The sequence below is a fragment of the Schistocerca americana genome, chromosome 8, assembly GCF_021461395.2.
Source record: "Schistocerca americana isolate TAMUIC-IGC-003095 chromosome 8, iqSchAmer2.1, whole genome shotgun sequence".
Classification (NCBI taxonomy): domain Eukaryota; kingdom Metazoa; phylum Arthropoda; class Insecta; order Orthoptera; family Acrididae; genus Schistocerca; species Schistocerca americana.
Window position 1 is genome coordinate 136,917,925 of NC_060126.1, and position 72,089 is coordinate 136,990,013.

Below are 72,089 nucleotides of genomic sequence, written 5' to 3' on the forward strand. Positions count from 1 at the left end.
AATTTTCTGCAATACATAGTACTGTGAGCAAATTACTGGAAAACAGGAAGGAAAAACTAAAAATTATAGTGCAACACACAGACTTTTAGAGAAAGCAGAACAAATAATATTTTGAATGCAATAATCAAAAGAAATCCTTATACTATTAACAAAAACGCTGGAAACACCCAGCTGTACCCAACAATTAGTATACTCTGTTCAGAAGTGATTTTGCTTTAAACTATTTCAGTTCAAACCAGTGTTTCCAATGTTGTTGGATAGGAAATGTTACACACCGAAAATACCAGTACAAATTGTTTGTTAAAAGCTGCAATTTATGGCTTTAGAAACAAAAATTACAAAACAAAGGTAAATACTATTTACAGAGATAAAGATAACTACTCATAAATGCTGCTAATTTGCATTTTAACTGAAAACAACAGTACAGTAGTTCTCACCTAGTAAAGATGACTTGATATTGTAAGCACCAGACAAATTAGCGTCAGCAACAATATGTTACAAGATTTCCATAGGGAATGAAGAAATATATTTTCATCACAAAACAACTAGTGCCAACATTACAAAGAAACAAGTCAACATAACAACATCCTAAAGCAAAGTGCTACCAATGAAGAAAATGTGCAGTTTCAATATTTGACTGATTACAATACTTGTGTCATCTGCAAAAAGAACTAATTTCACTTGTTGTATATTAGACAAAAGATCATTTATATATACGAGTACCAATAGTAGCTTTCCTATGAGAATCCCTTAGAAAATCTACATTGAGGTCACCACAGACTACTAACTACTTGCTACTGTCTGACAGGTAGCACAGTACGGTTTCCACATTTCTCACAAACAGTTCAAAATTTCTTAGTTGGGATCTATATATTGTTACAATTAAAAGTGAATAATTTTTCAGTATGAATTCACAAGCACACATTTATATGTGCTGACCATTGTAAAAACTACTTTATTGATATTTTCAAACTTGTGTTCTGTCTTAATATACGCAACAACTTCTTTTTCCCCGTGTAAAATGCCCAAGTGTACACAACTTATCTGAGCATGCTCCAAGGAGATTTGTACTACATTGAAGTTACATCTTATATGTTCTTAACTTAAGTGTTAGATTATGCAGTCATTAACTTCAGAAACCAAACATTAAAGATAGCCTCTGTTGGATGCATCAGTGCACCTTGATTTACATTTGAAGTCTGCCCATGAGGATAGTTTTCTGGAGGTTGCAGAGAACAAATAGATTCAATGTATATGTCACATGTGACTGACTTACAACTTCTTATAAGTTTACAGAAACCCAACCCGATAAGTAATACAGTCTGGCTTAATATTTTCAAGATCCGAGATATGAGGTATGAACTGAGTCTAACCATCCGATTGAATTTAGAAAAAAATCCAAGTAGTACTTTTCAATAACAACTTTTTCTTCCTTTTTATCTGTAAACAGGTTAAAATGAATACATCACTCAGTCATATCTGAATAATGACATTCTTACTGCAATGCATATCTGACTTGTGAATTTTTTGAGCAACTTTACTATCAAGTTGCCTTCGTATAAACCCTCATCTCTCCTTTCAGTTTCTTGTTTTGCAACCATAATTTTACAATACTATGTTCAGTTCTGCTCCAATTCTCTTTCTGCAGTTCACTCGTTTCATCAGTAATTACTTCAGTGGCTGAGACTATTTGGTAAGGAACCAAATTATTTAGTATATCAAAGTGCTTAAATGGAAGGTAGATCTGAAGTACTAGCTTTTAGAAGCTATTTTAATAACATCATGTAGCTTAGAGCACATTGTGTACCAATTTACCTCACAATTTTAAGCCGTCACCTTCTCATGGCTTTACAATCCCGCATGGGTTTTATCCTTTTCAACAAGTTTTCTCCATCCTGCCATTTCCAGCAGAGTTCTCCATCATCCTCTAAGTCTGAAAGTTATATCTTCTCCCACATCATCTATCCACCACTTTCGTGGCCTTGTTCTCTGTCTTCTTCCAATTGGCCTCCATTTAAAAACCTTTTTCGTTGTTCGTCCAGTATCCATCCTTTGCTTACAATGTCAGCTCCTTGTATGAGACGATCCACCTCAGTGTTCATTCTAGATCTCCAGAAACCATTGCTGTCTTGATCTGCCTCATCGATTTGAGCAGAACCCTGCTTTCAAATATCCTGAGCTGCGGCTCATCAACACTCATTAATATCCATGTTTCACAGCCTTAGGTTGCAACTGGCCTGATCTTGACTTTATAAATTTGAAGTTTCAGTTGTCTATTTAATAATCTAGAGGCCAAAATTTTCTTAAACAAATGGCGGCATCTATTACCACTTAGGACATGCTGTTCTATTTCAGTTAATATGGAATTTGTGCTATTAATATTACATCCCAGATAGTTGAAGTTCTGCACATGTTCAAAATTGAAATCTGCGGCTGATGTTTTCTACTAGCTGTTATTTTCCTATTGGCGAAATTCATGTATTTTTCATTACTTCTGCACGTCATTTATAGTGGACCACCAAAAGTTTACTCTTGAGAGATGCATGTCAAGTTTGTACAAAAACAGAGTAACAAGTGAGAAATGAACGAGAACCTCAAAATTAATACAGCATAGCGAAATCAGCTGGCAGTGGCAGTGGCATTACAGTTACTATGTTGCTGCTGTCTGTGTATATAAAAAACATGCTCTGATATGAGATTAGTACTGAAGCACTTCCTACTCTGTTAGTGATCGGAACAAAATTGAAACTTCTGATGCTTATAAAATTGTGTCAATATTAATGCATATTTTTTACCAAAAGAGGTTAAGCACAGCAAGTTTCAAATATAGGCCTTATTAACCAAACTGGAACTTTCCAATGGTAATGGAAAACTCTCAGCTATTGTGTAATGGAAGCTGTTGTATCACAACTACAGTGAAGCTGACGAAGCGCTATCCACCAAGATCTATCAAGTGCAAACTCTGAGTGGCCCGTGTATATTATAGGAAAACATCAGTATGATGGGTGAAGGTGCCAGCACTGCTTCCTCTTTCCACACCTCTCCTTATCCACCATTGCTATTGTGTTCTTTATACTGCTCAGTGCACTTCCATCAGCGAACAGCAAAAACTCCCAAGAAAACTTCCACAAGCTATACGGTTTATGTCGACTGCAATAAGATCATGAGTGCTGTCGACCTTGTGATGTAGCACTATAGTAAAGTGATGGCCCTATTGTTTTGTACTGAGTGTCAACTCAACTAAGAACAAATATAATGATCGATGAAGCCACCCCTCGTCTCTTCAGTGTGGTTTCACTAAACATTGTTACTCAAGTGTGCAGGTTATAACATGTCTGCTGTAGTTCATCAGCAAGCACGCACACCTAAGGTAGCAACATTGCATTGAAGACCAGTAAAAATTTCCCTTCTTTCATCCCTATTCCTCATGGTGACCTTATTCTTCCTTCTCCTCTTCCACCTGCTCCTATGACACGGAAGCTCAACTTAGTGTAGACAAGTAATATATTGGACCAATTTTATGAGAATTACTCTTTTTTATGTAGGAAAGTAACTTTTCAGAGAACAAGATATCAAAAAAAGAATTTTTTGAGAATATTATAAAAAAAATTGGATATATTGGCAGTTGATTTTAGCTTTACATTTTTTCAGGTCATCAATAAAATCTTACTGGAATACAATATTCGTGACAAGATAGTAGTAGTGGTTACAGTCAATGCAGCAGTTATGAAAAAAACTGTCAAAATATTAAGGATTTGACGTTCACCCCGTTTAGCCCACTGTATCAACAGTGTAAGATTGTTTCAGAGAGAATCATTTTCCAAAATTTTATTGAGAACAAAGGCTATTGTGACTTTCTTTCATAACTCTACACTAGCCAGTGACAGACTGTGCAATGCTCAAAAAAGGAGCAAACAAAAAAGAACTGAAACTGATACAAGAGGTGCCGACTCGATGGAACAGCTCATACTAATGCTTTTAAAGAATTTTTGAAATGCGAAGTGAGTTTGCAATTGTGATCAATGAAAGGTTAAAAGCACTGACTTCCCTAACAGCAGAAAATTACTTAGCCATACAAGAGATAGTAGGTCTTCTTGAACCTTGTGAATCAGCAACAACAACCATCTCAAAGGGGTCATATGACACTGCTTCCTTAATTATACCTCATATATGAGGTATTTCTGCAAAGTTGTAAGGGTTGGAAAGTACCTTAACAACTAATGAAACATGGAATGTTTTGGCTTCCTTGACTAAATCAGTCAATGGAAGACTAAAACCATTTGATACATGGACTGTTTATATGCCTGCAACATTATTAGTTCCTAGGTTTAAGAAACTTGGTTTCAGGACATTTAAAGAGGCAGACAAGGCTGCACAATTACTTCTGAAAGTGTGTGCTGCTATCATTGTATCAACACCAAGAATAATACCTTAAACAGAAGCATCCACGAGCAGTGCTAATACGTCTACTGATACATCTACCAACACATGTGCACATGTGCACATGTGTAGATGGATATGTGTGTGTGTGCAAGTGTATACCTGTCCTTTTTTTCCCCCTAAGGTAAGTCTTTCCACTCCCGGGATTGGAATGACTCCTTACCCTCTCCCTTAAATCCCACATCCTTTCGTCTTTCCCTCTCCTTCCCTCTTTCCTGATGAAGCAACCGTTGGTTGTGAAAGCTTGAATTTTGTGTGTATGTTTGTGTTTGTTTGTGTGTCTATCGACCTGCCAGCACTTTCGTTTGGTAAGTCACATCATCTTTGTTATCAGTTCATATTCAGTTAGAAGGTAGACAAATACGTGTAATTAATTATCATCCAGTGACTTTGTGAAAGCTTTATCTGTTGCCATCATATAGCAATCCAAAATTGCATGTGAAATGCATGTAAAATCCAGTTTTACATAAACCACATGCTGAGACTGTTTAAAGTAATGCAGGTGGTGACAAAAATATATTCCTAGTGTAATTATAAGAAGTGTTTGCAGAAATCTTACATTGTTCGGGTTTTGCATGCAAAAAAATCATGCATTGCACATGAAGCTGTGTTTTATAGAAATGCTTCACATTTTAATCACTGCATTTGGATATAATTCAAAGATCAGGTTATTGCAGTTGATTATCATTCATTGCCTATACTTTAAAGATTTTCTTCAGCAATAGCTTAAAATCATCAAAAAATCTCGAATGAGCAAGCAATGCATGTACAAAACTAGAATTATGGCCAGCCCAGTACAATATAATATACTGCTTGACTGAGTACTTAAAGCTTTATTTATGACCATGCAGAATATTGAACTAACCTGAAAATTCCTATAAAAATAGCTGCCAGAAAAAAAATTACCCTATTTTTAAACAATGGGATATGTTTTACTTCATTTTCTTCAAAAACTACTGTGCTATCTTGTAGAAAATTTATTTTCTGACAAATTGAGCTCAACTTTGTCAGTTTTCATAAAGGATTGAAAAGTTGATGTGATAGTATTTTCTAATGCATACATTGCTTCACAGTTGTTCTGCTTATTGCAGTCAATCATACTCTAATTTAATTCAGACTGGCTGTCATAACATTTCGTGCTAAAATTATTCACACGAGTATTTCTAGTGGTGGTTTCTTGATTTTCAATTTTTCTTATTGCATGCTTTAAATAAACAATGACAACAATTTTATGGTGAGAGATAATACCAAGACATATGCTTCTCAACAGTTTATTATTTGTTGTGCGAATATTTCAGCATTTGTATAATTCCTTAAACAGCCACTAACTCTCTTGCTTTGTTTTAGATGCAAGATTTCATTTACATCATCATTTGGAAAACTTTCAAATATATTGAAATGGTTTGTTTCCTCAGCTGATTGGGAAGTTAGATGTAACCACAGATCAAAAGGGTTCCCAATAAGTTGTGCATATTTTCATCCATCAGTTAATTCATTAACTGGTTAAATCCTCAACTAGTTAAATGGTCAAATGAAATGTCAATTAATCAATGTTGAATGGCATGGTTCCCTGGACTTTGTGGCTTACTATGAAGATAAGTTCACATTTTATAATAGCCAGTTGTGACACTGTGTGTATTGTGTTATTTCATCGTGTGGTTCATCATATAGTTCCTGTGAGGTGCTCTACAACTGCCTTTAAGAAGCACAATAATGTTCAGTCTCATGCTACTCCTAAATTACGTGAAAGCCTTTTGCCATCCATATGCCATTTGACAAGCAAACTTAATTAACTGCAGTATGTGAACATGGAGATATTCGCACAATTTCCTAAGTTTTGAAGTTGCCACATCACATGAATCATATGGCCATGTCATTTTTTGCACAATCATTATACATTTTTGTTCCCACTATAAATTTATCTATGTAATATGGCTGTATTGTAAGTTTATTTATGTAATATAAACTGTTTTCATATATTATTATCACAGGCATCTCACAGTATTTAATAGTTCATTCAGTATCTTATTTATGTTTGCTGTTACTTTGAGCACTGTATTAGGTATTTATGGTTATTTTTCACGTGTCTGCATACACAGTGTCTAACTACAAAACAATAAAAAAAGATCAGAATTAAAAAAAAAATTAAACTACAAAACACAATTAAAAAAGTAATAAAAACTATGCAAAAAACTAAAAAATAAAGCAAAAACTTTCCACAGGCATGTGACCTTAACATGGCAGTGAGGATTGCAGGCTCTGAGGACAGGTTCAATCAGACCAGGCAGGTAACTGTAGAGAAGACAGACTAGTGATGCCCAACTCAAGCAACACAGTTTGAAGGGCAATAAAAGACCTGTACAAAATCAGTGATCACCCAAGTCAAGCTATGGCAGCCTAATGCCAAAATTATGTCATAAGGACAGAAGCTTAAGAAATGAATCAAAATTTGTGCCAAGGCCAGGACTTGAATCTGGATCTCCTGATTACTAGGCACATGTGCACTGTCCCACCCTGCAATCTGGCTGACACAGTTGTCTGGACTATCCTAGTCCAATGCCCTCTCTAACACAAACTTCAATTAACACCTCAGCCCACCTTAATTTTTTCCTTCTTAAATTGACAGTATCACTGAGGCTTTCCAATACTGAAAATGGCACCCAAACTTTGTATGTAATGGGAAAATCCTGCCTGTACTTCAAGTGTAGGTGATCTAGTGATCTAATGGAATTATGTTTTACTGGATGCTTACTGAGTCTCAACTTTATCTTCAGTACGGATAGAAGTTGAAGTAATGAATTAAAATTTATGCCATGGTTGATTTAACAAGGAGGAAATTAAGATGGGCTGAGATATGAATTGAAGTTTGTGTAAGGGAGGGCATTTGACTAGAGTAGTTCATAAAGCTGTGCCAGGAGAGCACATCTGTCTAGTCAATAGGAGAACTGGGTTCAAGTTCCAGCCTTAGCACAAATTTCAGTTCATTACTTCAATTTCTGTCCTTATTAAAGATAATGCTGAGACTCAGTATGTCTCCAGGAATATGTTAATTGCATCAGATCGATGGAGGACCTGGGCCTGACATGCAGGTAGAATTTCCTCCTTACATACAAAGCAGAGATGCTATTCCAATATCAGAAAGTCTCAGTGATACTGACAATTTAAAAGGCGAAAATCAGGGTGGCCTGAAGCGTGAGCTGAAGTTCGTATTAGGGAGGGCACTGGACTAGGGTAGTGCGTGCATATGTGTTAGCCACAATGCCACGGTGGTGTAGTGGAGAGCACATCTGCCTAGTAAGCGGGAGACCTGGGTTCTAGACCCAGCCTTTGCACAAATTTTTATTCATTTCTTTAGCATCTGTCATTAAAGATAAAGTTGAGACTCAATATGTCTTTCCATCAGGTCAGTAGATCAAAATTATGTTAGAGTAAAAGTTGAGAATGTGAATGAAATTTGCTCCTATCACAGCAAAAGGAAAGCTGAATGTGTCCTGGGCAGTGTTAGGGAAGTATAAGAAGTGCCTCCAGAGCATCACTTTGACATGCCCTTCGGGTGGTTGCGGTAAGTTCATCTTAATCTAATCGGTCATCTTATGCACTCATATATTGCAAATACATACTGTCTATTACTGACCATGTCAGCAGGTGGGTTGAAGCTGTGCCTCTTCTGGGCATTACTGATGATACTGTCAGTTATGCATTGGCACCTCTTAGATTGCTCACTTCATTTTCCCCTTGTCTATTACTACTGATTAGGGGCAACAGTTCAAATCCGTCCTTTTGAGCAGGCTGTGTAATGCCAATAAATTTTGCACAGCTGCTTACCATCCCCAAAATAACAGAGTGATTAACTGCTGGCACAACACCCCTAAAGCAGCACTAACGTGTCATTCCACTTCCTGGTCTTATGTTTCTTTCACTTTGCTTCTGTTTTTCTCATTAAAAAAATAATAAATTTTTTTTTTAAAAAAGCTGCATTTTATTTTCAATACAAATTTCACACTCTATAAAATCTGATATAAATTTGTTGATAATGTATTTGCTAACTGCTGTTTACACAACATATTCAAATCATATTATCCTTGCTGCTCACACTATTTAAATTACTCTCTTCCTTATAAATTCTTTTGTTTCAATTGGAATCACATTATCATAACTAGAAAACAACTACTTATATTTCATAGTTTCGTAGTTTGAAAGACTTTTTATTTGCATCTCTCACATTCATGACTCTTTTAATGATATGCACTGAGAAAAAATATTCATTATTAACGATGTGATCTGTGCAACCACTATCCAATAACCAATCAGTCTGCACATTGTTATCTGACTCATCATTATTACATGCCACCATTGCACGTACCTCTAGTACAAAACTGCTCATGCTATTCTCATTCTGTTGATATTCTCAGCATCCACAGTGGCGAACACCTCATGAACCACAGTGCTCATTTTGATGACCGACTGCTGTGACTGCTTTCTCAAAGATGTCTGCAATGTGTCCATGAACCTCTGCTTGTTAGTGTCTGGCAACAGTCCCCCTCTACATGTTCAGCTTGGCCACATCCTTAACATAACTGCTTTTGGTAGCTCATACCACAGTTATCACATATTTGTTCCACTTCATATCAATTTGCAACTTCATGCCCAGTTATTTAAACATGCTACTAATGCTGTATCTGAACATTATGGGTTTGTTTCTCCTACTCAGCTGCTATTCATCACACCAATTAGAAATTTTGTCTCAGTGGTCTTGTACCCTCCTACACTCGCTCAACTTTGACACCTACTACCCATACGATGATGGCATCTTCTTGGGTAAAATACTCTGGAGGTAAAATAGTCCCCCATTCGGATCTCCGGGCGGGGACTACTCAAGAGGACGTCGTTATCAGGAGAAAGAAAACTGGCATTCTGCTGATCAGAGCGTGGAATGTCAGAACCCTTAATCGAACAGGTAGGTTAGAAAATTTAAAAAGGGAAATGGATAGGTTAAAGTTAGATATAGTGGGAATTAGTGAAGTTCGGTGGCAGGAGGAACAAGACTTTTGGTCAGGTGAATACAGGATTATAAATACAAAATCAAATAGGGGTAATGCGGGAGTAGGTTTAATAATGAATAAAAAAATACGAGTGCGGGTAAGCTACCACAAACAGCATAGTGAACGTATTATTGTGACCAAGATAGACATGAAGCCAACACCTATTACAATAGTACAAGTTTATATGCCAACTAGCTATGCAGATGATGAAGAAATTGATGAAATGTATGATTAGATAAAAGAAATTTTTCAGGTAGTGAAGGGAGACGAAAAGTTAATAGTCATGGGAGACTGGAATTCGAGAGTTGGAAAAGGGAGAGAAGGAAACATAGTAGCTGAATATGGATTGGGGGTGAGACATGAAAGAGGAAGCCATCTGGTAGAATTTTGCACAGAGCGTAACATAATCATAGCTAACACTTAGTTCAAGAATCATAAAAGAAGGTTGTACACATGGAAGAATCCTGGTAATACTAGAAGGTATCAGATAGATTATACAATGATAAGACACATTTAGGAACCAGGTATTAAATTGTAAGACATTTCCAGGGGCAGATGTGGACTCTGATCACAATCAATTGGTTATGAGCAGTAGATTAAAACTGAAGAAACTGCAAAAAGGTGGGAATTTAAGGAGATGGGATCTGGACAAACTGATTAAACCAGAGGTTGTACAGAGTTTCAGGGAGAGCATGAGGAAACAATTGTCACAAATGGGGGAAAGAAATACAGTAGAAGAAGAATGGGTAGCTCTGAGGGAGGAAGTAGTGAAGGCAGCAGAGGATCAAGTAGGTAAAAAGACGAGGGCTAGTAGAAATCCTTGGGGAACAGAAGAAATATTGAATTTAATTGATGAAAAGAGAAAATATAAAAAAGCAGTAAATGAAGCAGGCAAAAAGGAATACAAATGTCTCAAAAATGAGATCAACAGGAAGTGCAAAATGGCTAAGCAGGGATGGCTAGAGGACAAATGTAAGGATGTAGAGGCTTATCTCACTAGGGGTAAGATAGATACTGCATACAGGAAAATTAAAGAGACCTTTGGAGAAAAGAGAACCACTTGTATGAATATCAAGAGCTCAGATGGAAACCCAGTTCTAAGCAAAGAAGGGAAAGCAGAAAGGTGGAAGGAGTATATAGAGGGTCTATACAAGGGCAATGTACTTGAGGACAATATTATGGAAATGGAAGAGAATGTAGATGAAGACGAAATGGGAGATACAATACTGCGTGAGGAGTTTGACAGAGCGCTGAAAGACCTGAGTAGAAACAAGGCCCCGGGAGTAGACAACACTCCATTAGAACTACTGACAGCCTTGGGAGAGCCAGTCCTGACAAAACTCTACCATCTGGTGAGCAAGATGTATGAGACAGGCGAAATACCCTCAGACTTCAAGAAGAATATAATAATTCCCATCCCAAAGAAAGCAGGTGTAGACAGATGTGAAAATTACTGAACAATCAGCTTAATAAGTCACGGCTGCAAAATACTAACGCGAATTCTTTACAGACGAATGGAAAACTAGTAGAAGCCAACCTTGGGGAAGATCTGTTTGGATTCCCCCGTGAGACAATACTGACCTTATGACTTATCTTAGAAGAAAGATTAAGGAAAGGCAAACCTACATTTCTAGCGTTTGTAGACTTAGAGGAAGCTTTTGACAATGTTGACTGGAATACTCTCTTTCAAATTCTAAAGGTGGCAGGGGTAAAACACAGGGAGCGATAGGCTATTTACAATTTGTACAGAAACCAGATGGCAGTTATAAGAGTCGAGGGACATGAAAGGGAAGCAGCGGTTGGGAAGGGAGTGAGATAGGGTTGTAGCCTCTCCCTGATGTTATTCAATCTTTATATTGAGCAAGCAGTAAAGGAAACAAAAGAAAAATTCGGAGTCGGTATTAAAATCCATGGAGACGAAATAAAAACTTTGAGGTTCGCCGATGACATAGTAATTCTGTCAGAGACAGCAAAGGACTTGGAAGAGCAGCTGAACGGAATGAATAGTGTCTTGAAAGGAGGATATAAGATGAACATCAACAAAGGAAAACAAGGATAATGGAATGTAGTCGAATTAAGTCGGGTGATGCTGAGGGTATTAGATTAGGAAATGAGACACTTCAAGTAGTAAAGGAGTTTTGCTATTTGGGGAGCAAAATAACTGATGATGGTCAAAGTAGAGAGGATATAAAATGTAGACTGGCAATGGCAAGGAAATCGTTTCTGAAGAAGAGAAATTTGTTAACATCGAGTATAGATTTAAATGTCAGGAAGTCGTTTCTTAAAGTATTTGTATGGAGTGTAGCCATGTATGGAAGTGAAACGTGGATGATAACTAGTGTGGGCAAAAAGAGAATATAAGCTTTCGAAATGTGGTGCTACAGAAGAACGCTGAAGATAAGGTGGGTAGATCATGTAGCTAATGAGGAGGTATTGAATAGGATTGGGGAGAAGAGAAGTTTGTGGCACAACTTGACTAGAAGACGGGATCGGTTGGTAGGACATGTTTTGAGGCATCAAGGGATCACAAATTTAGCATTGGAGGGCAGTGTGGAGGGTAAAAATCGTAGAGGGAGACCAAGAGATGAATACACTAAGCAGATTCAGAAGGATGTAGGTTGCAGTAGGCACTGGGAGATGAAGAAGCTTGCACAGGAAAGAGTAGCATGGAGAGCTGCATCAAACAAGTCTCAGGACTGAAGACCACAACAACAACACCCACACACCACAGCATCACCAGCAGACAGTGGCAGATTCTTACCCACCCTGTCTGCCACATCATTTATGTATACAGAATATAATAGCAGTCCTGTCACACTTCCCTGGGCCACTCGTGATGATAACCTCATCTCTGATGAACACTCGCTGTCTAAGATAATATACTGGGTTCTATTACTTGAGAAGTCTTTGAGACAATCAAGTGTATAGGAATCTAGTCTATAAGTTCAAACCTTATTAACAATGTGCAATGGGGCACTGTGACAAACACTTTCCAGAAATCTAGAAATACGAAACCTGCCTGTTGCCCTTCATCCAAAGTTTGCAGCACATCATTTAAGAAAGGGCAAGCTGAGTTTTGCAGACGTAATGCTTTGTAAAATGATGCTGATTCATGGACATAAGCTTTTCAGTCTTAAGAAAATTTAATATATTCAAGCTGAGAATATTGGTGGCTTACTGTCAAAAGCTCGTAAGTGTAGTACACAAGTTTTTACAGGAAAGGCAAACAACATTTTGTTTGGGAGATAATAAAAAATATAAATATGCTGCAATAACAAAAATGTCAAAATCAAGTTATATTTAATTATAAACAAAGAAAATACATTCTGTAAAACAGTTACATATTTTTTAAAACACGGAAGGTATTGAATAATAAAATGAAGAAAAATTAAGAAATAGGAGTTTCTGATAACATGAACTCATTCATCACTAAAGGCAAAAATGATTTTAAATAAAGGATAACCAGAACCAATCAACATTTCTGCTGATACAATTGGTTGTTCTGCCATTAACATTCCAAAACTAATTATCCCCGTATGGCAAAGTGTCGTACAACAAATGAAAATCTGCAGGAATCATATGTTTTAGCTGCTGGAGATGATTATATTTACTTTTTGTCATATGTCTGGTTTCTTTGTATAGTTCCCTTATAGTACCATTCTCTTGAGTTCTTCATTATGTCTTCAAAAGAGCCTTCCACTTATCTGGAAATCTCGGCTTATAGTGAATTGTCCTGTCAGTTTAATACTGAAATGCACAGAGATTTCTGACTGTGTGATCACCTGTTTGGAAACCTGGACAAATTGAAGAATAGTATTTTGATTTTGAGAAGTCCTTAAAAAATTATGTTGCTAATATTTTGCACTATATATGTTGGTTTTTATTCATGTCACCTTGCAAGAAGAAAGGTACACTGCTGAGAGTAAATCTCTACATTCTTTAGTTTACATTCAGTTGTCAAATGCATACTACACACTCCATCTGAGTGTGCCCTGACGCTAAATACTTTTGGGTTGTGATATTGTTCTTCTAATTTGACAGATGAAAGAGTACATTGGAGAGAATAACATTTCTCTTCTGGTATGAACAGCTGTATTTCTTCATCAATAGAGTGGTATAATATTGAAGCACATTCATTAGCACTGACACCACCTTCTGCTTTGTGGCACAAAGAGCAGTAACCATCTTTTGTGTTGAAATTGAGTTGAGTGAAATTATGCATGGCCAACTTTTTCTTGTAATGTATGACAGGAACTGTCAACATGGGGAAAAATAATGTACATTGTAGGTTCATGGTGAAGGCGTTTTTCCGTTTCCTTGTCTTCATGTTTCTCTGTCTGAGCCTCATTTTTTGGTATTACGTTCATTATATTTATCTTCTGAAACATTGCCTGCCCTGAAGATAACACAAAGATCACATTGATCCTTTTTGGGGATGAAGAGACAAATCATTATTAGTGAATTCTTCATGAAACAATCTTATGGATAATGCCACAGTATTTCTTTTTTTTTTACTATCTTATAAATATTCATTGTATAAAAATTGTTTAGAAGTCCATATAGGTTCCAATACAGTTTGGTAGAAGAAGACCTGCAATAGCGATCTCTGGTAAATAATAAAAGCTTACAAGCAACACCACTCATCTTTCAGTCTTGAACTTTTTTTCTTGTCTCTTCTTTGTTAGCAGTCTGCTCATCAATACTTTAGGATTTTGCCCAGTTCTATATACAACAACTACCAAGGCTGAACATAGTCTTGCACACTCTCACATGGGCTCCACTTTTTTTCAACCAATGAAAGTATCTGTGCTGCATGATACTTCATTCAACTGTTTATTTATTTAGTTTATCTTTAGCAGGAACAATGCCTAGAAGGCTTGCAACATATACTTTTCTCCAATAGTAATCATATTACGCCACAAACTGTCATAAATGTTTTGTCTGTCTTCTTCTGTAAATTTTCTACTTTTAATTTCTGTAGTTCTCGCACTTTGTTTGCAATTACAAATAGATAACTTTCACTTTACAAGCCTTCCTGTCTTGGTTTGCAACCCACTTTTGATTTTGCAAGCATAGACCCTTCCTCTAATTATATTACTCTCTTCATTTTTCCAGTTGCTATTGCCAGTGTGCATTTTCTATTTTTAATGGGATGTTTCCTGTTTCCTACACCCAAAATATCATTTTCTTCTGAATTTCCATTATTTGTGTCATCATTTGGCTCATAGGTCTAATTGTTCATGTTTTCATCTTCTTCACAGGAATTATTTGGCACAACACACAGTGCATTAATATTATCACTGTTGTTACCAATTTCACTCACTTGTGATGCATCTGAATGACACATTCACAGAAAAGCCAGAATCTAAATCTTGTGTCTCATTAGACACCCCAAAAAATTACTTTTACTGTGAAATATCATTCATATGCACTTCTGTAACACCAGTGGGCATGACGCGATCTGGTAAGTTAGTATCATAACTGAAATGCAGTTTCCATTGCCCTCTAGCATAACACAAAGAACTTCGTTACTTTCCTTTCCTAACCAGCCATAATTTTTTCATGCTTCTTCTGCTTCAAAACACAATTCAAACATTTAACTTTCTCATGTTTCACCAAGTTCTTGTTTCTGACTAAGAAAGTGACAGACTGTCCTGTAGACATCATGTTTATGTAAACTGGGGGTGCAGGGGGGAGAAAGGAAAGTAAAGAAAGGAACTATTGATGTCAGCTGCACTAGGAATCAGCAGGAATGAGTGAAAATTTGTGCCACACTGGGATTTGAACCTGAGTCTCTTGCTTACAAGGCAGATGCTCTGACCACTGAGCCATCTAGACACTGTGGTCATAGCAACTATGCCGGCTACCCTTGCACAATTCCCATCAGACCCAAATTCTCAACTTATCCATACACTACTAATATGGTGCCCCAGCCTGTTATTCTCGTTACTCATAGTATTTCGCCAATTCCCACCAGAACTGCAGACAGGTGGCACTAAGTAGGAACATGGGCGGAGAGGTGTGCTGAGATAGTCCACGCAATTGCGATAAACACTGTGTCTGGGTAGCACAGTTGTTAAGCCAAGTACATAGTAAGCAAAGATCCTGGGTTAAATCCTGGTCTGGCACACATTTTCACTTGTGGCCGCTGACTCCACATAAACGTCTCAATGCAGCTGACATCATGAATTTCTTCCCTTTCTTTTCCTTTCTCCTCTCCCCTTCCATCTTCAATTTGTGTAATATGTATCAAAGCTATGGATTCTATGTGGTGTCTGTTTTTGCAGACACATCCAGAAGAACAGATACCATGCATTAATATAACTGATTCAGCTCAATGTGCAGTGAATCCACCACCTACAGTGCAGATGCACAATTAAGCTAGACCTCCTGTATGAACCTCAAAGAAGCGAGTGTGGACGACATGAAAGTGGACTGCAGATGAGTGGCACTAGATGGGAGTATGGGTTGACCGGGATAACCTGAATAATTGTGATAAACCCTGAGTTCAGATGGTGCAACAGTCCAAGCTGCTGCCTAGTAAGCAGGTGATCTCAGGCCAAGATCTCAATCCAGAACCCATTTTCACTCATCGTGGCTAATTTTGCATAATGTCCTGATGCAGCTGACTCCAATAGTTCCTTCCCTTTCCTTTTTTCTCCCCCATAAACCTTAAATTTATATAATATGAATCACAGCTGTAAATTCCACTCGGGGCCTAAGTAAAAGAAAGTCTATATCTAATATTATACCTGATATCATATTATGTAAACAACTAACTACCACAAGGAAATTAAAATAAAACTAGAGTATTAAATAATAGTAATTGCACTGCATAAAAACGTGACCTATTACTATTTTTATATATGAAGATGGTATCTGTTCTTGCAGATCTCAAAGAATGAAATTACAATGAATTTCAGACCTTTAGCTGCTTACAGGCATTGTTAAACATCAATAGGGACAGTTGAAAATGTGTGCCCCGACAGGGACTGGAACCTGGGATCTCCTGCTTACATAGCAGATGCTCTATCTGACTGAGCCACAGAGGACACAGAGGATAGTGCAACTGCAGGGACTTATCTCTGGCACACTCCTCGTGTGACTGACACTCCCAGCTTTCTGTCCACACACTACATTTGTAGTGCCCCTGCCCACTATACTCATTACTCGCAGCAGTCAATCTATTGATTCCTGTAAGAGTTCGAGCAATGTGAGTGCATCAGCACTGAAGAAGATCATTGGCTGGTAAGCATTATTTATATATGAAGATGGTATCTGTTCTTTTGGACATGTCCGAAAGACATGTAGATAAGGCTTACCGGCCAATGATCTTCTTCAGTGTGGATGCACTCACATTGCTCAAACTCTTACGGGAATCAGTATAATGACTGCCACGAGTAATGAGTATAGTGCGCAGGGGCTCAAAAAATGTAGTGTGTGGACAGAAGCTGGGAGTGTGGGTCTCACGGGGAGCATGCCAGAGATAAGTCTCTGCAGTCGCACAATCTCTGTGTCCTTAGTGGCTCAGTCAGATAGAATGTCTGCCATGTAAGCAGGAGATCCCGGGTTCAGGTCCCAGTCAGGGCACACATTTTCAACTGTCCCTGTTGATATTTATCAATACTCGTAAGCAGCTAAAGGTCTGGATTTCATTGTAATATAACTATTTTTGTCATTATTTCAATTAAAGAATATTATAAAAATGTAGTACCTATTGTAACACTTTGGTACACTACACAAAACACACTTGTTGACTGTGAAACTTCCATTTCCATATGTAACACAAACACTAACTACAATACACAAAGAACACTAACACTGGAGCTGGCCGGAGTGGCCGAGTGGTTCTAGGTGCAACAGTCTGGAACCACGCGACTGCTACGGTTGCAGGTTCGAATCCTGCCTTGGGCATGGATGTGTGTGATATCCTTAGGTTAGTTAGGTTTAATTAGTCGTAAGTTCTAGGGGACTGATGACCTCAGCAGTTAAGTCCCATAGTGCTCAGAGCTATTTGAACCACTATGATGCCCGTTTGCTGTCTTAAGTGACATGCTAACAACTGCTCATTTGCTCTTTTTAGCAGAAGTACTCCTAGGTTTTTTGACTGGTTTATAACTTTCGTAAAATAGTAGCCAAACTCACATCATAATTACTAATCCTCTTTTCTATACTGACACTGTCAATAAGGTCTGCCCTATTTTTGCTGTGGGGTCTAAGACTTTTCCATAGCATGTGGGCAGCTGAACTAGCTTCTCAAGACAGTTTTCAGAAAATATGTTCAAAAGTACTTTGCAAGATCATCTCTCCGTGTCCCTCACAATGAATCTAAGACATCCCAGTCTACACTTAAAAGGTTAAAGTCACCTCCATCTAGTATCACACAATCTAGGTATTTATGCTCCACTGACCATGAGAAAGAAAACTGGCATTCTACGGATCGGAGCGTGGAATGTCAGATCCCTTAATCGGGCAGGTAGGTTAGAAAACTTAAAAAGGGAAATGGATAGGTTAAAGTTAGATATAGTGGGAATTAGTGAAGTTCGGTGGCAGGAGGAACAAGACTTTTGGTCAGGTGAATACAGGATTATAAATACAAAATCAAATAGGGGTAATGCAGGAGTAGGTTTAATAATGAATAGGAAAATAGGAATGTGGGTAAGCTACTACAAACAGCATAGTGAACGCATTATTGTGGCCAAGATAGATACGAAGCCCACGCCTACGACAGTAGAACAAGTTTATATGCCGACTAGCTCTGCAGATGACGAAGAAATTGAAGAAATGTATGATGAAATAAAAGAAATTATTCAGATAGTGAAGGGAGATGAACATTTAATAATCATGGGGGACTGGAATTCGAGTGTAGGAAAAGGGAGAGAAGGAAACGTAGTAGGTGAATATGGATTGGGGCTAAGAAATGAAAGAGGAAGCCGCCTGGTAGAATTTTGCACAGAGCACAACATAATCATAGCTAACACTTGGTTCAAGAATCATGAAAGAAGGTTGTATACATGGAAGAAGCCTGGAGATACTGACAGGTTACAGATAGATTATATAATGGTAAGACAGAGATTTAGGAACCAGGTTTGAAATTGTAAGACATTTCCAGGGGCAGATGTGGACTCTGACCACAATCTGTTGGTTATGAACTGTAGATTAAAACTGAATAAGCTACAAAAAGGTGGGAATTTAAGGAGATGGGACCTGGATAAACTGAAAGAACCAGAGGCTGTACAGAGTTTCAGGGAGAGCATAAGGGAACAATTGACAGGAATGGGGGAAAGAAATAGAGTAGAAGAAGAATGGGTAGCTTTGAGCGATGAAGTAGTGAAGGCAGCAGAGGATCAAGTAGGTAAAAAGACGAGGGCTAGTAGAAATCCTTGGGTAACAGAAGAAATATTGAATTTAATTGATAAAAGGAGAAAATATAAAAACGCAGTAAATGAAGCAGGCAAAAAGGAATACAAATGTCTCAAAAATGAGATCAACAGGAAGTGCAAAATGGCTAAGCAGGGATGGCTAGAGGACAAATGTAAGGATGTTGAGGCTTGTCTCACTAGGGGTAAGATAGATACTATCTACCGGAAAATTAAAGAGACCTTTGGAGAAAAGAGAAACACTTGTATGAATATCAAGAGCTCAGATGGAAACCCAGTTCTAAGCAAAGAAGGGAAAGCAGAAAGGTGGAAGGAGTATATAGAGGGTCTATACAAGGGCGATGTACTTGAGGACAATATTATGGAAATGGAAGAGGATGTAGATGAAGATGAAATGGGAGATATGATACTGCGTGAAGAGTTTGACAGAGCACTGAAAGACCTGAGTCAAAACAAGGCCCCAGGAGTAGACAACATTCCATTAGAACTACTGACAGCCTTGGGAGAGCCAGTCCTGACAAAACTCTACCATCTGGTGTGCAAGATGTATGAGACAGGCGAAATACCCTCAGACTTCAAGAAGAATATAATAATTCCCATCCCAAAGAAAGCAGGTGTAGACAGATGTGAAAATTACTGAACTATCAGTTTAATAAGTCACGGCTGCATAATACTAACACGAATTCTGTACAGACGAATGGAAAAACTAGTAGAAGCGGACCTCGGGGAAGATCAGTTTGGATTCCATAGAAATATCGGAACACGTGAGGCAATACTGACCCTACGACTAACCTTAGAAGCTAGATTAAGGAAAGGCAAACCTACGTTTCTAGCATATGTAGACTTAGAGAAAGCTTTTGACAATGTTGACTGGAATACTCTCTTTCAAATTCTGAAGGTGGCAGGGGTAAAATACCGGGAGCAAAAAAGCTATTTACAATTTGTACAGAAACCAGATGGCAGTTATAAGAGTCGAGGGACATGAAAGGGAAGCAGTGGTTGGGAAGGGAGTGAGACAGGGTTTTAGCCTCTCCCCGATGTTATTCAATCTGTACATTGAGCAAGCAAGGAAGGAATCAAAAGAAAAATTCGGAGTAGGTATTAAAATCCATGGAGAAGAAATAAAAACTTTGAGGTTCGCCAATGACATTGTAAATCTGTCAGAGACAGCAAAGGACTTGAAAGAACAGCTGAACGGAATGGACAGTGTCTTGAATGGAGGGTATAAGATGAACATCAACAAAAGCAAAACGAGGATAATGGAATGTAGTCGAATTAAGTCGGGTGATGCTGAGGGAATTAGATTAGGAAATGAGACACTTAAAGTAGTAAAGGAGTTTTGCTATTTGGGGAGCAAAATAACTGATGATGGTCAAAGTAGAGAGGATATAAAATGTAGACTGGCAATGGCAAGGAAAGCATTTCTGAAGAAGAGAAATTTGTTAACATCGAGTATAGATTTAAGTGTCAGGAAGTCGTTTCTGAAAGTATTTGTATGGAGTGTAGCCATGTATAGAAGTGAAACATGGACGATAACTAGTTTGGACAAGAAGAGAATAGAAGCTTTTGAAATGTGGTGCTACAGAAGAATGCTGAAGATAAGGTGGGTAGATCACGTAACTAATGAGGAGGTATTGAATAGGATTGGGGAGAAGAGAAGTTTGTGGCACAACTTGACTAGAAGAAGGGATCGGTTGGTAGGACATTTTCTGAGGCATCAAGGGATCACAAATTTAGCATTGGAGGGCAATGTGGAGGGTAAATATCATAGAGGAAGACCAAGAGATGAATACACTAAGCAGATTCAGAAGGATGTAGGTTGCAGTAGGTACTGGGAGACGAAGAAGCTTGCACAGGATAGAGTAGCATGGAGAGCTGCATCAAACCAGTCTCAGGACTGAAGACAGCAACAACAACAACAACCATACACTTCTTTTGAACGATTTTAGAACTGTCACAGTGGAAACAGGTAACTGGGTAAAAACATCCAACAATTAATTTGGTTTCACTGAGATCGGTTATATGTGACAAGATAACATCACTGTCACACTCAACTTCAAACTCAATACAAACAATATTCATGTCAACGGCAACCAACAATCCCCCTCCTATGGTGTTTAATTTGCCTTTCTGATGTATGTTCCACAATTTGCTAAATATCTTAGGTTTCAGCCAGCTCTCAGTCCCCAGGAATAATATGAGCATGAAAGCTTTCTCAGGAGGTGGTCAGTTCAGGTACTTTGTTATGAATACTTTGATAACTTACTGATAAAATGTTGGCAGTCGAAGTGTCTTTACTCCAATTGTAGTCTGACTTGCCTTTCTGTGAATCAACTGGCGAGAGTTGATCCAAGTGCCTCAAGCTACCACCTAAAACTAAAACTAAACTAAACTCTATCCAAAAAGGCCTTGGAAAGCCCAACAGTACAACTGGCTGCCGTTTCACCCTCAGCCCACAGAGGTCACTGGATGCGGATATGGAGGAGCATGTGACCAGTACACCACTCTCCCAGCCATATGTCAGTTTATGAGGCAGCTACCGCTACTTTTCATTCAAGTAGCTCCTCAGTTTGCCTCACAAGGGCAGAGTGCATCCAGTGTGCCAACAGCACTCAGCAGATCGGATGGTCACCCATCCAAGTGCTATCTCAGCTTGACAGTGCTTAACTTCGGTGATCCGACGGGAACCAGTGTTACCACTGCGGCAAGGCCGTTGGCCAGTCTACCCCCTAGCCTACAAAAATACCATGTGCACTCCACAAGTACAAGGGCAGTCCTACAAATTCCCATCTGATTATGCTGGTCTAGAAGTCTGAAGCCCAACTTTTACACAGTCAACAGAGCCCCTGGTTGAGATCCATGAAAGGACCCTGATCAGTTCTGGGAACAGTGCTACAGATTGCAAGGTCTCATTGCACCCTATCATGAGGCCAGCAGCTTCCACAGCCTTAGTCAGCTGCCTGTATGAATTGAGGATGGCCTCAGAACTCATATGACAGGTGTCATTGGTGCCACAACTTACAGACAACTGTATCCTGCATGCTCAATAACGCAGGCAGGGCCAATTAGGCAGGGCCACCTCTATGTATCAGATGAGGCACCTGTTTGTATCGCGCCTGGAAGGTGGCGCGTGGGTCTGCTCCTGTAAACTGAAGGGTAGGCCGAAAGTAGGAAGTGAGTAGGAGCAGGAAAAGGTAAAAAAAGTCTCGGTACTGCTCTTAGAAATGGTTTTACTATATCACAATATTAACTGAATACATAACTTGGCACTGAGGAGCGACACCTTAGACCCGTCACAAGTAGTACATAGTCTCAATAGCAAGCCAACACCATCTGAGGTCTTCTGCTCTTGATGAAATGGGCAGAATCTGCAGCAGAGCTCATAGATCTCAGACAGCGCCTGCTAGAGGGCACTATCGTTGGTGTTGGTCATAGTGTCAACTTAAGTACTTGCACCTACACCGTGGCATTGTGGCTATCGATACCACATCCCTCCCCCCTGAAACGATGCACCGTCATTGAGTATGGGTTCCAACGGCAGGTGGAGGGACCCAGGGGCAGCGCAGCTGTGGGGGCGGACAGCAGAACAGCTGTGGCACTGTCCAGCCGCAACCCTGAATTGCTCGTGAGGGGGAGAGGAAAACGTCCCGTGGAAAACCTGCCCAGGCCGTGCACTGCCACTGGGTATGCTCGGATGAGGAGGCGGAACAACAATCTCCATGGATGGCGACGGCGGTGGTGGCAATGATGGCCAGAGGTGGGGCCGTGGCGGCGGTGAGAGGTGCCCGTCTGGTGCAGGTGACTGGACTGGCATCGGTGTCGACAGCAGGTGCACCTGCGGTGGAGGCGCGAGCGGCAGAGGTGCAGTTGGTGGAGTCGTGGGCTGAGGCGACAGAAGCTGTGAAGCCTCCAATTCTGCCAGAAAACAACCAGTGGCAGAAAACCAAGGATGGCACAAACGGATCTGGTTCCGGTGTTGCGTGACAGTGCCAGAGGGACCAGAAATGACAAATAAGGCACGGCCATGGTGGCGAAGAATGCGCCCCTGCTCCCAGCGCTGCCTGCAAGAGAAAATGCGATACAACACCAAAGCATGCAGTGCCGTGCCAGAACGAGGCGAAGCAGTGGGAGCATGCGGCAGTGGGTGGAATAGCTACAGGAGTGACCGATGAGTGTGGCCATGGTAGCAGTTCCACTGGGGAACAGGTGCTGCACAGCTGAGAGCGATATGAAGCAAGGAAAGTCCAGAGCACGCACTGGTGAGAGTGTGTGGACTGAACTTGCTCATCTGTGACTTAAACATATGCACAAAGCTTTCAGGATCGCCGTTCAACTGGGGATAGAATGGGGCTGAGGTGAGATGGCGAATGCCATTAGCAGCACAGAACACTTCAAACTCTGAGGACACGAATTGGGGGCCATTGTCAGAGACAATAACTTCAGGAAGGCCCTCAACGCAAAAAATAGATGTCAAAGCCTGAATAGTACTGGCGGATGTAGTAGAAGACATAGGTAAAACAAAAGGAAAGTTTTTGTATGCATCAATAACTATCAACCAGCAGGTGTCCCAGAGTGGACCCGCAAAATCAATATGAATGCACTGCCAAGGCGCAGTAGGAATCGGCCACACAAAGAAGCACTGGCGGGGAACAGATTGATGCTCCGCGCAAGAGCAACAGTTAGCAAGTAAATTCTCAATTTGTTTATCAATGTTGAACCAAGTGTAGTGATGACGCACTAATTGCTTCGCCTGCAATATACCCCAATGACCAGCATGCAGTAAACAGAAGATTTCCTATTGCAACGGATGAGGTACCACACTAGACTGATCATTGTTGGTTCATAACAAGAGAACACCACGGTGTACAGACAAGTTGTGAGATTGTGCAAAGTAACGCCATACAAGTGGATCATGAATCTGCATAGCAGATTGAGGCCATTGAGTATGAATATACTGCAAAAGAATCTGCAAAGAAACATTGGTGGCTGTTGTGGAGGCTATGCGACGAAAATCCACCTGAAAACAATCAGCTAAGTCCTTATCTTGCGAATCAATAAACGTGCAAGACAGTTCGGAAGAATCAAAAACTTCATCAGGACCGATAGGTAGATGAGACAAAGCATCAGCATTGCCATGGTGGGCCATAGGCCAAAACAAGATTTCGTAATTCTAGTTAGACAAAAACAAAGACCAACGTTGCAACTTTTGTGCAGTACAGGGTGAAACGACGATGTCAAAGGCTTATGGTCAGTTACCAAATAGAACTTGGAACCATACAAAAAATAATTAAACTTAATTACTCCTTATACAATTGCTAAAGCTTCTTTCTCAATTTGAGAATAGTTTTGCTGGGCTGAATTGAGCAACTTAGATGCAAAAGCGATCAGGCGATCGACAGAATTAATGCGGTGCAAGAGAACCGCCCTGATGCCGGGAGAAGATGCATCGACAGCCAAAACAAGTGGTTTGGAGGGATCAAAAGGAATCAAACAGCAATCACTCAACAAAGCAGACTTGAGCTTGTGGAAAGCAACATCACATTCTAAAGACCAAACAAAAGGAACGTTCTTATGCTGAAGGTGATGCAAAGGCACTGCAGTCTGCGCTGTATTTGGTATAAACCGAATATAATATGTAAGTTTTCCCAACACAGACTGAAGTTCTTTCAAGTTCCTGGGCGCTGGCAAGTCTCTAATTGCACTGAGACGTGACGGCGAGGGGTGGATACCCTGTCTGTTAATCATATGTCCTATATACTGAATCTCAGTTTGAAAAAACTTGCACTTGTCTCTGTTACACTTTAGTCCTGCCTGTGAAAGCACAATAAATAAGGCACACAAATGCTGCAAATGTTCGTCATGGGTGCGACTTGATACAACTGTATTGTCCAGACAATTGGAACAACCAGGGACAGTGGCACACAACTGCTGCAAGTAAGACTGAAAAATAGCAGGAGCCGAAGCACAACCAAACGGAAGGCTGCAAAACTTTAACAAGCCAAGGTGGGTGTTGATCACAAAATAGCGCTGCAGCTGTGCGTCGAGTGGAATCTGAAAGTATGCGTCCTGCAAGTCAATCGTGGAAAAGAATTTTCCCACACCAAGCTTATCAAAAATGTCTTCAGGACGCAGTAAGGGAAACGTAGCTACCACTGTCTGGGGATTTACTGTAGACTTAAAGTCAGCACAAATACAGAGACAACAGTTTGGTTTGTTCACACACACTGTAGGTGAAGCCGATGGTGAAGCGAAACAGGTTCAATGACACCACTATCTTGCCAATGTTTAAGTCCAGGAGCTACAGCACCGTGCAGTGCATGCGGTACTGGGCATGTGTGCCGGAAAATAGGCATGGCATTGTCTTTAACTACAACACACACTGTGAAGTCTGTGGCTCAACCAAGGCCATCAGAAAAGAGTTCAGCAAAATCATCGCATAGTGTGGCAACATTGTCTGCATGGTTGATGCAAAGTACATTGTCCTGAATTGCAAGGCCAAAAAGTTCAAATGCGTCCATGCCAAAAATGTTCATAGCATCACTAGAGCGGAGCACATGGAAAGACACTGTACGGGTCATTGCACCATACGTGGCTTGCAAGCTACACACGCCGAGCACTGAGATTTCCTGTCCAGTAAATGCAGTCAGTGTGGAATGTGAAAGATGAAGCGGGGACGAACCAAGCAAGTCATACGTTGAGTTCTTCAGTAAAGAAACTGATGCACCAGTGTCCAGCTGCATGCGAACAGAATGTCCACACTTGTTCAAAGTCATAAAAAGTTTCCTCGCATCGCGCTGAATGCGAGAGGAAATGTCTGGCAAAACTTGATTCACAAGATGAGCTGTTGAAACACGTGAAGCAGAAGGCTTTGAATAAATGGCATTAACGTCCATAGGCTGATGTGAATCATGACTATGGAGGTTGCCATTGCGGTGACGCCCACTCGAGTCATGCAAATGGGAGGCAAGTTGCGAATTAGTGTTTCTCTTACTACACACAGCTTGCACATGTCCTTTCTTATTACAAAAATAACGCTGTGCTTGACGGGATGGCAACTGTCCCGTGAGTGGGCACGAAAGCAGTTCGGACATGATTTCAGTTTCTGAGTAGGTGCCAGGCGTGAAACCTGTTTATGTGCGCGCGAGCAGGAGGGCACGTGTTGTGCCGCGCTAACAGTACACACACCTGGGCTTACATCAAATGTGAAAGTAACCGTGTCTAATGTATCTTGTCTGTCTAGCAAGTCCACGACTTCCTGCAAAGATGGGTTTTTAAATCTGAGGATTTGTTCGCCAATGAGGTGAGCTGCCACATTCTGCGCAATAGCATCTCTAATCATTATATCTGCATATGAGCATCCACATGAGCAATTAAAGCCACAATCAGATGTTAGTCCCTGAAGGTCTGCGAACCAAGCTTTATTGGACTGAGTAGGGCCACGCCGGAGGTGGAAGAATTTGTAGTGTGCAGCTACCACATTTACACTGTCATGGAAGTGGGAGTTCAAAGCGTCAATCACTTCGTCGTAAGTTTTAATTTCTGGGCGGGTGGTGGGAAACAACTTGACGAGCACATGGTATAACACAACACCTGTGTTGGCAATGAAAAAAGTAAGCCACCCTGTACGTGGTATGTTGTAAGCTGTGAAGTGTGCCTCGAGCTGGGCGATGTATTCTGGCCAGCGTTCAATGTCAGGATTGAAGGCACGAAATGGCATGACCACTCAATTTATGGCAGCAAGCAGTTGCGTCATTTGCTGAGCCTGAAAACGTACAATATCAGACAGTGAAGCCTGTTCCTGTGGTGAAGCCATGGTTTACACAAATGAAAGTCTTATAGCAACTGTGGGAAGCTGTCATACACTCACATGGTCACACTGGGATATCACAAAAAAAAAAAAAAAAATAAATAAATAAAATAAAATAAAGCAGTAACGAGCCAAAAAGGAAATGATAGAGAGGAAAAAAATTTTTAATCCCTGTTCATCGCCAGCTTTTGTATCCCGTATGGAAGGCAGTGCATGGGTCTGCTCCTGTAAACTGAACGGTAGGCTGAATGTAGGAAGTGAATAGGAGCAGGAAAAGGTGAAAAATGTCTCAGTACTGCTCTTGATGAAATGGGAAGAATCTGCAGCGGAGTTCGTAGATCTCAGACAGCACCTACTAGAGGGTGCTATTGTTGGTGTCGGTCATAGTGCCAACTTAAGTACTTGCACCTACACAGTGGCATCGTGGCTATTGATACTACACCCCCAGCAGACATACCAGGTGCACAATGAATTTCTTGCCAGTCCTGAACATTATCTTTCTAAGGGGCTCCCCATAATGCACCTAATGTAGGAGCTTTCAGTAACTAGCAATCCTCTACCCACGTGTGCCTGCTGAGGGAACATCCATCTGTTTACTCACAGGACAAATAGGCAAAGTCAAATAGTCAGCCTCCACATTGGCCCTATATCTTGAGTGAAGTGACTGTATTGCCACTGCTACTGTGACGATGGATTCACCGTGTTGGGTACACTAGGAGGTGCCTCAGCAACAGAGTATGTGGGTGAAATGAAGTGGCACCTGTGGGCGAAACAAAGCAACACCAGTGGTATCTCATGTAACACACCCAATTCTCTGCCACTACTACACCCATAGGCAATGGCCTGAAGGCAGCTCACCTTAACCAAAAATGCATTCAACTGTTCATGAATTGCGGGTAGCTCCTCCTGCATCTGACACAGCATGCACACATCCTACTCATGCTAGCAAGACTGTCTGAAGAAGTAAAATATAAAAGCAGACAGAAATCTAGATATGTGACTTGCTACCCTCCTGATGTCTCACCAATGGACACTGATGCTTTAATGAGCTATGTAGCTGACTGTTCACAAGAAAAGAAGACTATGCTACAGAGTGCCTTAATTTACCCTTACAATTAAAAACGTGAGATTAGACCTCTTAACAGAAAAAAAACATGCACAAAATTTAAGAAATATAGTACCAGTAAAGCACAGGAAAAGCTATACAGGGTGGAGAAAAATTTTGTCATGAAATGTTAACACTGGATAGCTGATGCTAGTATGAACCAAAATTACTAACGTTGTGTAGGTTGACAATGCACCATTTTTAAACTACAAAAACTTGGCACCACATGCTCCAATTGACCATGACCATGACCATGACGAGCAACACTGTGATTGTTGGTTCACACATACAAACGTCCCTCAACCCACCACTGCCCAACAAGATACACACACATGTTGAATAGGTCTTGCTGTTTGTCTCCACCTTGCATCAGAGGCATTCACATATAAGCTTCTCTTCGGAGCACACACATGTTACCTGTGATTTAGCTATACAGTAAGCAAGGCGGCACAGTGTTCATTTGAAAAACAACAAGATGCAGTTTTTGTTTATGGACTAGCCAATGGTAATGCACATGTAGCTCGATGGTTGTGCGAGGAACGGTACCCAACAAGACACCACCCACATCCGCAAACGTTTACAGCAATTCACTGGTGACTTGGCGAAACAGGCTCATTAGCAGGATATCATAGTGATAATGGAAGACCTGGAACACGACGGGATGCTGCAGTTGAAGAAACTGTTCTCAAGCACTTCGAGGAAGCACCTATGAGAAGTACTTGAGTGGTTGGACGCGACATGGGGGGGGGGGGGGGGTCACTCATCGGCTAGTCTGGAAAGTTGTGAGGGATGACTGCCAGCATCCATTTAGTTTCCACCCTGCCCAAGACCTAAATCCTGTGGCGGACTATAAACACAGGATAGGGGTTTGCCGGTGGTTTCTGTGATGTGTTTCGCAAGATCCCATTGTGCTGTTTATGGAAGAGTGCACCTTCCATCAGCATGGCCTTAACAACACTTGAAACATTCCTTGCTGGGTAAGGGGAAATACCCACATCACGTATGTTCATGGACACCATGAACAATTTTTGCTTAACATTTGGGTAGGCATTGTGGGTGACCATCTGACTGGACTGGTCCATCTACCTCCTTGACTTACTGGAGCAAATTACCTTCACTTTTTGCAAGGAACTCTACCCGGCCTGCAGGAAGATGTTCTCCTGGACATACAGCTATGCATGTGGTTGCAGCATAATGGGGCGCCCAGCGCCCGCACTTAACAGTCGTGCTGTGTGCAGGTATCTAAATAAACTCTTTGACGGTCAGGTAATTGGCAGAGGTGCTCGAGGGACATGGCCCCCGTGATCAACAGACCTCACACCACCAGACCTTTTCAGGGCCAACACGATTTGTAAAAGACTTTCTGTATGCGAACAACAGTTGTTGACAGGTTTGTTCCTGGTATTCTTATCATGAAACTACAATGGATCTGTCGGGACCCCAGCGAGTTCACCCCCAGGCCCCTAGGGAGGGAGGCTGGCGTGCTACCACCAAACGTGCGAGCCACCTTGGATACATATCGATCTCTGGCAAGCAAAGCATTCGCAGTCATGCGTTGTCCAGAGCATCCAGCAACAGGGCAATCTCGCAGTCAATCAGAGCATGTGGTGCCAAGTTCCTATAGCTTAAAAATGGTGTGTTGTCTACCTATGCAACATTAGTAAATTTTGTTCCTACTGGCATCAACTATCCACTGTTAAAATTTCGTGATACAATTTTTCTCCACCCTGTATATATCACTTGCCACTCAGGAGGTGTGAACAGGTGGCAGCACAAGATCTGACTATTTTACTAAATAAACAGATGCCTGTCTTTAAAACAAAACAAATGGGCATCTACCACACTACAAACTGAATGAATTTACACTTACAAAAAGTGATATTAAACCTCTTAAATACAAAAACAAACATGAAATTTAAGAAATTTGCTACAAGTAAACCACAGGAAAAGTTAAATGCAGCACTTAACTTACTGCTCTGAAGATGTGAAGAGTCAACAGCAGAGGTGGCCTGAAATTCCTAGCCTCCAAGATCCCCTGACCTTTCAGCATGTGATTTCCTCCATTTGGGTCATTTTAAATCTCAGATCTTCCAGTGTGACCTACCACACACCATCCAGAAAGTGAAGGATCAAATTTAGGAGGAAGTTAATCGAATTCCAGCACCAGTTCTGCCAGAGGTGATGTCTAACTTTCGTAAAAAGTTGAAATGTGTGTGAAGGAAAATGTCAGTTACCTATGTGATGTCATTTCCAGGTGAGGGTATTTTAAACTGCAAGCACTCTAAATTCATGCTGCATTTCTTTTATATCACTACAAATAAATTTGTATCACTGGAGACATTTCAAAATAGCCTGTATCACTGCTGCACCTGTTGTTCACTATTCACTATACTCACTATATATGTGAAAAGCATGTTTTACCAACTAGAAATTAATTATCATGTAGTTGTAATATTATGAAACAAATGTGTCAAATACAAGCCAAATCATTTATGCATACTATGTTAACTTATCAACATAAAGATGTGATTGCATAACAAAAACTAAGATTTTTTGGTGAATATACCATGTCATAACCAAGACTTTTGTTGTGGCTGCCAAAAAGCAAGACTTCACAATTCTTAAAGTTTGTTAATACTAACTCACTTTGCCACTTTACTGCTATATTAGTTCTATCATTTTGTGATTTGACTAAGTTTATGAAGAAAATAAGAAATGATTTCTACTTTAGTGTCAATCATGACTTGTGCTTTGAAAACATATAGGACCCAATCCGAAAGTCAGATCCTGAATTAATGTATTATATAGCAGGTGAAGCAAGAGACCGTCTGTTCTTGTTAATTTAAAATGAGAATTGGTATACCACTCATATCATTGTCAAGTTATTTGTACCAATATTATGAAGAATAAATGCTGCAGCTAAATAATTTTGATACACAATATTTGTAACATTACTACAACTTACCAATTTGTATCAAATTCAAAGTCTTATGAAAGAAGTAGCTAATAATGCTGCTCACTGTGTCTGTTTGTGTACAAGCCAATCTCAGAAAGCAAACACTTTATGAAAAGTTGGGTCTCGGCCAAAATGAACTTACAGTGTACATACACTTTATATATAGATGAATGTACATTACTTTCTGCTTTTTTTAGTCATAGATATAATCAATATTTTCTTTGTGTAAATCTTGTCTTGCCAATCTTATACACATACACTGCTAGAACTGACTAACATTATTATATGATAACTGCCTGGCTTATTTGTTTGTCAATTAGATCTGTTACTAGAGACCTGCACAATTTGGTTATGTAGATTGAATCCAATTAGCTACATTGATAGCCAAAAGTGCATAGCTTTTTACTTAAACACTTAGCTATTAGCGGTTATTATTCTGTATCACTGACACAAAATCACATGTATAATGTTGTTCCAGGTAAATATTAATTTCTATCTTGATAAATTTATATTTCATGGCTATGTGCCATCAGAAATTCATATCATCTGATTCTGACCAGTAGAAATTAGCAATAAGTTTACCCACAGGCATCAACTGTGTGATAGACATTTCTGTTAATCTGTAACTGTGCTCTCACTAAAAATGTAGTAATCAGGACAATGCTTTATTTCAGAGACTTCCTGATGTGTTGAGGCGTGAAGTGTCTGCTGAATCAGTGAAAAGTGCCACACTTGATGGTGACATTCCATGTATGGACATTATTGCAAGACAACGCAACAAGAAGAGAACCTCTGTGAGGCATTTACAAAACACTTGTGTATTAAAAGAAACAGAAATAACCAGAGACAATGACCCATTCATGAAAATTGATAGCAAATTGTATTACTTATTAAAAAGTGTTGGATAACAAACACAGTGACATGTGTACATGGATTAATCTTATTGCACAATTCCTTTAGTGGTCCTTACTGACCCTACCCAAACGGTCTTTTCTAAGGCCACTTGTGATGATGTGGATAAACATTGAAGAAATATCGAGAGACAAAGAAGTTTTATTATCTCACTTGTGCAAAGAATATTAATGTGACTTCCTCCTGATTCAAGAAACTCATTGGGGCAGTACAAGACCCACACCCAAAATAGATGGAATGAATATGATCTTGGAGAGACCACATTAACAATACGGTAGTGTCATCTTTGCCAGACCAGGAATTAGAGTCACTTCTGCATCATTGACTGACAGGCAAGACATCGAGATATTAACCGTTCGAACTCAGCAGTATAACGTTACATCTGTGTACAAACCCCCAGAATCAGATCTTGTCTTCACTGAGCCTGGCAATTTCAGTTACCAAGACTTTAATTTTATATTGGGCGATTTCAACTGTCAGAGCACTACGTGGGGCTATAAAGAAACTAACAGCAGCGGAATGGAACTAGAGACCTGGGCTGAGGTACATGATCTACTGCTCATACATTACCCAAAACTGCCAAGCTCCTTTAATAGTGGCAGATGGAAGAAAGGGTACAATCCCGATAACATCTTTGTTAGCAAGAAACTTGCTGGCCAATGTGGAAAACTGATTGGGGAGCCAATTCCCCATACGCAGCATCAGCCCATAATTTGCACGGTCAATGCAGTTGTTAAGCCTGAAGAAGTTCCTTTCAAAAGAAGGTTCAATTTTAAAAAGGCCAACTGGAAGAAATTTAGAGAGCTCAATGATGCAGAAATAACAAAAATCTCCCCACAACCTGAGATGTACAACTCTTTTGTCAAGTTCAGAAGGTGTCTAGGAAAACAATACCGCGAGGATGCAGAACACAGTATATAACAGGACTGTCTGAGAACGCAAAGCCACTACTGGAAAGATACCAGAAGCTCTTCGATAACGACCCATTTGGTAATGAGACACTTCTAGCAGGCTATGAACTCATGTCAGTCATAGCTGAGAACTGCAAAGCCAAATGGTGTGACCTCATGGAGAACCTGGACATGAAAGTGAACAGTAGGCGGGCTTGGAAACTGTTAAAGAACCTTAACGGTGACGCCACAAAGTCAAATGATAAATTAACTAACGTCACGGCAGACCAAGTTGCCACAACACTCCTTATGAATGGCAAAACCCATGGCAGAAAGTACCAGGAACCATTAGCACGTGATCCGGCAGAGGAAAATCATCACCTCAAGGCACCATTTACAATGTCAGAACTCACTGCAGTCATTTCCAGCTTGAAGATTAACAGAGCTCCTGGTATCGATGAACTTAGAGTCAAGCAAATTAAAAACTTTGGCAGTAATACCCTACAGTGGCTGCTAGATCTGATAAATGCATGTGTAGAAAGGCTCCATATTCCAAAGATGTGGAGGAAAGCCCGGGTGGTTGCACATCTGAAACCAGGAAAGGGCTCTGATGATCCAAAAAACTTCCAACCTGTGTCTCTTTTATGTCACTGTTTTAAGATCTTGGAACGCCTGACGCTAAGTTGCATAGAAAGCATCCTGGAACAACAGATCATCCCACAGCAGGCAGGTTTCCGACCAGGCAAATCATGCTGTGGTCAAGTCCTGAACCTGACCCAACATATCGAGGATGGGTTTGAGAGGAAAGAGATCACGGGAGTGGCATTCATAGACCTTTCAGCTCCATATGATACTGTAAACCATCGGAGGCTCCTTAGGAAAGTATATAATGTGACAAAAGATTACCATTTAACATCACTGATACGTACTTTCCTGCAGAACAGGAGATTTTTCGTCTGTCTCCAGGGCAAGAAGAGCAGGTGGAGAAATCGCCCCAGCTCTGTATAATATATATACAAATGACCAACTTGTGCCAAATATCACGCGCCAATTTATGTATGCCGATGAAACTGCAGTTGCAGCCCAAGGTAACAATTTTATGGATGTAGAGGAGAAATTAACCAGTACCTTGGAAGCTCTCTCCCAGGATTATGAGGCAAACAACCTAAGGCCAAACCCTTCCAAGACGCAGGTCTGTGGATTCCATTTAAAGAACAGGGAGGCAAATTGTGAATGAAATGTAATATGGAGAGGTGAACGTCTCGAGCATTGTAAAATGCCCAAATATCTTGGTGTCACTTTGGATCACACACTGACCTATAAACATCATTGTAATGCCACAAGGGAAAAAGTCTCAACTAGAAACAACATCATCAGGAAATTAACCGGCGGAACCTGGGGTGCAAACCCAGAAGTCCTGAGAACTTCAGCCCTTGCACTCAGTGTGTCAGCCGTGGAATACGCCACTCCAGTATGGTCTGCATCAACACACGTGAGAAGAGTTGATGTCGCGGTGAATGAAATGGCGCAGATTGTTACCGGATGCTTGAGGCCAACCCCAGTGCACAAGATGTACTTAATCATGGGGATCGCACTACCCAACATATGACATGACATCGCTGCCGAAGCCAAAAAAACGAAGCAAGAAAAGGACATGTGTCATCCTTTATATGGAAACCAGCCTGCTGACCGATGGCTTTGTTCGAGGAAGAGTTTCCTGTCACGTACCCAAGCCCTGGAAGGGTCGGCTGCAGAGAATCGTTTGAAAAGGTGGGAAATTGACCTGAGAAACCCCCATAAAGATGTAAAAGAAGAACTGGTGCCTGGTGGAGACCTACCATACACAGTCTGGAGAACCCTAAACTGTATGAGGGTATAAGCGCCAAAGTGCAAGACAAACCTGCAGTAATGGGGTTTCCTAAAAGAGAATGAGAACACTCTCTGTCTGTGTGGCTCTGTCCAGCATCCTCAACACCTGCTTATATGTCCGTATTTAGATCAGCCCTGCACAATGAATGACTTATGGGAGGCAAATGACAAGGCCATATTGGCTGCTGATTTTTGGAAGTCTGAAGTCTAGTTCCAGGCACGAAAAGTAAGTAAGTACTGACTGGAGTTATCATACTTGTGTCAATTAGTTTGTAGAGTCCAGAATGAGATTTTCACTCTGCAGCAGAGTGTGCGCTGACATGAAACTTCCTGGCAGATTAAAACTGTGTGCCGGACAGACTCGAACTCAGGACCTTTGCCTTTCGCGGGCAAGTGCTGTACCAGCTGAGCTAACCAAGCACGACTCACGTCCCGTCGTCACAGCTTTACTTCTGCCAGTGCCTCGTCTCCTACCTTCCAAACTTAACAGAAGCTCTCCAGCAGGTAGGAGACAAGGTACTGGCAGAAGTAAATCTGTGATGACGGGGTGTGAGTCGTGCTTGGGTAGCTCAGTTGGTAGAGCACTTGCCCGTGAAAGGCAAAGGTCCCGAGTTCGAGTCTCGGTCCGGCACACAGTTTTAATCTGTCAGGAAGTTTCAGTTTGTAGAGTAATTACACATCACTCCATAATTACTGAATTTGTTTTATGTAATACAGAATGAAAAGATTTTTTTTAAAAAAAATCAACACAGTAATATGTAATGCTTATCACCATTCTTAATATGTATACCTTTTGAACACATTTTTAGGAAATTGTCATGAGCAGGCAGCTTGAAAGCTCACACAAAACAGAGATATTTTCGGCCTTGTAGCTACAAACAGGCCTGGTATAATTGACCGTGTGATTACGGGGACATGGATTAGTGACCATCACAGTGACTTTGGCTATAGAAGTTAATAAACCAACCAATAATGCTGGCAGAGTGTATCTGCTGAAAAGAGCAGACAGACAGTTGTTAACATCCCACTTAGACAATGAATTGATGTCATTTAATTCCAGTATGATGGACATAGAGGAATTATGGGTAAAGTTTAAGGAGACTGTAAGACATACTCTGCAGAAGTACATGTTGACATGCTCAGTGTGTTGATTAATGATGGAAAAGACCCACTATGAGTTAACAACAAAATTCAAAAAATGCTGAGGAAGCCAACACTGTTGCACTCTTGGTTCAAAAGAGAATGTGCAAGTAATGACAGGTAAAAGTTAATATCAATTCTTGTGTATGCAAAAAGATGGATGCACAAAGCTTACAACCACCACCATCATACCTTAGCAACAGATCTTGCCAAGAATGCAAGAAAATTCTAGTCCTATGTAAAATTGCTAAAGCTTCTATCCAGCCACTTGTTGGCCAGTCTGCTGTGGCAGTAGAAGATAGCAAAAGGTCATGCCAATGTTTAAAATTTCACATTTAAAAAATTGTTCATGCAGGAGAATTGTACAAACATATCATCACTTGATCATCACACAGACTTCCATATAGAGGACATAGGAATAAGCATCCCTGATATAGAGAACCAAATGAAAGAGTTGAAGGCAAGTAAGTCACCTGGTCCTGATGGAATTCCAGTTCAGTTTTACAAAGAGTACTCTACAGCACTGGCCCCTTACTTAGCTTGGGTTTATTATGAACCTTTCGTCCAGTGCAAATTCTTAAATGAATGGAAAAAGCACAGGTGACTCCTGTATACAAAAAGCACAAAATCACAGACCCTCAAAATTACACACCAGTATGTTTAACACTGGTTTGCTGCAGAATAACATACTCTGAGTTTGAATAGAACAAATTTCCTTGAGAGGGAAAAGCTTCCGTCCACAAATCATCACAGCTTTAGAAAGCATCACTTATGTCAACTCAGTCTGCACTTTTCTCACATGAGATCCTGTGAACCATGACTGAAGGGCAACAGGTAGATTCTGTATTCTTAGATTTCCATAAAGTGTTTGACATGGTGCTACACTGCCAACTGTTCACAGAGGTACAAACAATATGTTCCCAGGTACTTGAGTAACTGGGAAGATTTCTTACGTAACAGAACCCAGTACAATGCCCTCGACCATGAGTGTTCAGAGACAAGGGTATCATCAGGAGTGCCCCAGGGAAGTGTCATATGACTGCTGTTATTTTCTGTGTATATAACTGATCCAGTGGACAGAGTAAGCAGCAGTCTGTGGCTCTTTGCTGATGATGTAGAAGTGTATGTGAAGGCATCATCATTGAGTGACTGTAGGAGGATATGGATGACTTAGACAAAATTTCTAGTTGGTGTGATGAATGGCAACTAGCCCTAAATGTAGAAAAAAATGTAAGTTAATGCAAATGAGTGATAAAAACAATCCCATAATCTTCAAGTACAGCATTGATAGTGTGCTACTTGATACAGTCACATTGATTAAATATCTAGGTGCAATGTTGTAAAGCAATATGAAATTGAATGAGCACTTGAGGTTTGTAGTAGGGAAGGCAAATGGTCAACTTCAGTTTCTTGTAAGAATTTTGAGGAGATTGCATATAGGACACTAGTCTACCCTACTGCTGATTACTGTTCAATTGTTTGGGACCTGTACCAGGTCAGAATAAAGGAAGACACTGAAGCACTTCAGAGGTGGGCTGCTAGATCTGTAACCAGTGCATGCGAACAACATGAAAGCATTACACAGATACTTGAAAACTCAAGTTGGCATCATTGGAGGGAGAGTGATGTTATTTCATGGAACACTGTTGAGAAAATTTAGAGAATGGGCATTTGCGGCTGGCTGTAGAATGATTCTACTGCTGCTAATGTACACTTCACATAAGGACCATCAAGATAAGATTAGAGAGATTAAGGTTCGTACAGAGGCACGCAGACAGTCGTTCTTCCCTCTCTCTGTTTGCGAGTGGAACAGGAAAGGAAATGATTGGTAGTGGTACATGTTACCCTCTAACATGCTGGCAGACTATATGTGTAGATGAAGATGTAGAATTAGGTTATTTGTTGTCACTGTTTTGTCACATATCCAAAACACATTAAATTTGCTGTTTCTAACAGATGTCCCGTTTTTGCTCCACACATGGCCTGGCAGAGTCTCGTGCATAAGTCTACAGTGTGATACACTGGTGGCAAATGGATCAATGTAATGTAGGTGTACAGAACATGTTCAGGTTACCTTTATACCATGTCGACCATAAATTTTGGCACCCCATATCGTTATTGTATATGTACATTACAGTGATTTATAAATGAATGTCACCTCTTCAAAAACAAACATTCTGCAGTATAGTCAGCTGATTTTCATTGTAAATTCATTATGTACTATTAGATGAAGATTATTATCAGAATTAGAGTGTAAACTGCTACAAGCCTTATGACTTCCTGAAGTTTCAGGCAGAAAAGCTGTAATTAATTTTGAAGACTTGAATGTAATATTACTGAAAATGTACTAGGAATATCAGAATCCATATAATTTAAAATTAATAAACATTTTAATGCAATGCACTGTTTACTCAACTAGAGCTGTGCATTTGTGAGAGATAATCTGCATAAATCAGGGAAACTATTACTCTATACAAAAATATTTATCCTTCGTAACCTGTTAGTTCATCCCTATGAAATCCCCAAACCACCTTCCCTACCCTCTGGCTCCTATCCTTGTAACCGCCCCCGATGCAAAACCTGTCCCATGCACCCTCCCACGACCACCTACTCCAGTCCTGTAACCCGGAAGGTGTACACGATCAGAGGCAGAGCCACGTGTGAAAGCACCCACGTGATTTACCAACTGACCTGCCTACACTGTGATGCATTCTATGTGGGAATGACCAGCAACAAACTGTCCATTCGCATGAATGGACACAGGCAGACAGTGTTTGTTGGTAATGAGGATCACCCTGTGGCTAAACATGCCTTGGTGCACAGCCAGCACATCTTGGCACAGTGTTACACCGTCCGGGTTATCTGGATACTTCCCACCAACACCAACCTATCCGAACTCCGGAGATGGGAACTTGCCCTTCAGTATATCCTCTCTTCTCGTCATCCGCCAGGCCTCAATCTCCGCTAATTTCAAGTTGCCGCCACTCATACCTCACCTGTCTTTCAACAACTTCTTTGCCTCTACACTTCTGCCTCGACTGACATCTCTGCCCAAACTCTTTGTCTTTAAATATGTCTGCTTGTGTCTGTATGTGTGGATGGATATGTGCGTGTGTGCGAGTGTATACCTGTCCTTTTTTTCCCCTAAGGTAAGTCTTTCCGTTCCCGGGATTGGAATGACTCCTTACCCTCTCCCTTAAAACCCACTTCCTTTCGTCTTCCCCTCTCCTTCCCTCTTTCCTGATGAGGCAACAGTTTGTTGCGAAAGCTTGAATTTTGTGTGTATGTTTGTGTTTGTTTGTGTGTCTATCGACCTGCCAGCGCTTTTGTTCGGTAAGTCACCTCATCTTTGTTTTTATATATAATTTTTCCCACGTGGAATGTTTCCTTCCATTATAAAAATATTTATCAATACACATTTGTTAATAAACCATTCAGATCTATTAAACTTTAATTGTAATTCATGGAAATGAAAACAATCAACTATGTGAGCATTCAGTTCTCACTAATGTCAGTTATATTTTATCCACGGTAGAAGCCATGGTGCGCCAGTGCTGGATCAGTTTTTGTGATGTCAATTGTGTACATGTCTTTGTCAAAGTTTCAGTGCTGTAATAAATAGTTTTAAGTCCAACTGAGGTGTGTCAACTAAATTATTTAGTAATTAGTATGCTGCAAAAATGTCCTAATATTGCAAACACTGGATCAAAGGCATGTTTACCTGGGAAAGCTATTATCTTGCTGAACTGCACCCACCCTAACACACTGAACTGTAGATTTTAAGTTGAGTATTGAATTGTTCTCATAGCAAGAACTGAGTGAGATGGTTAGCATACTGGACTTGCATGGAGGAGGGCGATGGATCAAACCAATGTATGACCACCTGGTTTTAGGTTTTCTGTGATTTCCTCTAATTGTTCCAGGCCTTGATTCCTTTGAAAAGACACAGTCGATTTCCTTCCCCAGTCTTGTCACAATCCAAGTTTGTACGCTGTCTCTAATGACCTTGATGTTGACAGTACATTAAACCCAATCTTTCTTCCTTCTCATACCTATAGTGGCACATTTAAAGGTGGATACAGTATTTCTTGACTTTTTATAACACCAATGATTTGTAACAAAAGTGCAATTGCCTTATCATTTGTGACTGGAGTGAGGATATTTTGGTATGGAGGAAAGAGCATCTTACCCTTGATAGAGACTTATTGACAAAAGCAGTAAGTAACTTACGCATGCAACAGTGAATCTTGTTGGAATCCTTACTGCTCTTTTTGTATACTGACTTGCAAACAGTATCAACAGTAATCTTAGACTGTTCGTAGATGATACAGTTATCTACAACAAACTATTATCTGAAGAAATTTGAACAAATATTGAGTCAGATAATGATAAGATTTCAAAGTGTTGAAAAGATTGGCAGCTTTTTTTAAATGTTCAGAAACTTAAAATTATGCACTGCGCAAAAAGGTGTAACAATTTCAATTGATAGGGATATTAAATTGGGAGGCTTGCATGCCTCAGCGATACAGATAGCCGTACCGTAGGTGCAACCACAACGGTGGGGTATCTGTTGAGAGGCCAGACAAGCGTGTGGTTCCTGGAGAGGGGCAGCAACCTTTTCAGTAGTTGCAGGGGCAACAGTCTGGATGATTGACTGATCTGGGCTTGTAACACTAATCAAAATGGCCTTGCTGTGCTGGTACTGCGAATAGCTGAAAGCAAGGGGAAACCACAGGCGTTATTTTTCCCCAGGGCATGCAGCTTTACTGTATGGTTAAATGATGATGGCGTCCTCTTGGGGAAAATATTCCAGAAGTAAAATAGTCCCCCGTTCAGATCTCTGGACAGGGACTACTCAAGAGGACATCGTTATCAGGAGAAAGAAAACAGGCATTCTATGGATCGGAGAGTGGAATGTCAGATCCCTTAATTGGGCAGGTGGGTTAGAAAATTTAAAAATGGAAATAGATAGGTTAAAGTTAGATATAGTGGGAATTAGCGAAGTTCAGTGACAAGAGGAACAATACTTTTGGTCAGGTGAATACAGGGTTATAAACACACAATCAAATGGGGGTAATGCAGGAGTAGGTTAATAATGAATAAAAAAATAAGTGTGTGGGTAAGCTACTACAAACAGCATAGTGAACGCATTATTGTGGCCAAGATAGACACGAAGCCCACGCCCACTACAGTAGTACAAGTTTATATGCCAACTAGCTCTGCAGATGACGAAGAAATTGAAGAAATGTATGATGAGATAAAAGAAATTATTCAGATAGTGAAGGGAGACGAAAATTTAATAGTCATGGGTGACTGGAATTTGATAAGGAAGAGAAGGAAACGTAGTAGGTGAATATGGACTGGGGGAAGAAATGAAATAGGAAGCTGCCGGGTAGAATTTTGCACAGAGCATAACTTAATCATAGCTAACACTTGGTTCAAGAATCGTTAAACAAGGTTGTATACATGGAAGAAGCCTGAAGCTACTGACAGGTTTCAGATAGATTATATAATGGTAAGACAGAGATTTAGGAACCAGGTTTTAAATCGTAAGACATTTCCAGGGGCAGATGTGGACTCTGGCCACAATCTATTGGTTATGAACTGTAGATTAAAACTGAAGAAACTGCAAAAAGGTGGGAATTTAAGGAGATGGGACCTGGATAAACTGAAAGAACCAGAGGTGGTACAGAGTTTCAGTGAGAGCATAAGGGAACAATTGACAGGAATGGGGGAAAGAAATACAGTAGAAGAAGAATGGGTAGCTCTGAGGGATGAAGTAGTGAAGGCAGCAGAGGATCAAGTGGGTAAAAAGACAAGGGCTAGTAGAAATCCTTGGGTAATTGCATTTAATTGGTGAAAGGAGAAAATATAAAAATGCAGTAAATGAAGCAGGCAAAAAGGAATACAAACGTCTCAAAAACGAGATCAACAGGAAGTGCAAAATGGCTAAGCAGGAATGGCTAGAGGACAAATGTAAGGATGTGGAGGCTTATCTCACTGGGGGTAAGATAGATAAAGCCTACAGGAAAATTAGAGAGACCTTTGGAGGAAAGAGAGCCACTTGCATGAATATCAAGAGCTCAGATGGAAACGCAGTTCTAAGCAAAGAGGGGAAAGCAGAAAGGTGGAAGGAGTATATAGAGGGTCTATACAAGGGCAATGTACTTAAAGACAATATTATGGAAATGGAAGAGGATGTAGATGAAGATGAATTGGGAGATACGATACTGCGTGAAGAGTTTGACAGAGCACTGAAAGACCTAAGTCGAAACAAATCCCCGGGAGTAGACGACATTCCATTAGAAGTACTGATGGCCTTGGGAGAGCCAGTCCTGACAAAGCTCTACCATCTGGTGAGCAAGATGTACAAGACAGGCAAAATACCCTCAGACTTCAAGAAGAATATAATAATTTCAATCCCAAAGAAAGCAGGTGTTGACAGATGTGAAAATTACCGAACTATCAGTTTCATAAGTCACAGCTGCAAAATACCAACACGAATTATTTACAGACAAATGGAAAAACTGGTAGAAGCCGACCTCGGGGACTATCAGTTTGGATTCCGTAGAAATGTTGGAACACGTGAGGCAACACTGACCTTACGACTTATCTTAGAAAATAGATTAAGAAACGGCAAACCTAAGTTTCTAGCATTTGTAGACTTAGAGAAAGCTTTTGACAATGTTGACTGGAATATTCTCTTTCAAATTCTAAAGGTGGCAGGGGTAAAATACAGGGAGCGAAAGGCTATTTACAATTTGTACAGAAACCAGATGGCAGTTATAAGAGTCGAGGAGCATGAAAGGGAAGCAGTGGTTGGGAAGGGAGTGAGACAGGGTTGTAGCCTCTCCCCAATGTTGTTCAATCTGTATATTGAGCAAGCAATAAAGGAAACAAAAGAAAAATTTAGAGTAGGTATTAAAATCCAGGGAGAACAAATAAAAACTTTAAGGTTCACCGATGACATTGTAATTCTGTCAGAGACAGCAAAGGACTTGGAAGAGCAGTTGAATGGAATGGACAGTGTCTTGAAAGGAAGATATAAGATGAACATCAACAAAAGCAAAACAAGGATAATGGAATGTAGTCGAATTAAGTCGGGTGATGCTGAGTGAATTACACTTAAAGTAGTAAAGGAGTTTTGCTATTTGGGGAGCAAAATAACTGATGATGGTCGAAGTAGAGAGGATATAAAATGTAGACTGGCAATAGCAAGGAAAGCATTTCTGAATACGAGAAATTTGTTAACATCGAGTATAGATTTAAGTGTCAGGAAGTCGTTTCTGAAAGTATTTGTATGGAGTGTAACAATGTATGGAAGTGAAACATGGACAATAAATAGTTTGGACAAGAAGAGAATAGAAGCTTTCGAAATGTGGTGCTACAGAAGAATGTTGAAGATTAGGTGGGTAGATCATGTAACTAATGAGGAGGTATTGAATAGGATTGGGGAGAAGAGAAGTTTGTGGCACAACTTGACTAGAATAAGGGATCGGTTGGTAGGACATGTCCTGAGGCATCAAGGGATCACAAATTTAGCATTGGAGGGCAGCGTGGTGGGTAAAAATCGTAGAGGGAGACCAAGAGATGAATACACTTAGCAGATTCAGAAGGATGTAGGTTGCAGTAGGTACTAGGAGATGAAGGAGCTTGCACAGGATAGATTAGCATGGAGAGCTGCATCAAACCAGTCTCAGGACTGAGGACCACAACAACAACAACATATTTGAAACAAATTTGATTAAGGAATAAATATACTTAGAAGCAGTGGTTAGAATAGACAGTTCTTTGAACAGCTTTCTACGTGATGTTTTTGAATTTACACCACAAATGAGTCTTATAACAGTCTAATAACTTTTGCTCCATTACATGAGTTGCCCCGGAATATTCTCTCATATTAAATAATAGAATGAAAATAAGCAGAGCATGCAAGTTTTTTTTATATTTATACCTCCTACATCTAACATCATTTGCATTGCAAATACGGACTTGTTTCGGTGCCGTCAGCATCCATCTGAGGAACAGAATCACCATTCCCCCATGATGAGTGAGATGTTGAAGTCAGGAGAATGTTGAGACATTCCTATCACGCACTTTAGACCTTCACATGATTTTTTTTTTAAAGCAGTGAACCATGGTCATGCACTGAAATTGTGGTACCCCGTTGTATCTTCTCTAAAACTTAGAGCCTCACTCCTTGGACTATCATGTAAACTTACTTGAATGCCGGATACAGGCTCATTGCATCAAACTCTTCTCTGAAGATTCTATATTTTGAAGAAGGTGAAAATTCATCTACTATTCCAAAATCCTATTATCTAATCCAAATAAAGACTCTCTCAAAATTCAGTTGCTGTTAACATATTCTATATTCAAAATTCAGTACACCATTTCACTGCCACATTAAACAGTAAGCCCACACTTTCTTAGAGCATTCACACATGACTGAATTCAACCAAATTAAATAACATTTTTTCTCAAGGATACAATACTAATATACATTTCTGTCTGCTCAAGAGCAAGTCACTATTAATAATAATCATTTTTTTCTTCCGTTGTCTCTCCACAACACACAACAATCACGAATGTTTTTTGTGCATGAAATTCGTCCACGGAATTCTGGGCCAGAAGTTTTTCTTTTCTCTTTGCTGCAACCAAGTGTGTCACTTGTTGGCCCGGTTTTGCTCTTCTTTCTCAGTTAGCCTGCACAAATAACATTCTGCGGCAGTGTGTATCTGTTTATGCAACAACCCACTACAAAATAACGTGTGTTCAAAGCGGCTGGAACACATGTGACTCCAGACTTTTGTCAAATTCTGGGGGCACTGCAAAATGCAACTAGTCCAAAACTTTTTAACAATCCCTAAGAGAGCGAAATGTAGGGAGTTATAGCACATTCCTAGATTCCTCATTTAATGCTGATTCTTGATAGGGGAAAGCAGCATAACACTCAGTAGTGGGTTGAAACTAGGTACTGTTTTTTTGATGTCATTATTTATGCCCTCTGGTGGAGAGATACAGAATTACACTCCATTAGTCCAGAAGAAACAGTGACCTTTGCTTGTTGTTGCTGTTCAGTTCACTGCATCTATGAAGGTAAATTTGTTTTATGGCATCAGCTGATTAATGTCCTTTTGTTTCTAAACTGTGATTACTTCTTGCTCATTACAGTTATAAAAACTATTTAGCCAGGAATATTAGATGATTAGTAGGTATTTACACAATGTCAGACAACACGGATTTGGTCAGCAACAGTGTACTTTTGTTTTCTTTCCATAACCCCTGCACTTGGGGTACGACTGGGTACTCCCTAATCTTGCCTCACCATACAATATTTTGCTACAAACTCATCCTTCTGAATGGATGCAAACTGAAATTTTTGTGTAATGTTTTCAAAAATTTATTGAGTTTTCTACATCACCTGCGAATGAAACCAGTTCTCTTGAATTTGGATGGACAAACCTTACATACAAAGAGGCTTGTTCTGATCAGTTTGGCCCATGAAAACAATGTTACTCTGTTGCACCTGTCACAACATTGTTCCCACTGAATACAGCCACTGGATGTAGCCTTCATGGCTCCTTTGATCACCTTTTACATCAATGGCTTGACCACATCCTAGAAGGGCTGAATGCAAACTTCAGTAAAAAGTTTCAATAAATGTAGAGTTTATCCATTCAACAGAAATATTTTTCCAGACCACTTGCTTGCCCCTTCAATGATGGCAGATAGACATGGTCCTCCAGAGGTAACTACCATTACAGAAGAAAGACTATTTCTAAAAGAAAACCCTGCTTTAAAAGAGAGCCCACCTATGTAGGCAAATCCCATTCCAGAAAAGGACGCAGCTGCAACAGAAAATCCTGCACCACAAATAGAGTACACCTGAAGCTCTATCTAAGCTCCATCTAACAAATCAAGAATATCAAATCATTTACAGATGAGCCATACTGCTCTAAAAGTTTGGAACCATAAGCTTTTGGGTTTGACATCTTGGCTATGTCATCAGTATTTGCTATAACACTCAAGAATATAACCCACCAGCATGAGCTGTGAACAAGGAAACAGAAACAAATTGTAAACAAAGGGGAAATTATGTCATTTTAACATCCTCACCAAATAAAACTGAACTGAAATGCCAATTAAAGTAAAAGAAAAATACATTTGCAAATGGCATCAAGGAGAAGAAACACTTTTTTTTTTTGCATACTCAAAAAGCAGAAACAGACATCATCAAAACAAACCAAACAAAAAGAGTTGTATGTGAAGAATCAATACGAAAAAGGACTGTCATTAAAAAATTCTCAGTCCTTCAACAATGGTTTTATGGATAAAAATAATAAAAACAAATTAGCCATCAATTGCTTGTATTGTGTTGACTTATTTTCAAACTCAGAAGAAGGAGAAGGATGGGTTCGACAGAGAAATTGTGTTTGCTTGGTCCATGAAAGCTTAGGTGGAGCAGGTGAGGGTTGCTACTTTATGGGCAAGTTTTGTAAATAACACTTAACTAAATTATATTTCAATAAATATTTCAGCTGTTTTTCCACTGAAAATCATGTTTTTCTATATTCTCATAAAGTTAGTACATGTGCTGGCTTTTATCCCAGTAATGGGACAAGATTGGGTAATTTGACTCATTAAAAAAGACTGAAGTTATGACTTTTCAGGAATAATATGTTGTACCCAATTAAACAAGAATTAGTTTTACAAATATGACAATCTCTCTTAAGCAGTTTAGCTCCAAAGATCCTTGGAGTATTAGCTACCTAATCTGATCCCACATTCCCCTACTTGGTAATTGGGCTTTTCAGGTATCCCAGCATCTCCACGGCACACTCATAACCTATGACCACTCATGCTGCCCTTCTTAAGAATGGCACCCATATGATAATTTGTAGGGATGGGGCCAAGACCTGGGAGTAGGGAGTCATCATCATCATCTTGGGCAGTTTAAGTCTCTGACCAGATCTGTAAGGAAAATATGCCTCTCCATCATCCTCTGTCTCGCCACCATCTTTCCGTTCTCACCTTGGTCCAGTCTTATCCTTTCTTCTGGATGCATTGCTCTACTCTTTTGATACATCTGTCTCTCGGTCTTCCTCTTGATCTCTTTCCTTCCAGTTTCATCTCGTGTATCCTCCTCGGTATCCTCTTCTCCTCCATTCTCTTAACATGTACATACCATCTTAGCCTTGATTTCTCTATCTCCTGAAATGGTTCCACCTTCATTAATTCTCTGATCCTATCATTTCTTAACCTGTCTATCTTTGTCACTCCAATACTGTTTCTCAAGAATTTCATCTCACTAGCTTGTACTTTGCTTTTCTCTCTTCCTTTCATAACCTAGGTTTCTGATGCATATGTCAAGATGTATGACTGGTATATAACCTTTTTACTGATTTGGGGTACATCCTTGTTCCATATCAGGCTTATGACACTTCCAAAATGCTTCTGCTTTTCTCCCCCGCTGATTTATTTCTCTGTTGTTTTTTCCATCTTCCTGTATCAGGCTTCCTAGGTACTTGAAACTCTCCACTCTCCTCAAATGTTCCCCACCAACTGCTATTCCAGTTCTTCCTATCTCCTTCTTTCCTGTTGTGATGATAATCTCACACTTACATATACTAAATTTCATCCCATATTCTTGTACTGTTTTCGTACTGCTTTTGTACTGCCTCCTCCTTATTCCCCAAATCATCTGATCATCTGCAAACACCATAGCTTTCATCTTCCTTTCACCAATTTCTTGTGCTACTGTACTCATTATATCATCCATCATTACAATGAAGAGTAATGGTGAAAGTGCACTTCCCTGCCTCAAGTCATTATTCTGTTCAATCCAAGCTGGTCTCTCTTCTCCCACTTTCACATAGTTCACACTTCAATGGTACATTTTCCTTATCCTCTAAATAATCTGTTTTGCTTCTCCTCTCTTCTCCAGGGCTTTCCACACTTTGCTTCTATGTACACTATCATACGCTTTTTCAATGTCCAGGTAGGTCATTAGTAGATCTATTCCATATTCATAGTGCTGTTCCTGCAGTTGTCTTACAGTAAAAATTAGATACACCATGGATCCACCATTTCTGAAGCCATGTTGCTCTTCTCTTACTCTTCCTTCTAATTTTGCCCGATTTCGTGCTTCAGAAATTTTCTCAAAAGTCTTTGCACAATGACTCATCAATGTTATCCCCTGATAGTTCTTGCCCTCTTTTCTATTTCCCTTCTTAAAGATTGGGACAATTATTCCCTTCTTCCAGTCTTCTGGGATCATCTTCTGTCTCCACACAATTTTCATTACTTGATATAGCCATTGTATTCCCACCTCTCCTGCTGCTCTCACCACCTCTACACTTAGCTCATCCAGACTTGGTGATTTCCCTCCCTTCATCTTGCCCAATGCCTCTTACACGTCTTCCCATGTAAGGCCATTTCTATTTGCTGTTCCTCCCCTTTCTTCTCCACAGCTTGTTCCGCCTCATCCAGGTCTCCATTTGGGTTCAGGAATTCTTCAAAATACTCCTTCCACATATTCTTCAGTTCTTCTTTATTCTCTAAATCTTGTCCCCTTTTGTTCACCATTCGAGCGTAATCTGTCATACCGTTCTTCCTCTTACTTTTAATAATCCCATATAACACCTTTTTTGAACCTTCACTATCTTCCTCCATAATTCTGGTCCACTGTTCCATCCACTTTCTTCTTTCCTCCACCACCACTCTTTTAGCTTCTTTCTTTCTTGCCTGATACTCTTCTCTTGTCTCTACTGTTTTCTTCTGGAACCATACCCTAAAGGCTCTATTCTTCTTCTGTACTATATCCTTTGTTTTATCATTCCACCAGGAAGTTGTCCGCCCCTGGTAGCTGAGGGGTCAGCACAATGGAATGTCATGCCTAACATCCAGGGTTCGATTCCTGTCTGGGTTGAAGATTTTCTCTGCTCAGGGACTGGGTGTTGTCCTTATCACCATCATTTCATCCCCATCGACATGCAAGTTGCCAACATGGCGTCAGCTTGAAAGACGTGCCCACAGTCTACCTGTCAGGAGGCCCTAGCCACATGGCATTTTACCGAGGTGTTTCTTTCCACCTCTTTTTGTCGCTCCACATATTGCTTCTGCCACACTTTCTAATGTTCCCTTGAATCTACCCCATTCCTCTTCTACCATTTTTGGTTCATCCTTTCGGATGCTTTCTTTTACTACTTGTAGGTACTGTAGCCTGCTTTCATCCTCCTTCAACTTCCATACCCTTACATGTCTTTCCTGGTTTTCTGTCCCTTTATTATCCTTAGTCCCTCTCAGGTTCATTACCAGTAAATGGTGGTCGCTATCCAAGGCCTCTGATGACAATACCTTAATGTCAATGGTGCTCCTATTCATCCTTCCCAAGGGATACTGCCTTATTGAAGGTACCTTCAGTACCTGGCGGGAGGGTTTGCATGCTCCAGCGAAGCTGAGGGCTATGCTGGCGGTAGGGTAGCTACTGGCAGGGTCAACCAAGCTGGCAGACCTCAACAGAGGGGCCAGATGAAATGTGTCCCACCTAGGGAAGACGGGTTTCTATACGTGTGGTGAAGTCAACCCACTTAGGGGAGTAAACCCTAATATCAAATCCTGGGCCTCCACAGGGGTTGGGTCAATGGGCCAGCATGCCCTGGTACAGAAGCAAATAACCAGAGCCACTTCCTCATCCGCTCAAACTCAGAACCTCCCACAGAAGAACCACAAAAGTGCCCCACTTGTGACAGGACACTTTCCGGGACTGGATCAGACTCTGAATGTGGTTCTCCAGCAGGGATATGACTTCCTCAAATCCTGCCCTGAAATGAGATCCATCCATCATGAAATCCTCCCCACTCCACCAAGAGTGTCTTTCCGCCGTCCACCTAACCTTCGTAACCTCTTAGTTCATCCCTATTAAAACCCCAATCCACCTTCCCTACCCTTTGGCTCCTACCCTTGTAACCACCCCCGGTGTAAAACCTGTCCCATGCACCCTCCCACCACCACCTACTCCAGTCCTGTAACCCGGAAGGTGTACATGATCAAAGGCAGAGCCATGTGTGAAAGCACCCCCCGTGATTTACCAACTGACCTGCCTACACTGTGAAGCTTTCTATGTGGGAATGACCAGCAATAAACTGTCCATTCACATGAATGGACACAGGCAGACAGTGTTTTTTAGTAAAGAGGATCACCCTGTGGCTAAACATGCCTTGGTGCACGGCCAGCACATCTTGGCACAGTGTTACACCGTCTGGGTTATCTGGATACTTCCCACTAACACCAACCTGTCAGAACTCCGGAGATGGGAACTTGCCCTTCAGTATATCCTCTCTTCTCGTTACCTGCCAGGCCTCAACCACCGGTAATTTCAAGTTGCTGCCGCTCATCCTCACCAATCTATCAACAACATCTTTGCCTCTTTACTTCCGCCTCGACTGACATCTCTGCCCAAACTCTTTGCCTTTACAAATGTCTGCTTGTGTCTGTGTATGTGCGGATGGATATGTGCGTGTGTGCAAGTGTATACCCGTCCTTTTTTCCCCCTAAGGTAAGTCTTTCCGCTCCGGGGATTGGAATGACTCCTTGCCCTCTCCCTTAAAACCCACATCTTTTCGTCTTTCCCTCTCCTTCCCTCTTTCCTGATGAAGCAACCGTTTGTTGCGAAAGCTAGAATTTTGTGTGTATGTTTGTGTGTCTATCGACCTGCCAGCGCTTTTGTTTGGTAAGTGTCATTATCTTTGTTTTTAGATATATGTTTCGCACGTGGAATGTTTCCATGAGATTCAAGCTTTCGCAACAAACTGTTGCCTCATCAGGAAAGAGGGAAGGAGAGGGAAAGACGAAAAGATGTGAGTTTTAAGGGAGAGGGTAAGGAGTCATTCCAATCCCGGGAGCGGAAAGACTTACCTTAGGGGGAAAAAAGGACGGGTATACACTCGCACACACGCACATATCCATCCGCACATACACAGACACAAGCAGACATTTGTAAAGGCAAAGAGTTTGGGCAGAGATGTCCGTCGAGGCAGAAGTAAAGAGGCAAAGACGTTGTTGAAAGACAGGTGAGGTATGAGTGGCGGCAACTTGAAATTACCAGAGGTTGAGGCCTGGCAGATAACGAGAATAGAGGATATACTGAAGGGCAAGTTCCCATCTCCGAGTTCTGACAGGTTGGTGTTAGTGGGAAGTATCCAGATAACCCAGACGGTGTAACACTGTGCCAAGATGTGCTAGCCGTGCACCAAGGCATGTTTAGCCACAGGGTGATCCTCATTACCAACAAACACTGTCTGCCTGTGCCCATTCATGCGAATGGGCAGTTTGTTGCTGGTCATTCCCACATAGAAAGCTTCACAGTGTAGGCAGTTTAGTTGGTAAATCATGTGGGTGCTTTCACACATGGCTCTGCCTTTGATCGTGTACACGTTCCGGGTTACAGGACTGGAGTAGGTGGTGGTGGGAGGGTGCATGGGACAGGTTTTACACCGGGGGCGGTTACAGGGTAGGAGCCAGAGGGTAGGGAAGGTGGTTTGGGGATTTCATAGGGATGAACTAAGAGGTTACGAAGGTTAGGTGGACGGCGGAAAGACACTCTTGGTGGAGTGGGGAGGATTTCATGAAGGATGGATCTCATTTCAGGGCAGGATTTGAGGAAGTCGTATCCCTGCTGGAGAACCACATTCAGAGTCTGATCCAGTCCCGGAAAGTGTCCTGTCACAAGTGGGTCACTTTTGAGGTTCTTCTGTGGGAGGTTTTGGGTTTGAGGGGATTAGGAAGTGGCTCTGGTTATTTGCTTCTGTACCAGGTCGGGAGGGTAGTTGCGGGATGCGAAAGCTGTTTTCAGGTTGTTGGTGTAATGGTTCAGGGATTCCGGACTGGAGCAGATTCATTTGCCACGAAGACCTAGGCTGTAGGGAAGGGACTGTTTGATGTGGAATGGGTGGCAGCTGTCATAATGGAGGTACGGTTGCTTGTTGGTGGGTTTGATGTGGACGGACTTGTGAAGCTGGCCCTTGGAGAGATGGAGGTCAACGTCAAGGAAAGTGGCACGGGATTTGGAGTGGACCAGGTGTAAAATCTGTCCCATGCACCCTCCCACCACCACCTACTCCATTCCTGTAACCCGGAAGGTGTACAAAATCAAAGGCAGAGCCACGTGTGAAAGCACCCATGTGATTTACCAACTGACCTGCCTACACTGTGAAGCTTTCTATGTGGGAATGACCAGCAACAAACTGTCCATTCGCATGTATGGACACAGGCAGACAGTGTTTGTTGGTAATGAGGATCACCCTGTGGCTAAACTTGCCTTGGTGTACGGCCAGCACATCTTGGCACAGTGTTACACCGTCTGGGTTATCTGGATACTTCCCACTAACACCAACCTGTCAGAACTCCGGAGATGGGAACTTGCCCTTCAGTATATCCTCTCTTCTCGTTACCTGCCAGGCCTCAACCACCGGTAATTTCAAGTTGCTGCCGCTCATCCTCACCAATCTATCAACAACATCTTTGCCTCTTTACTTCCGCCTCGACTGACATCTCTGCCCAAACTCTTTGCCTTTACAAATGTCTGCTTGTGTCTGTGTATGTGCGGATGGATATGTGCGTGTGTGCAAGTGTATACCCGTCCTTTTTTCCCCCTAAGGTAAGTCTTTCCGCTCCGGGGATTGGAATGACTCCTTGCCCTCTCCCTTAAAACCCACATCTTTTCGTCTTTCCCTCTCCTTCCCTCTTTCCTGATGAAGCAACCGTTTGTTGCGAAAGCTAGAATTTTGTGTGTATGTTTGTGTGTCTATCGACCTGCCAGCGCTTTTGTTTGGTAAGTGTCATTATCTTTGTTTTTAGATATATGTTTCGCACGTGGAATGTTTCCATGAGATTCAAGCTTTCGCAACAAACTGTTGCCTCATCAGGAAAGAGGGAAGGAGAGGGAAAGACGAAAAGATGTGAGTTTTAAGGGAGAGGGTAAGGAGTCATTCCAATCCCGGGAGCGGAAAGACTTACCTTAGGGGGAAAAAAGGACGGGTATACACTCGCACACACGCACATATCCATCCGCACATACACAGACACAAGCAGACATTTGTAAAGGCAAAGAGTTTGGGCAGAGATGTCCGTCGAGGCAGAAGTAAAGAGGCAAAGACGTTGTTGAAAGACAGGTGAGGTATGAGTGGCGGCAACTTGAAATTACCAGAGGTTGAGGCCTGGCAGATAACGAGAATAGAGGATATACTGAAGGGCAAGTTCCCATCTCCGGAGTTCTGACAGGTTGGTGTTAGTGGGAAGTATCCAGATAACCCAGACGGTGTAACACTGTGCCAAGATGTGCTAGCCGTGCACCAAGGCATGTTTAGCCACAGGGTGATCCTCATTACCAACAAACACTGTCTGCCTGTGCCCATTCATGCGAATGGGCAGTTTGTTGCTGGTCATTCCCACATAGAAAGCTTCACAGTGTAGGCAGTTTAGTTGGTAAATCATGTGGGTGCTTTCACACATGGCTCTGCCTTTGATCGTGTACACGTTCCGGGTTACAGGACTGGAGTAGGTGGTGGTGGGAGGGTGCATGGGACAGGTTTTACACCGGGGGCGGTTACAGGGTAGGAGCCAGAGGGTAGGGAAGGTGGTTTGGGGATTTCATAGGGATGAACTAAGAGGTTACGAAGGTTAGGTGGACGGCGGAAAGACACTCTTGGTGGAGTGGGGAGGATTTCATGAAGGATGGATCTCATTTCAGGGCAGGATTTGAGGAAGTCGTATCCCTGCTGGAGAACCACATTCAGAGTCTGATCCAGTCCCGGAAAGTGTCCTGTCACAAGTGGGTCACTTTTGAGGTTCTTCTGTGGGAGGTTCTGGGTTTGAGGGGATTAGGAAGTGGCTCTGGTTATTTGCTTCTGTACCAGGTCGGGAGGGTAGTTGCGGGATGCGAAAGCTGTTTTCAGGTTGTTGGTGTAATGGTTCAGGGATTCCGGACTGGAGCAGATTCATTTGCCACGAAGACCTAGGCTGTAGGGAAGGGACTGTTTGATGTGGAATGGGTGGCAGCTGTCATAATGGAGGTACTGTTGCTTGTTGGTGGGTTTGATGTGGACGGACTTGTGAAGCTGGCCCTTGGAGAGATGGAGGTCAACGTCAAGGAAAGTGGCACGGGATTTGGAGTGGACCAGGTGTAAAATCTGTCCCATGCACCCTCCCACCACCACCTACTCCATTCCTGTAACCCGGAAGGTGTACAAAATCAAAGGCAGAGCCACGTGTGAAAGCACCCATGTGATTTACCAACTGACCTGCCTACACTGTGAAGCTTTCTATGTGGGAATGACCAGCAACAAACTGTCCATTCGCATGAATGGACACAGGCAGACAGTGTTTGTTGGTAATGAGGATCACCCTGTGGCTAAACTTGCCTTGGTGTACGGCCAGCACATCTTGGCACAGTGTTACACCGTCTGGGTTATCTGGATACTTCCCACTAACACCAACCTGTCAGAACTCCGGAGATGGGAACTTGCCCTTCAGTATATCCTCTATTCTCGTTATCCGCCAGGCCTCAACCTCCGGTAATTTCAAGTTGCCGCCGCTCATACCTCACCTGTCTTTCAACAACATCTTTGCCTCTTTACTTCCGCCTCGACTGACATCTCTGCCCAAACTCTTTGCCTTTACAAATGTCTGCTTGTGTCTGTGTATGTGTGGATGGATATGTGCGTGTGTGCAAGTGTACACCAGTCCTTTTTTCCCCCTAAGGTAAGTCTTTCCGGTCCCGGGATTGGAATGACTCCTTACCCTCTCCCTTAAAACCCATATCCTTTCGTCTTTCCCTCTCCTTCCCTCTTTCCTGATGAAGCAACCGTTGGTTGTGAAAGCTAGAATTTTGTGTGTATGTTTGTGTGTCTATCGACCTGCCAGCACTTTTGTTTGGTAAGTGTCATTATCTTTGTTTTTAGATATATTTTTCCCACGTGGAATGTTTCCCTCTATTTTTTTTATATATATATATATATATATATATATATATATATATATATATATATATATATATATATATATATAATTATTCCTTCCATTATATTGATATATATATATATATATATATATATATATATATGAAACAACTTCTACAAGCTCAAGAATCTAAAGCGGAACCTCAGAAACCAGATGGAAACTCTTTACAACAATGAAATGATCATATGGCATTTATTGGCCAGGATATCCCCTCTTGCGGTTTGGCTGCCTTATTGTAAATGTTTTTAGTTGATGCCACTCCGGCAACTTGTGTGTCTATGACAAGGAAAAGGACATAGAAAGTTGGTAAATGGAATGTTCAAAGCCTGACAAATAAACACATCGAGAGAATGAAATTAGTTGATTGAAGGTGGACAAAACTACTCTATCAGAAACAAAAAAGAAGGGACAAGGGAATGAGAAATTTGGAAATTTCATCTATTTTTTGATAAAGATGAAGAAGCAGAAGCAGGCGTTTCCATTCTAATTACCAAAACTTTGAGTGCTTACATCAAGGAATTATGCATTTATATGCAAAATAATTGTCTCTATTACCATCAAGATATATGGCATTGAAACAGTTATAATAGGGGTGTGTGCACCAAACGATGATGCAGCACAGCAAACCAAAGACCATTTCTACCATAAATTAGCCCATCTACTCAACCAAGTCAAAAAGCACCAAGAAGTAATAATAGCAAAGGTTGTCTCACAAGCAAATGGTGCCCTAGTAGGAAGATACAGAGAAAATGTCATTAATAGTTCTGGAGAATATCTGGCAGAATTTTGTAACCAATATGGCTTGAAAATTCTGAACACACACTATTCACATAAAGAAAGATATCCACAGATATACATGGGAGAGACTGTCATCACAGCAGAAATCAATAATTGACTACATCATTACCAAGCAATAGCCAAAAATGTTAGTTCAAGACTGTAGAGTCACTTGGGGAGCGAACTGTGGGTCTGGTCACTACTTAGTTTTAGCAAAGTTGACATACCCATTTACGAGAAAACCATCAACAACCGGACAAATGGCTGACCACAGCAATCACGAGAAATTAGAGCAGGCAAGGTATAAGCTCGCTCTCCTGAAGCAGTTCAGCATCAAGGATTTATTTCAATGAAGATTAGAAAATGAAATAAAAGCGATTCCAGAAGACGACAAAGTTGAAGTAGAATATGAATATATTTAAAAAGCACTTACAAAAATTTCTCTAGGGGTACAAGGGACTGAGAGTAAGAATCTAGGTACACGGGATCCTCCATGGATGTCTGATGACCTGAAGATGTTGATTAGGGAAAGGAAAAATCTCTACAAAAAATAGTTATCAATTAAATCACTACAGAACAGGCTAAACTATCAGACAACAAATTACGAATTAAGAAACAGAATTAAATTAGAAAATAACAAGACATGGGAACAGAAATGTATTGAAATTGAGAGTCTAATAGGTGGATCAGAAACAACAGAAGTGTGGAGGACAATTACCAGTATGAAGAAAACACAAGCAAACAAAGCAGTAGACAACCTAATTCTCCTAAAGGAATGGAAAAAGCATTATATAGACCTTTTAACTGAAGATAGGTTATATTACACGTAAGGAAATGAAGAGAAGATGGAAGTAACTGATCATAATATAAACATTACACTAGAGGAAGTGAATTGTGCATTAATTAAAATTAAGAATGGTTGATCACCTGGTCCAGAAAACATTCCTGTTGAATTAATGAAGGTTGGAGGAAGGTATCTGAAGAAACGAATAACCTGCCTGATGAACAACTGTTGTAAAAGGACTGAAATTCCCTCAGAATTGAAAAAGTCATATATGGTTTCTATTTTCATAGAAAAGACACAAATTGCTATAGAGGCATTAGTGTCAACTGTACAATGAGCCACTTATTTGGCAAGATAACGTTTGAAAAAATTAGACAAAATGTTGGCCACCACATTGGGGAAGACCAGAGTGGGTATAGGCAGAACAGATCATGTAAAGATAACCTATTTAATTTACAACAACTAATGGAGAAATTTATAGTAGTAGTGAAGGAGCTACACATTGCTTTTGTAGATTTAGCAAAAGTTTATGATACAGTCCCTAGACGTAAGCTGTGGGAAGCTATCAAAGATATGGGTATGGATGATCACCTTTTACAAATTATTATTGAAAATAATCTGGTACAGATTAAATGAGGTTCAAAGCTATCAGAATCTATTAATGTCACTAAAGGTTTGTAACAAGGTTGCAGTATGTCACCCCCCTTGTTCAATTTATATGTAGAAGTGGCTCTCCGGAATTGGAAGAACAGCTGCAGAGGAATGGGAATCACTGTCAACAATGTACAGATAATTTCATTAAGTTTTGCTGATGATCAAGCTATTATAGAACAAGATGATTATGACCTTGAGTTCATGATACAATGATTATATCAGTAATACAACAGATAGGGACTACAAATGAGTCTAACAAAAACAGAGTATCTGGTGGTGGATAGTGATGCTAAATATGATGTACACATATAGGGCAAAGCAGTTATGAGACAGGTAGAGAAATTTAAATGTCTCAGGGCACATATTGATAAAAATGGATTGGGCCATACAGAAGTAAAATATAGAATACAGCAAAGCAAAAAAGTGTTGGTGGGATAAGAATATTTCCAACAGCAATAAGAAAAGAGTAGGTACGATAATGGTTGAATCAGTGCTATGCTATGGATCGGAACTATGGATCTGAAATGCGGATCCCAAAAGAAGACTAATAGCTGTGGAAATGGATTACTTGCGTATGGGTGGCAGAATATAAATGAAAGGAAAACTAATGATGAAGTAAGAGCTAGAATGAAGGCAAATGATACAGTGATAGATAGAATTGAAAGAAAATCATTAAAATGGTACAAGCATATGATGAGAATGCCAGACCATCTCTGGCCAAAGAAGGTTTATGAATGGAAAAAACCTGGCAGCTGTAAGTGCGGAAGACCACAACATTCTTGGACAGACCACATAAATGGAGTAATGGAACTCTGCAGCATCGACAAGGAAGATGCACTGGATAAAGAGGCTTGGCAGAGGATAACAGGAATACAACAAGATGTTGTTATTAATTAATCTTTGTATTGATTAATCCTGTAATAATAATAATAATAATGTTTCTATTCATCTCACTATTGTACAGGAAGTAGTCAACTATCGACTTTCTATTTAAGTCTTGACTGTACCAGGTAATCTTGTGGCTCTCCATTTTTCTGAACCAAGAGTTCCCAACCAGCAGGCCATTCCTTTGGCAGAACTCCAATAGTCTTTCTCTTCAAACTCTCGCTTCTCCTCAGAAGTGCAACCCACGTGTGGTGCATACATTTGTATTACATCTATGGTCGTCCCCTTGAGTGATATATTGGACTTCATCATCCTATCACTTATTCTCGTCACTTACTCTTTTAATCCATCTCTTACTACTATTATAACTCTATTTGTCCTTCCCTCTTCATTTCAACTCCAGTACAGTTGGCAACCTTTCCTCATTTCTCTCCTTTCTTCTCCTTTTCATCTCGTTTCAGCTAACCCCAATAAGTCTAACTTCCTTTCTTTCCATCATGTCTACCATCTCCTCCACCTTTCCAGTCAATGTTTGTATATTTAATGTTCCAAATCTTGTCCTTGTTTATAGCCAGTTCATCATCAGTTAAATCCATCCTTTCTGAGGCCCATTCTATTTTTGAAAGCAGAAATCATAATCCACTACTGGCTTGCTGGGCCTATCATAGTTGCACCAGAGCCCCATTAGCCATAACTTTTCAGGGTTCCTGTAGGACCTTCACAGCTACTGTAGTGGTACCAGGGCATACACAGTCCCCACTGTACCTTTCCCCTACAGGCAATCCCCTCCTTCATGCCGTTGTCCATCTCCCTTGACTTGGACGATGGGTTGGACTTGTGGAAGATGGGGGTAGGGAGTTTTTTTAATTTTCAATATATTGGAAGATGAATTAGCCAAAAGTTCCTGTTCTGACCTTGTCAAAAATGTACTTAAAAAATACCAACTTTTAAATAATTTTCTTGAAAGAAAAACACCTAATTACATTATATTTTTTCCTTTCCCGATAAGATGGGGGGAGGGAGGATGAGGGATAAGTGGGTATGGGCGTCCTTGCTTCTTACAACTAATATACACTCAGTATTCACTAAAGGTCCTATTTGGAATGGATCCTAACACTTCAGCAATATTCTGGAATGGATTGTACGAGTGTTCTCTAGTGCTAGTTTTTAGTACTAGTAAGTACAGCAGAGCATCTATTATTCCAAACAACTAGGGCCAGACAGGGCCGTTTCTATCATTAGTCAAGACTAGGCAGCTGCCCAGGGCAGCAAAGTTTTAGAGAAGGCAAAGACGGAAAAGTTATTTTAAGATGAAACAGGGAAGAAATTGGGCAAATGAGGGGAAAAATTATGAAGAGGGAAAATGAAAATATCGAATTGTTTTCAAAAATATATGGAAGAGTTAATAAGTCTTTACTTACTGTGCCGAACGGAAACACATAGCCTCTGCTTACCTCAAAACTAAAGCAACCACTAATGAGTATGAAACTGAAACAAACCTGATCCTGATTCATCTCTGTTGATCAGAGACTTGATCACTTGAGACTACTGCGCCACCGTGGTGTCTAATAGAAGTTGTAGAACTCTTGAGTGCAAAATGCAAACAAGGCAACATTTATTTCGCTAATCGCAAGAAAGTGGATGTTGAAGAAGATGAAATTTATTTCTCACTCTAAGAATATTTCAATTAAAACAGAAGCGAAATAACACCACGATTATCCAGATTATCTAGCCTGATGCTTTGGCATGTGTCCCATCTGTGTAGCGTAATTTCTAAATCCACGGAAAAATTCAATATGAAATGATAATTAAATGGGCACCCTAGCTGCAAACAGGCATCGTTGTACTTCATTGGGACATGTTGAAAATGTGTACCCCGACCGGGACTTGAACCCAGGATCTCCTACTTATATGGCATCTGAGCCACTGAGGGCACAGAGGATAGTGCGTCTGCAGGGACTTACCCCTTGCACGCTCCCCGTGAGACCCACATTCACAACATGTCCACACCACTACATTCGTAGTATTGGTGTATTTGCCTGCTTCAGACTCGACTGCTCTCAGTCTCTGCCTCCCTTCCCTTACCTGGCTGTGCGCGCCTGCGCCCCCTCCACTTCCCCTCTTCCACGAAGGCCGGTGCGCAGCACTTGCTAGCAGGTATCGAGACTAGTCTCTGCCGCTTCTATGCAGAATTTTAACACGGAAGTGAACAGTCGCGCGGTTTGTGTTCATAGTCATTCTTGTGAGATTTTAGTGGATATTTTCGTTGTGTCGCCAACATGAGTGAGCGAGAAACTGAACACCTTATGGAATTTTTATTAAAAACGCCTTTTTGTACATTAACATACTGTACGAAAAAAAGTGCGAATTGAAGGACAAACGACTTACTCCTATACTCAGTGTAGTATTAAGTGAAGCCAAATAAAAACTCACTTTTCAGACAGCCTGGTACGAAGAGTATATTTGGCTGACTGCGAATGCAGTTAATAACAGATTATATTGTTATATATGTCTTCTGTTTGGTGGTGAAAAGGAATGGTGCAATGAGGGTGTTTGTACAATAAAGAACTTTGACCGGAAACCACCAAAGCACCAGATATCAGAACATCACCTGCAGAGCAAAGAATCATTTCAGTTATTGGGCAAAAGTAGAATTGAGCACGCCCTTTCTGAAGCCGCTCGTCTGACAGCAATAAAATACATCGAACAAGTTGTATCCAACAGGAGAGTATTGGCTTGTATTATTCAGGCAATTGTAATTCTTTGTAAACAAGAACTAACCTTTCGCGGCCATCGAGAGGATGAATTCTCCAGCTACAAAGATAACTATCTGGAATTGTTGGATTTACTAGCTCAAGGAGAGCAGTTAATCCAAGACCATCTGTCATCATCTTCAACCTTTAAAGGAACTTCTCGAGATATACAGAATGATTTAATAGAAATGATAACTCTGGCAGTTAATGAGAAAATAAGATCTGAAATTCAGAACTGCAATTTCATTTCAATTGAAGCTGATGAAATACTAGACGTGTCATGCAAGAGTCAAATGAGTATAATATTCAGATACTGTATTGCAGACAAAATTGAGGAAAAATTCGTTGGATTTTACGATGTTTCTGGAGATAAAACTGCTGAAGGTTTGTCAAACATTATTCATGCAGTATTGAAAGAATGGAATGTGGAAAGAAGAGTGGTTAGTCAAACATACGATGGCGCTTCAGTAATGGCGGGCAGAGAAAAAGAGGATTACAACAATTGGTGAAGCAGTTTTGTCGCTATGCGCTGTTTATTCATTGTTACGCACACCAACGGAATTTGGTACTGTTACATGCCTCCAAAATCATACGACAAGTGCGTATGTTTGTAAGTGATTTTACTGCATTCCATTCGTTTTTCAGAAAATCATCAAAGCCAACAGTATTGCTAAGAGAAAGGATTTAAACTGCCACATGCAAGCAACACTCGCTGGAACTTTCACTCCAGGGCAGTTTGAACAATATCTAGTCATTTCTCAGAGCTATAGAGTGTTTTTAATTATACAGTTGGTGGGACCCAGAATCTTTGAGCTGTGCTGTGAGAATGAAACGACGGATGGATGATCCTACGTTTGTCTACTTGCTTTGTTTCTACCGAGGTTGCTTTGTATATGTTGTTCAATTCTTTAATGTTCTTCAGTCAAAATCTGTCAGTATAACTGCTTGCCACTACGAAATAAGAACTGTTTTGAGAAACTTACGACAATTAAGAACGGAAACATTGGTTGATGAATGCATTAAATGCAGTTTGTGTTTGAATGGCAACTTATCATTCAGTCAAAAGACATCTCTCAGGGCACTAACTTACGACATACTGGATTTGCAAATTGTTCAGATGGAAAGCAGATTTCAAGAGTTTCTCCAAATTTAGTTTGTGAACTTTTGAACGAAAAGTGTTTCCCGAACTATCAAAAAGAATTGCCAAAGTTGAAACTGCTTCAGTTATTAGAACAGTACCCTTTTTTCAAACAAGAACAACTTGAAAATGCACTGTGTAACATATACACTGATGTGAAAAAACACTTATCTCCAAGAATCCTCTTAAAGTACATTGTCAACAATGATTTAGACTCTGTTTATGAAGAAACAACGAAGTTCCTGCGTTTGGTTTTGACCCTACCTGCAACTACAGCGCCGGCCGCGGTGGTCTCGCGGTTCTAGGCACGCAGTCCGGAACCGTGCGACTGCTACGGTCGCGGGTTCGAATCCTGCCTCGGGCATGGATGTGTGTGATGCCCCTAGGTTAGTTAGGTTTAAGTAGTTCTAAGTTCTAGGGGACTGATGACCACAGCAGTTGAGTCCCATAGTGCTCAGAGCCATTTGAACCATTTTTTTTTTTTTTTTTTTTTTTTTTTTTTTTTTTTTTTTTTTTTTTTTGCAACTACAGCAAGCAGTGAACGAAGCATGAGTACTCTTAAACGAGTGAAGAATTATTTAAGGAATTCAATGACCAACACCCGGCTGTCGTGTTTGAGCACTTTAGCAATAGAAAAGACACTACTTTGTGACTATCAAGTGATCAGATCTTTGTAGACCGAGTTATAGACTCATTCGTGGAAGGAAAAGACAGGCGCATTGCACTTGTGTACAAGAAAATATAAATGCTTCTTCTCTTGCTGCTGGAGTTCTACAAATCTGTCATCGTTTCTTGAACAAGTTATTATTATTATTATTATTATTATTATTATTATTAGTGGCGGCGGTAGTGGCAGTAGTAGTAGTTGTTGTTGTTTTATTTGATGCATTTTGTTTCATTTGTTTAAATTATTGTTTATTGTACTATTTTGTCTACCTATAATAAATATAGTCTCTTCCCAACCTTTACAACCACGCTACGCCACTGCGTAGTACCGGTACTACATGGTGCTTATAGAAACATGAAACAAAAAAAATACCAAAATTGTACGTACCCACCTTAAAATCAGTGTTACTTCCATCTTTCTTGTACATTTCAAGAATTTTTTTCACAAAACAAAGCGCCATTTGTTGCATGTCATCGACTACACCCATGCACGAATTATGTGTACACTGTCATCTCTAAATCCATGTTTACTGCTATTTTTGTCGGTTTTCCGTGCAAGCAAGCTGTCATCTTCACCGTCAAGTTCTGCACTTGCAACTTTTGCAATGGCATGACTGTTCTTTACAATGCCCAATATTGTTGCACTTCAGTTCCATATTCACAACACCTTTCTTCAACTACACTACTATTCTAAATTTATCCGAAATACTAAGTACATCGTGGGCACATTTGGCACCACTGCGAGCGGCACAACAGCTGTACTCTACCCATCACAATCGAAGGTTCTGACGTCAATAGCGAAAACCAACAATTACTTAACTTTGGCCGGGAGACGGAGGGGCAAACAACACAACTGGCCTACCCAGCTCCAGCGGAACGTCTAGATGGCACGCGCGCAAATTTGATTTTGCGCATTGGAACGCTTTCGATCGATCGGTATTCTGAAAATCGGTGCTGTACTGCAACCCTTTGTGTGAACTGATTTCATTTTACGAATATCCTGCCAATGAACCGAAGTCGGCTGCCTGCTTTACTTATTCTATTTCTATATCCACAGATTGTTACACTGAGGTATTTGTACCGGTTGACTGAATCCAATTGTGACTCACTGATATTTTACTCATAGGATATTACTGTATTTTACGGTCTATGAGACGCACCTTAATTTTTAAGCAGTTTTTTAAAATAACATTTTTACCATTTCTATAATCAGAATACAAAGCCAGTCTAAAAAAAAATTCTTAATTTATAAAACCAAACTGCCCTTTAAAATCCCTGAAAATCGTCATCTGAACTTTCTTCTTCTTCCTCTTCGTCGTCACCATTGTCCTCTTCTTATATGAGACGGTCTTCATTTCCATCAAGGGCGTTATGCCGCACTTCTTGAAGGGTTTAACAATAATGTCTCCTTTCACTTTAGACCACGAGTGTGTTATCCACTAACACATTTGTTTGACTGTAGGTCGTTTTAAAACTCCATTCGGCGTGAATTCATACTGGGTTTCTTTCATCATCCATTTATTCCATTCCTCTCTCATACACACTGTAAATGGTTTATTTATCGGTCCACCAAGAGGCTGCAATTGTGAACCAAGTCCTCCCGGAATAACAGCAAGCCCTGTTTCCCTTTCTCAGTTACTCTTTCACAGAATTTTTCGAATGACTGCTAAACTGATCTAGCACAAGAAGAGAACTCTTCTTCAATAAAGCATGTTTTCTTTTCTCCCACACTCTGTTAATCCATATTTCAAATCGCGCGTCATGTATGTGAACAACAATACCTAGTGATATTTTAGAAGGATTAAGATTAGCACAATCAGCTCAAGAAGAAAGGACATAGAGCAGTGTATTTTTTCGTGTCCACTTGTTTTTCGTTACAGTTTTAGCACCTTTCATGGCACCAGTTCTGTTACTCGGCTCATCAAATGTCGGAGGAGTATCGTCCATATTCGATATATGTGTATGTTCCACACTAGTTTTCTTTCGATGTTGAATAATAAAGCGATAGAAAACTAATATTTTCTCTTCATAGTCTTGTAGAATTCTGTGAGATATTTTGGTTTTGGTTCACAAACTAAGTCCATGACGCTTCATAAAACCGCAGCAGCAACCAATCCCACCCTTACAGTCTTTAGTTCCTCTGTAGCGCTAGCTTACTAGCGCGTATTTGAATCATTTTTGTATTAATTCCGATGCCATTTTGAAGGTGACCTTGAACCCATTTCAATACGTCATCTTCTACTTTTGGAAATTTTGCATTTAGCTGTCTATTTGCACATTTAGTCTTCCTTACTTTTCTGTTCTTTTTTACTAGCCCGCCAATCGGGACTGTTTCTTCTTCTGTTGGTGGAGGTCCGAAATGCCGCTCAGCTGCTCTGTTTCCATGTTCTTCCGCTTATGCTATTACTTTCAATTTATAGCCCGCGTCATATGAAAGCTTTTATCTCTTTCCATTACGAATCTAGCTACTAACAAACATATTCTACTGTTACCGATAAAACAAATCACTTCCAATTCGGGTTCGCTGGCACCATGGACTACAATGATGCTTCATAGGCTAGACAGTGTCCTGGTTTGTGATGGCAGGGCTGGAGAGAGACAGTGTTAGCAAGCTAGTCAATCCCCGTAACTCATGATCGTCGCGTTGGTGCACTGTTGCTGCCAGTAGAATCCAATATTGCCAAATAAAGACAGATTCCCCGCGGCATCGAATATAGGGTCATTTAAGTTAGGCGGGAAATTTAAATCAAACACTCCGCATTTTGTATTAATTTCGAGTATAAGATGCATCTAAAGTTTGGAAGCAACTTTTCGAAGAAAAAAATGCGTCTTATAGTCCGCAAAATACGGTATGTTTTTGTGTTCTGTGAAGTGCACAGTTTTACATTTCTGAACATTTAAAGCATGTTGGAACAGCTTTGACATCTTAAGATCAGTCGGAATTTCTGAGCACCTTTTTCAGACGATACTTTATTATGGTTAACTGTCACCTTTACAGTTTCTATTAATTTTGTCTGGCAGGCCATTAACATATAACATTAACAGCAGGGGTCCAGCGACACTTCCGTGAGGCAAGTCTGAAGGAGTGCCGTTGATAAAATTTCGATACATCGATATTTTTACCAAAAATACTGTCTGAAGCAAGTATAAATGGCACAAAGGAAAAATCCGATGATTGCACTTGTGGCGGGGGGGTGGGGGGGGGGAGGAGTTAATCGAATAACAAGGTATCCGATGTGAAACATAGCACACCATTTGCATTAAAAAACAATTTTTAACGCTACCAGTGTGCTAATTCTTCACATCGGCATTGTTCATTTGCTGAAACTCAGAAACAAAAATCTAAACGGCAAGACCGGATTTTGGAATGGACACAAACACGTGAGGAGAAATGCTGACGTAATCGGCGCTCTATGCTACCAACAGAAACTGCTCTGTCGCTGGTGTTTGCAGAAATGAGAAAACAGGGCGATCGACATGACAAATCCGATACGTGGCAAAAGCAAACGTCGGACTCATTGGTCACTTTTTACTTTCCGACCTACCTGCAGTTACCACTATTAGCAAAATGGTTGTCGCCAAGTGCATCGCTTTCCCTTTAATTCTTGCACTGAGTGGGATAAGCAGGCTGCTGGATTATTAACGTACAGAATACCTAATAATAAATAAACAGCTTTAAAACTGGCAGTACATTTACAATGTGCAACAGAATTTTTTTTAGCCGGTACGTCGATGCTTTTTCTGTCGATACATCGATAACACTTTTCAATATACCGTTGTCCGATAGTGGTAACATTTTGAATATCGATATTCGGCCCCCGATATTCTTGAAAGTCTGAAGCATGTTCGCGCATACGAAAGTTTGTAGGGTCAGGGAAGGCCAAGACTAAGGCAGCCAACCGTACTGGATTTTGCAGGGCCGTCCCGCGATGATACTAATAATCCTGCATTGCGAGAATTAACAAAAAAAGTCCCACAAAACGCCTAAAACGTCCGGCATTCCGGTAATTTTCACATTCCACCAATCACATGTTACTTCCATACGTCGTAGGAGGTATCAGTCAACTTACCAACACAGAATTTCTGTGTGACTATGTGCAGTAGCATTCGTTGCCAAGTGTAAATCAAAGAGAAAGTAATATAGCACAAGAATATTATGGGTAAGCTAAGAAATGGCCACTACAGCTACCGCGAAAAGTTGGCCTATTAGTCTGTTACGCTTGGGATGCGAAGGGGAAGTTACCTGGTTTTGCTTTCAGCGCGAACGTGAGAGGGAGAATATTGAATCTGGCGCCAGCATGCATCATACCACGCAGCGGCGATCGAACAAATTTCACACAGATGTAATACACATTCTTGAAAGTGAGTTATAAAGGCCTTCATCTTGAAACGTGGTGCTTATTTGTAGAAACAAAATGAAATTGAATTAAGAGTGTTGTAATACAATTCAATTAGCATAAGAAAAATAGTGAACACTGTTAGATCACTGACCTTGGCAGTGATCTGAAGAACAAGACCTTCGACACGAAGCGATTATTTACGCAAAACTTGCAAAAAGAGTTCTCTTTTCTACAGAAGTGTTTTGTGGATTAGGGTGCAGTGTACATCGATTAGCCAGAACATTACGACCACCTACCTCTGGTACGTCCACCTTTGGCACGGATAACAGTGGCGACACGTCGTGGTACGGAAGCAATGAGACCTTGGTAGGTCACTGGAGGGAGTTGGCACCACATCTGCACACACAAGTCATCTAAATCCAGAAAAATCCTGGGAGTGGGGGGATGAGCTCTGACGCCACGTTCAGTCACATCTCAGATGTGTTCGATGGGTTCAAATCTGGCGAGTTAGGTGACCACCACATCAGTTATTGGAACTCACCACTGATTTCCTCGAACCACTCCATCACACAGTTTGCCTTGTGATATGGCGCATTATCTTGTTGAAAAATGCCGTTTACGTTGCACAGATGTTTCTTGGCGTTGCGATTTTTTCCCGTCACTATATATTATTCAGGGGGGGGGGGGGATGTAATGGAAAATATAAACATTTATTTAAAAATCATTATAGCCACAATTATTAATGTACAAATCTTAAATTTTGCAAGTGTAAAGGAAAAGAACTGTGTTTTAATGGAAAAATATGATAAAATTTGCAGGATTAATATTTTGACCAGAAATTTGAATGTTTAATTTTTTTATTGTCTGTTTTATAAAAAGCGACAGCTCAAATTCTAATCATGCAACTAATCTGAAAATTTTATTGTAGTGTCCTGAGAAGGTTGTAAGAGCACTGAACTACAGTTATTAATTTATGGCACAAATTGTATCATTAACAGAGTATTTAATTCTGCATATCCAAAATTACCTTTTTTTCTACATACACTGATCTAAAAATCAGAATATAATTACAGGATCTCGTATTCCAGGGAGACAGCAACACGTTGTGAACAGTTCCTGAAAATTTCATAGCATTAGCGCATATACGTTTTGAGAAAAGGCTTCTAATAACGAATAAACTGTAAAACAGAGAAAATGAGGTTCAAAGATTTTCTTCTCATAGTCCTACATGTAATAAGATTACTTCAATTTTAAAATCCTCCATACTTATACTCCCCATCCTCCAAGTTTCTCTTCTCTCCTCTTCGAATCTGCCTGGCCTGTATTTGCAGGTAAGACACTGATATGTTAGCTTTATTAACCTTGCTCTCGTCGATGGTGTAAAATGCTTTTATTGTAAACACACCAGGATCTATACCAACTCTCTTCAGCACTTCAATTCTGCCATTATTTCCGTTATTGTAACATAAAACTGCATCATAGGCACATATTTTGAATACTTCAAGTCCACAGAATGTTCTTTCTGAGCATCTAATCCAAAATAAATGACTGAGGCTTTAATTTGCATTTTTTGTCTTTCCGTGAAGACATTTCCTCAATAAATCAGGGTCTGCGAGAAACATGAACGTAAGCTTAATTGCATTCATAACAGGCTCTGGTAATGAGTGTTTGTGTGAATACGTTTTATTTCTGCTATTGAACTTACACCAATCGCCTTTCAGACACAGATTGTGCATGGGTGGTTGGTCGGTGGATCGTTTGTCGAAAAAAATTGCCCGCGCAGCACGCCTCATTGCCTCTAAATTATGTGTGTTTTTCCTGATAGCTCTCCCATAAAATAACTAAAGAGAATCAGTTTCTTTCAGAGTGAGCCTGCCTTTTCCTCCTAGTGGTTTTCCACCCTCAAGTACTTCACCTTTCTTCTCTTTCAGCAAGAGACGAAGCCTACCACTATGCCTCTTTTGGATGTGGCCAACACATTCCAACTGTTCTATAGTTGTGTTGTGAGGATTTTTATCTGTTACAGCTTTGAACTAAGAGGAGTTCCCATCACTAAGGTATTTAGTATATCTAACACCATACTGGTTCTCAGATCTGGAGAACATCCTCACAACTGCTGCAGCCTCCATGCCCCTACTTGAGCCACTATAATTTTTAAAGCACTCCGTCATCAGGCCACATGTGGCCCACCGGGACCATCCGACCGCCATGTCATCCTCAATGAGGATGTAGATAGGAGGGGGGTGTGGTCAGCACACCGCTCTCCCGGTCGTTATGATGGTTTTCTTTGACCAGAGCCGCTACTATTCGGTCGAGTAGCTCCTCAATTGGCATCACGAGGCTGAGTGCACCCAGAAAAATGGTAACAGCGCATGTCAGCCCGAATGGTTACCCATCCAAGTGCCGGCCACGCCCGACAGTGCTTAACTTCGATGATCTGACGGGAACCGGTGTATCCACTGCGGCAAGGCCGCTGCCAGCACTATAATTTTTAGAGCATGCTGTTACATGCCTTTCTTGCCACAGTTTCTCACTGTCATCTTTGTTGGACATTTACCTTGTTGCAAACTGGTGGCAATATTTAGAGATAATTTCTGCATCTAAAGCTTCGTCTGAGTCAATAGCAATAACACAATTGCAGCTCCATACAGAGATAAGTGACCCCTGTTCATCCAGGTTCCACCTACAGACACACGCAGGTCAGTAGCCTAGTATTTGTAGGAAATTCACTGTCATGAATAATTACCCCAGGATGTATTACTTTTTGGTGTATTTCCGCCAATTCCTCCACTGCATTCTTCATAGAAACTTTGGCAGTACAGCCTACAGCATCAGACATTTATTTATTTGTTTTTTCAAACCTTTCAAAAGGTGGAGACATGTTCAGAAAACCACACAATAAATTACCTCTTTCCCTGCCCTGTCCAAGGCATCTCAGAGCATATGCTGACGTAAAATTGCTTTGATAGATACCAGTGTCAGTTTTTTTGGAGGAGGAAAATCAAATTTCATAATTACAAATTAATTTAAAATCACAAGCAATTTCCACTCTTCTTTCTCGAACAACGATCATGCATTTGCAGCTAACACATGAACATGAAAACTTTATGATCTGGCAGAGAAGCTCTAAATCAATAAGTCTGAATCCAGTGGAATCCATATCATCATTCACGCAACTGTACAATTCTCCTGTCCCAAGTTTCGATGGTGAAGCTGAGAGCTTATGTTCCTCGTTTCGAGCTGATTTCTCTTTCTTGATGATAAACCGATTTCCATGCAACCTCCGTTTCCTAAACACAGTTTTTCCACCACCCATTATGCATAAATCTTGACTTCCACGTAAAGTTTTGCGAATTCAACCTTCTACCTACTAATATGTGTTAGTATTGTCAGAACGTAAACAAATGACGTGCAAGTAAGTTTTCAGGCAAAGATGTAGATGTCAGCCAGAGATATAGCTGTTAGCCAAAGATATCCAAGGAAAATATCCTTCACACCTTCGACCATAGATACTAATAGACTGGGCAAGCACTGCAGCGGCTATACATCTGGCGTGGCTGCAACATAGAATCACGTGACTGTTGGCAGAACGTCGGCGGGATTTCCAGGCAGCATTCTGATTCCTGATTTCACTTCCAGTATTTCTCAGTGGATTTCCTGCTAACTTCACCACATTAAATGTAGCTTATGTAAACACAGGTAGAAGTGATAAATTATTGCGTAACCACTGTACAAATTTAGTTTTACAGCCATTACTTCACAATGAACTTTGTGAACTGCTGAAACACTTTCGATGTTCGGCAATATATTCGCCGCGAATATTTCAGTGTTACCAATTATGAGATGCATTCTCTATTAACAATACGCGTTATGCACTGCATAAAATGTAAATATTGCGTGTGTGTGTTTTAGTGCCTTGGTTGTAGAAAGTGTTATAGACTTCATAAATCGGCATAAACAACGAAACCTGTAACGTAAACACACGCGTTCACATAGAATGTAACGAACTCAATTGTGTCGTTCACCCACAAAACGTAAAGCAGTTTCATTTGAAAGCTCTTTTTTGGTTTAAACAGTTTGTTTCGTAGATGTATCAAATAAGATATCTACAAAATCACCACCTACTTACATGAATACTTGTTCCACAGATCATGAATACGATACTTCGCAATGATGTGTCAGTTTAATGAAAGGTAGACCTATCATTACATGACAATCCTTCCAATCACTTATTTATACCTAAAAAATCGTCTACTGAGTAGGAGCTGTCATTCATAGATTCTTTTAGTTTGATTTTAAATGCTGGTTGGCTGTCTGTCAGGCTTTTAATGCTTTTTGGTAAATGACCAAAGATTTTTGTAGCGGCATATTATTTATCCCATACATTACAGCTTATTATTTGGAAACTAACATAGGCCATACAACTACCTTTTTGCAAATGGTATTCAGTATTTGTTTCTGATATTCGTATGTTTTGTAACTGGGAAGTACAAAATAAAACTAAACCCTGATGAGAAATCAAACCCCTAACTTGTTTTTTCAAATTGTTCTTTAAAATAATACCAGCATAATTCACCCCTTTTTGTACCAAAGTCAGATTTAATCCAGGATCGTAAAAATCATCGTTTCTTCTTATGTAGTAGCAATGTACATTGCCATTGCTTTTGGAGTGGGAAGGGCTATTGGTAATAAATATCTCTCTCTCTCTCTCACACACACACACACACACACACACACACACACACACACATATATATATATATATATATATATATATATATATATATATATATAGTGTGTGTGTGTGTGTGTATCTGCGGATGGATGTGTGTGTGTGTGTGTGTGTGTGTGTGTGTGTGTGTGTGTGTGTGCGCGCGCGCGCGCGAGTGTATACCTGTCCTTTTTTCCCCCCTAAGGTAAGTCTTTCGGCTCCCGGGATTGGAATGACTCCTTACCCTCTCCCTTAAAACCCACATCCTTTCGTCTTTTCCTCTCTTTCGTGGCGAAGCAACCGTTGGTTGCGAAAGCTTGAATTTTGTGTGTATGTTTGTGTGTCTATCGACACGCCAGCGCTTTTGTTTGGTAAGTCACATCATCTTTGTTTATATATATATATATATATATATATATATATATATATATATATATTCTTCAAAGTGCTTCGAACAGATGGGTGTGTGCGCAGTAGGCTTGAAATCTATTCGTTTCACTGCCTGTATCCACATCTGCCTGCGCCCTTCATCCTTTGGAAACCTATACGAAAGAGAAAAAGCAGCTTTGTAGCTTACCATTTCAAGAAATATATACGATTGCAATGTGCGGCTGGAAACACACACAGCACTTCAAACCGCCAATTTACGTAACCGTGGCGTTCTGGGTAAGGATATGATACACACAATAGTTTATCAGTATTCAAGAAATGCCGCTAAATTATACTAATAATACTTACACGTGAAATTTAATGTTACTTCCCTTCACAAAACGCTCGGTACAACCAAAAGCACAACAGGATACCACCATTGTTTTGCCAA

At 40.5% G+C, this 72,089-nt stretch overlaps 1 protein-coding gene, 1 non-coding gene and 1 pseudogene across 2 annotated transcripts; 1 reads left to right on the forward strand and 2 right to left on the reverse strand.

Moving 5' to 3' along the window:
* Positions 1 to 14,712: 14,712 nt before the first annotated feature.
* Positions 14,713 to 46,609, reverse strand: LOC124545627 (pollen-specific leucine-rich repeat extensin-like protein 4). Its single transcript, XM_047124574.1, has 3 exons — positions 46,576 to 46,609; positions 22,538 to 22,777; positions 14,713 to 14,816 (listed from the first exon to the last, which is right to left on the reverse strand). Exons 1-3 carry the CDS (start codon positions 46,607 to 46,609, stop codon positions 14,713 to 14,715), a joined length of 378 nt encoding a protein of 125 aa, XP_046980530.1.
* Positions 21,463 to 21,580, reverse strand: LOC124546303 (annotated as a pseudogene).
* On the forward strand, positions 34,959 to 35,033 carry Trnas-uga. Its single transcript has one exon. It is a non-coding gene; the product is annotated as a tRNA-Ser (tRNA).
* Positions 46,610 to 72,089: the final 25,480 nt, after the last annotated feature.

What these genes read in the sequence shown, in the direction of transcription:
- LOC124545627 (XM_047124574.1), bottom strand. Translation starts at nt 46,609, where the DNA reads ATGCATCCAGAAGAAAGGATAAGACTGGACCAAG. An exon ending in AAGGATAAGACTGGACCAAG is followed by an intron (nt 22,778 to 46,575) that starts GTGAGAACGGAA and finishes GTTTTCTGGCAG; the next exon opens with AATTGGAGGCTTCACAGCTT. An exon ending in TCCGAGCATACCCAGTGGCA is followed by an intron (nt 14,817 to 22,537) that starts GTGCACGGCCTG and finishes TGTGTCATTCAG; the next exon opens with ATGCATCACAAGTGAGTGAA.